This window comes from Hordeum vulgare, chromosome 4H (genome assembly GCF_904849725.1).
Source record: "Hordeum vulgare subsp. vulgare chromosome 4H, MorexV3_pseudomolecules_assembly, whole genome shotgun sequence".
Lineage (NCBI taxonomy): Eukaryota > Viridiplantae > Streptophyta > Magnoliopsida > Poales > Poaceae > Hordeum > Hordeum vulgare.
In genome coordinates, this window is record NC_058521.1 from 290,114,457 (window position 1) to 290,186,545 (window position 72,089).

A 72,089-nucleotide genomic window follows, 5' to 3' on the forward strand; every position below is an offset into this window, starting at 1 on the left:
GCGGATGCTTGCGGGGGGGGGGTAATCGTAAGTGGGAGGATTGTTCAAGTAAGAACTGCACCCAAGCACCGGTCCACCCACATACCAAATTATCAAAATACCGAACGCGAATTAACCCAACATGATGAAAGTGACTAGATTAAATTCCCGTGTGCCCTCAAGAACACTTTGTCTATTATAAGAAATTGTTCTGGCATGACCTTTTCCACAAAAGGAGTGGGCTACCTTTCTGGACCTATTGTTACTATTGCTACTTGTCACTTTTTACAATTATCTTGCTATCAAACAACTTGTTACCACTATTTCAATGCTTGCAGAAATTACCTTGTTGAAAACCGCTTGTCATTTCCTTCCGCTCCTCATTGGGTTTAACAATCTTACTTATAGAAAGGACTGCAATTGACCACCTATACTTGTGGATCATCAGGCATTAAAGATACTGAAGAAGATGTGGATATTGGTTGCACCACACGAGGGATCAATGATGAATATTGGGAATCAGCTCACCCTAGTTCGCCACTAGCCACACCGCTTCATAAAATTCATCACTCCCCTACTATCATTGAGGAAATTCACACTCGGTCTGATGAACGTCTCACTTTGATGAAATCTATTCTAGAAGAAGTAACAGTTGCATCAGCTGAAGAAACTGTTGACCAAATTGCTATTAAAGATATTGTTGCACCTGATCCACTTCCCAGTGCTAGCCAAACTATCGTTAATGAATCGGCTCAGAATATTCCTCCGACTAAATAACCATTGGCTAAAGAAACTGTTCCTCATGTCCACGCTACTTCTCATGAGCCCCTTGTTCAAACTCCTCAGTCAGCAGTTGTTGTGGCCCAAATTCCTCAAGTTGAAGATGTTCCAAGAAGACTTATTGGGAGATATAAGCCAAATCTTCAACCAAGCCACTTCAGCCATACAAAGGTAAAAAGTGACCCAAATTCCTCAAGGAGAATTTCTACGATGAACATCATTTCTTCACGGGTGCAAATCTGTATGACACTCCGAGAATAAGTCTCAAGAGGTTCTCGACTTACACTCAAGTGAATTTGTACGATGTTGTGCTCTTTAAGAAGAACAAACTCTTCCAGCACCATCAAATTTCTCATGCAGATATGGAATTCAATCCCTGCTTCACTCGAGTCCTCGGTGTTCTTCATGATGCTGGCATCTCGCCGTTCTGCATCGATATTCGTGACTCGAATGAAGAGATAATTCTTGAATTCTATGCAACTTTGCATCTCTATCATTAAGAACATGATATTAACACATGGGTGCTTGACTGGATGACCGAAGACACACACTACACTTCTCCTGCAACGAAATTGCTATGTGTGGTCCCAGTTGGTATTCCCTTAGAAGGACCTCGATGCATCTATGATGAACCTGAAATGCCAAATCATCTCATGCAAGTGCTGATGAAGCCTCATTAACCACGTGTAACGTCCAAGATGCGACACTTTCCATATTTGCGGACGAGGCATCAATAAGGAAAGACACGCATCCTATAGTTTCGCAACCACATGAATCATTGCCTTACGTACATGAAGAGATGAGTATATGGAATGGCTTACACTCGCCACAAGTTAAGTTACAATGCACTCGACAATTTATTTCAAATCATCCCAAAAGACGGGGTCCGACTATGGACAAGATAAGAAAAATTGCAATGATCTGTCTCGCTATGCCCATGAGACGACCAAGGGCCCCTAATTGTCGCGGTATGTAACGTACATGCGCCCACTACCTTCGTCAAACTCCCACTGCAAGTTTGTAGCATCAGAAGCCTCTGGATCTTCTGTACATGGACTTGTGGTGTCACATCGTTTGTTTTGACTCCCTGACTAAACTAACTTAACTCAAAATTTAGGACCAATTAAAAAATTTGTGAGTGCTTGTGATGCTTGGTGTGATTATTGCTTGCTTGCTTGTTTCCTTGTGTTTGAATCCCAATGTTCCTGCTACTCTCTAGGCTCACCTCGTTGACCCAAACCCTTACCTAATGATCATGCCATGTGTATAGGACCAGAAACTATTTTTACCAAATACTATTTTCACCAAAAAGCTTTTATTTAATTTAAGCTTACAAAAACCCGTGAGTTAGGTTTGTACTACAAGTTCCCAAATTAGGGGAGTTGTTTTGCTCCAAATATTTTATTTGAATCCCGAATCAAAAATACCTCCCAAAACCAAAAAATTATTATTTCAAAAGATATTTTTCTATTTTATTAAAAACCTCTTTCTGGGGCTAGAAATGGTCTTTTGCAAAGCAAGATTATTTTTCTTGGTTTCAAAATAATTGAGAAAACTTAAGAAAACTCAGTGGGTATATATATTCCACATATAAGAGTTTCAACACATGCTCATGTTCAAAATATTAGGCAAAACCCTTCAAAACCCTTCCTGCCCATTTCAAGATTTTGAAATATTTCTATAAGAAATATTCTCAATAAATCCTAGTAACATTTTAGCATGTCACACATGATATATGTGATGATATTGCCAAGTTTCATATCAATCCAAGTTGATTTGGTTGAGATAAATATTCCAAAACCCTATTTGTTCAGGTCCAAATTTGAGCAACTCTACATTGCCAAGTGTCTCTTATTATGCTCAAATTTTTGGACTTGTTACAATGCTATAATAATGCATCCACACCAAGTGGTGTGTCGAGGACAATAGATGAACTTGCCCCAAACCCCTCAAAACCTTCTATGTTGATTTCGAACTTTGGGAAACTTTACATTGTAAAGTTTCTCTAATTGAGCCCAAACTTTTTGGACATGCTTTAATACTCAAATAATGCCCCCACACCAAGTGGTCCTCCTCGACCCTGACCTTGACAGGGGAAGCCCGCTTGGCTCGGATTTTGCACGGACCTCCTCGACCCTGACCTTGACCGGCGGCTAGAGGAGAACCCTGCATTTGTCAGGGCTGGCGGCTAGAGGAGCCCCCCTCGACCTTGAGCGATGTGGGGTCCTCCTCTAGCCGCCGCGGATTCCCCCGGCATCGTGTGGCTTCCCGGGACGCCATATGGCCCGAGGCCAGAGATGGTTGCCGGCTCCCTCCGCGGCCACTTTGCCGATACCACTCCAGCCTTCCCTCGAGTTCGCTAGGGAGCAGGATGGGGGTGGCATGACCCCCTGGCCCATGAGGAGCAGCGGCCTGAGCCGCCAGAGCGGAGCAGCAGCTCGGGCTCCTCCAGCCTCCCTTGCCTCCTCTGTTGAGCAGGAGGTAGGGGGAGGATCTGCCAGGTTGGGACACCCTGTAAGTGGCTGTGCCCCGGGCCCCAATGGTTTAAGTGGTAGTGCCCCCCAGGCTCTGCGTGTCTCCGCGAGGGAGGCATATTCCGGGCAGTACGCCTCTGGTGTGGCCCCTCGCACGCACAACAATGCAGTTGGGCCGGCCCAGCCACTATGCAACGCTAGAGCCCTATTTAGCCCAGTTCGCCTAGGTAATTCCTCCCCTTTTTCTTTTCTATTATAATCAAGAATACATAGAAAATTCATATTAGTTCCAAATTAGGTGATTCAAAATTTCTGCAGAATCCTAAAATCAAGATCTATCCAAATATGTGCTTTGTACATTTTTCCAAAATATTTTTTGTAGAAATTTAATGCAAGTTTGAATGTGATTTATTCAAACCCCACCTTGCAAAATTCCTACAAAGCTCAAATCAACTCGAAATGGAGTGATTCCAAATTCCACGGGCTTATAAAATCATGCTCTAATTTTGTAGCCTTAGTCAACATTTTTATCTACCATATTTATGTTGCATAAATTAAATAATACCTATTCCTATTTATTCCATATAGTAAAACCCCTAGAATATTCATACCAACTCCAAATCGAGTGAAACCACTTCCTAAATATTGCCAAAAAATGCCTTATTAAATGAGTGCCTCCAGTCATTTTTATCATAGTATTTTCCGTATACTTCTTGTGGGGCTAGTGATGCCTCCATTTCTACCATTCAAAATATCTGGTCATGCTCTAATTTTGTAGCCTTAGAACAAGCCTTAGGTATTTTTCTTATGACTAGAGATGTCCCACAAAAATAGAACTCCTATTTATAGAGCACTTTTGTTCTTGCTTGTTGTCTGGCTTAATGTGGTTGATTCCGACGATAGTTGGCGAAATAGACGAAGTACTCGGAGTTGGACTAGAAGACCTCGAATACCCCGGAGACCTATTTCAGCAAGGCAAGCAGCCCTTTGACCATGTGTGACATAATATTTTATGCATTTACTTTATTCCGATGCATATGACCATGATTAATTGATAAAGCCTTGGTATGGTGTTATCGATGGCTCCTCTGGAGCAATTGCATTTGAGCATGACCTTACCACCTATGAGGGTCATGTAGATGAAAGTATATAGGTTGATAGTAGTGCTATGCATAGGATGAGTCTATGCATGGTGATGGTAACACATAGGTGATTAGAAAGACTTCCCGAAAACCCTGTCGGGTGCCACTAATTCTCGAGGACGATGGTGTTGAGTTGGATGACCACTTTGAGAAAGAAATGGTGTACCAAGAAAGATTTGGTGTGTGTGTGGTTTCAAAAACAAGGAGAGATTTAAGATGCTTCGACCGTCCCAACCTTACATGTGCGACCACGATATCCCTTAGGGGATGGGGCTTTGTTGATTACTCTGGTCGGTGCTAGCAAAGAGCCTGCGTTACTAGTGGCGGGAGTGATATGGTCACTCTCGTGTCGGGGTCATGCCAGGTAGGATGACTATGTTGTTTTTACATGTCCCGGGCACACTGTTGGTCCCTACATGGATAATACAATCTAGAGTTGGTGCTCGTAAGATGTACATCATGTGGGATGGATACCAATCGAGTGGACTCTTTGTCTAGGGTCGCCAGGGGACAAGGCATTGATTGGGTACTTACCTCGGGTATGTTATATACCGTGAGTCGTGGATAACACGGAAGTTTCCTGAATCTCGTGGGTACAGCGCGCAACCTCTATAGAGTGTAAAACTATTCGAATAGTCGTGTCTATGGTCAAGGACAGTTGGGTGGTATTGCTTAAGCTACATCTAAACGTTTTTGCATAAACCAAGTGTGCGTGAGTATAAAAGTGTTACACGAGAAAGAGATTAAATGGGTCAAGTCTGGTGACTTGGCATGGAGTGTGAACATGAAGTGTTTAGCCCTCTGGACATATATGTTGATATATGTAACCTGCTCACAAGGTTACTGCTTACCTTATGATGCATATATGTACGAGCATTTGATCATGTTACCGCATTTAAGGAAAAAACCTGCTTTCCGTAAAGGCTGCATACTTGTGACATATCATGTTTCATTGTTGCCTTGTTCCACATCATGGATTGCTTGCGAGTACATTCAAAGTACTCATTGGGGTGCCACTGGTTATTTTATTGACCAGGTAAGAGAGATCAGGGGATGGTGAAGAGTACCTTGGTGACGTTCTTGCGAGCTAGGAGGCTTCCCGGTCAAAATGTGTGTAGGTTAAGGTTGATGGCATGGGTTCACGCTTCCAACCAGTAATTCCGCTACTGGTCAAGTTTGGTGTGTTGGCCTTCAAGGCCCTATCTATGTAAGACTTGACCATAATGGTCATTATTTGTAACAGATGGTCTGTATGGATGTAAGACTTGTTATTCAGTTTATGTGTGTTCGGTGAGCATTGATCTCTCGGATCACTAAGCACGTTCATTCGGTGATCACGACTCGTAAGTGAGGGTCACGACATGTGGGGTGGTATTAATCTGTTTGCCATAAGGACTCAGCAATCTTGCGACCATGATACCGGAACTAATCAAGTTATTGGGTACAGAAGGATTAGTGTTTAGGTTGCACCACCACTAAGCATATATGGTGGCTAACTTACGAGAACAAGAAGTAAAGTGAGTGGTCTATGCATGTAGGTCATGAACTAATATATGATCACTAACTGATACTGAACACCTACTTACATAAGTCACAACTCCACCATGTTCTCATTCGGAGAAGGAACTCACGAAAGAGACAGTCATGGTTACTCACACAGTAGCCGTCTTTTAGTTAAGTTTACTTCAAGTTGTCTAGAACCGGATGTTAAACAAAGTTTCCAAGTTATCACATAACCGCGGGCACAGCTTTTCGGAAGATTTAACCCTTCACGGGTGCTCCAACTAATCCATCACAAATTACGACAAGATGCATAGGAATCCTTGACGCCAAAAAAATCCATGATCTCCTCGGATTCCTTAGTGGAAAACATCAACCTTGAGACAACCCAAAGTATCCTTAGACCCCGATGTACAAGACACCTTGAGGAGGTGAAGAAAAATCCAACAAGACCGCCCGACGTGTTGACGAACCCGATAGGAGCCGCGTATCTCGTTCTTAGAACAGGACCGGATGGGTCACACTACGAGTAAAACCAAACCTCGAGTTGCCCCGTGATGGCCCCATAGTCTGCCCGTTTGGACCAACACTCATGAGGAACACTAGCCCGGGTTGTTAATTAATTATCCTCGGGGTAGTTATTCCCTATGCTTTTTATTAAGTTGTTTAGCAAATTGAGTACCAACGTTGGGTCTTGCGAGACAAGTCTTAACCAAAATGAGTTATCAAGGGGGTTCCCATAACAACCCCAAGCATGTCAGGAGCGCTCAATATGGAACATAACACCGGTAGCCGAAACTAAGGCGAAAAAAGCGAAACAGAACACCCAGCAAAAGGCCAAGCCTTCCGCCTTTTACCAAGTATATAGGTGCATTAAACTAAATAGCAGTAATAAGATGATATTGAAAAGCCCATGTAAACACACGGATCAGCCTACACCTGCAACTAGCAATGCTATAACAGGGTTGAGAAAGCGTTATCTTACCCAATCAATAGTTGCTACGTTGTGGAGGGGTTAGAGGCTTATCATGGCAATGTTTGTAGGCTATTTATTTAGGTGGTAGGCAGCGATAAAACAGCGATGGAAACGAGTCATCTAAGCACAACAAAATTAGAGACGGTATCATAGTCACCATCATCTTGCATGTTGGTTCTTCTGACGGGTACACCTCTTGCTCTTGAGGATCAGACTCAGCATGATCCTCGCACTAGTTCTCAGCTCCTCTTGCTACCCAAAGAAAATACACATCCAATGAACACAAGGCAAGGTGCAATGCTCCAAACAACATGATGCATGAGTGTGGTCATGAAAGGAACATGGCAATGCTAACTAGTCAAGTTTCTCATGCATTTACTAAGTTGTTAGAATTATGGATAGAACCTCAAGTTTATTAATTTTAACATGCATGAACATGGAAGAAATGGATTCATCATGAAAGATGGTGCAAAAACATATAAAGAGCATCGCAATACGAGCTACGGTTTCTCAGAAATCACAAAACAAGATAGGGAAGGCAACAATGACTAAACACCATTTGAGAGGGAGTTGTGGGAATTTTCTTGGCACTCCAAGTATTCCAATGGACAGGGCACAAAATTCGAGGTGCAATATACCTAAAATACATGCAAAACAACAAAGCACAACTCACACAATGCACACAAAAAAACAACACCCAATATGTCCATTAACACCAACATACCATTTTGAACATGTGCAAACTAGTAGCTACATCACCCAATAAATTCAACCAAGGCATGAGCATGAATCTAACAAGGAGCACAACAATAACTAACCAATAGCAACATTGGTAGATTCATAAAACAATGGCAATCAAGATCTCAACATGGCAAGAAATATTACAGTTTAGGACTTCGCGGAAATCTCAGTTTTCGATCGACGTCGGCGATCGCCTCTGCACTTCTCTGAAGCTCTCTCTGAAATTACCTATAGGGGAATGAAGGAGGGAAAGAGGGGGATGGCGGCGTCATAAGGGAGAAGAGAAAGGAGAGGGGGAACCCTAGGGATGTGTGCTGGCTAAATAGGGGCGCTGCGGGATGGCATTGCCTCGACATCCATGAAGCTTCACGGTGTGGGCACACGCTCTCTGCTCGTTGCTCAGAAGAATTCAATGGTGACAACAAACAGAGCAAGTAGCCTGCGACATTGTGTGGGGCTGCTTGCTGGGCCGGGGAGAGAAGGAGGCACATCTTGGTTGGCCTCTCTCTCTCTCTCACGGAACAAAAGGTTTTCCCTTTATTTTAAAAAATCAAACATTGCACAAAATTCACAGAAAAAGTGAGGCGTGTTTTGAGAAGAGAAATTGTTTTGAACTTACGAAGTTCGGCACTACTTAATAAAAATGGTCTAGGCATTTTTAGGTGGGGGAAATAATTGCCAAATTAATTATTAAAGGGGCTATTTTCTCAAAACCGCAATAGAAGAAACACCAGATGTGACCAAATATATTTTTTAAAATACCCACTGAATATTTGGGAGCATGGCAACATTTGTTTAATAATTGAACTCAGCAAGTAAAATCACCACATATGTAGTATAGGAGTGAGAAGAGATTTTGCCATAGTTTTTGAGAAATGGTGAAGAGAGCTTCACACCAAAATACACATGTCGCCATGCACCCCAACACCACATCACACACAATAAGCACTTCAACAAGCATGATGCAATAATGCAATGATGGTTGTGATGCCATCATGCGATGATGAATGATGACAGTCATGCAGCACAAACTTTATTAACCCAACACATGATGGTATTCAACATGGTATACATTACAAATAAGGCAACGGGTGCACTTGGGCTATTACACCATGCAAACCTCCAAGAACCACATTCCTCATCAAGGACCTGCTTTATGTGCCAAGAACGGTCTAGCGCATGTTGACCAACACCCTTAGTCCTCTCAAGGGTCACAACTCTGAAGAAGAAGATGTTGTGGGAATCATGAAGAATCTTCTATTCAACATCATTCATTGGATTCCCGTAAATCTTCACAATTTCTTCATGAGGACTTTGGCCACCACTGATTTTTCACCATTTGAACTCAAGCCTTATGCACCGTAGATCACGAAATTAATCAGGGCCAGATCCTCAATTCCTTACAAATTTGATTTCCGGAATCACTTCAGTTTTCTGCACCACTCGAAGTCATCAAGAAAACCTTCGACCAAATAGATGGTAAGGGCAAAACTATCATTGATGAAGTATCTTGTACCCTTGATGGACAATTTTGTCAAGCAGCATCTTACTCCACCAATGATGACACTACATCACAAGATTCTGTTGCAAAAGCCATAGCTCAAGTTCCTCATGAAACTTCCCCATGCGTGATGACTGACTGTGAACTTCTTCTAAGTCTTCATTAGAAGGTCGATCGCAATCACAAGTGGGTAAACCATCAGTTTGGTGCAATTCTGTGTGACATGACTGTGACACGCAATGTTGTGAGGAAGAATCACTATTATCTTCATGAAATATTTGATCACACATTGGCCATTCTTAAAGAACATATGCCCCCTCGGTGGTTTTAATAATTCATGACAACATACAGTTCTTTTGGACTAACACTTTTACCTAGTGTATTTCAGGTATAGTCCACATAGAGCATTGGCTAAAGGATTGTGAGGAGACGCTCCTTGATGCAAGGAAAGGAATAGGATTGGTCAAGCTTCAAGAAAAAGGACTCTACATTTCACATTTGTGAGAAATCACTTTTGAGTCCATAGGAAAGCCAATACTATTAAAAGGGGGTAAGGTATTATGATGAATTGGTTGCTCAAGTGCTTAGGTATAGCCACCAAAAATACTCAACATTTCTCTCACAAAATCTTTTTCCCAAGCCAACACAGCAAAATTGGTACCACAAGTTTTTCCATTCGTCCCTATCGGTTTTCCCAGTGACAGATCCTTTGCCAAACCCTAATCTCTCGGTACCACCAAGTTTCATATCGGTGCCACCGAAAGTAAGTGACCAAATCTCTAGTGTCTCTATTTCAAGAATTAGAATTTCCATGATTGAAATTGGTACCACTGAGATTTCGAAACTATCCCTAGGTCACCGTATTGGTACGATCGATATTTATAAATCGGTCTTACCGAGAATTCAAAAGTTGCCACAAATAGTGCAACTCGGTACCACCGAAATTAATTTCGATGTCACCAAGTTGGGCAATAATGTTGTAATGGTTGGAATTTTGGGAATGCCTATATATACCCCTCCACCTCCTCTCATTCATAGAGGAAGCAGTTAGAACATACTCACACTTGCGAGATCCACTTTTCAGAGAGAGAGCCACCTACTCATGTGTTGATATCAAGAGGTTCCAACCCACCCATTTGAAACTTGATCTCTAGCCTCCCCAAGTTGCTTTCCACAAAATCAATCTGTCATGCCCATGCCAAATCTGTGAGAGAGTGATTGAGTGTTGAGGAGACTATCTTTTGAAGCACAGGAGCAAGGAGTTCATAGTTCTACCGCGTCTATTACCTTTTGGAGGGAGGTGCCTCCTAGATTGGTTAGGTGTCCCTTGGATCCTCCTACTTCATGTTGTGGAGTTGAACCAAGAAGTTTGTACAGGCAAGAAGATCGCCTACTACCTGAAGATCTACCATGAGTGAGGCTAGTCCTTCGTAGACGAAATCCATGGTGGAATAGACAAGTCTGATTCTTTGTGGACCCCTTGTGGGAGGAGCCCTCCGTGGACTCTCGCAGTCGTTACCCTCCATGGGTTGAAGTCTCCCCTAACGTACACCTATGATAGCACCACTTATGGTAACCACGCCAAAAATCACCGTGTTCATATTTGTGTTTGATCTTCCTAAACTCTACTCCTTACTTACATGTGCAGTGTCTTTACTTTCCGCTACCATACATGTTGACTACCAAAAATCACTGTGTTCATCTTTCTCATGATGATGAAGTTAATATGCTTGGTAATGTTCAAACTATTAATATTATCATTAGAGCATTGCCAAGAAATGTGCTTAATCAAATGAAGAACATTGACTGTGCTTATATTCTGTGGAAAGATTTGGAGAAAAAATATCCAAACTACTCACTCAAAAATCTTGATGTCATTTTCCAAAAATTCATTGATTTTGACAAAATTAAGCCAAATGATCCTAATTTTGATAAACGTCTATTTGAGCTTCGTGACCTCATGCATGCAAAATTAGATGTCATTACCATTAAAAATATTATTATTGAAGCCATACGCATGCATAAACATGAACATTGTTGTAGTCAAAATTCTGATGAAATTCCTGATTCTTATGACGAGAATATTTCGTGTGACGATAAAAATGTGGAGCATGGCTACTACAATGAACACAAAGAGCTTTACATCAAGTATTAGAAGACCATGATGAGTCCTAGTCTTATGGCGAACCTTAGAGATTACATGGCCAGAGGAAAAGAATAGATATTTGACAGTAGATGCATCGATCACATGAACGGAGATAAAGACATGTTTCATGAGATCACACAAAACCACGAAACACGATAGTATGTGACCTTTGGTGACACATCCAACGGTAAGGTACTTGGTCTTGGTAAGCTAGCCATATCTCAAGATAGTTCCATTCAAAATGTCATGCTTGTTGAATCTCTTGCCTACAATATTCTTTCTGTATCAAGACTAGCAGATTATGGTGTCCATGTGCTATTTACGGTGGTTGATTGCCATGCGTTTTGCTGTGATAATCATAACATGGTCTTTACTGGTTTTCGTAAAGGTGGTCTATAGATTGTCGAATTCACTAAAAATCCAAACCCCGTACATGTCTTATTGCAAAATCTTCTGAAGGTTGCTTATGGCATAGGAGGCTAGGAGATGTTGGTATGCGTAACCTTCGCAGGCTTATAAAAGGTGATCATATTCTTGGTGTTAAAGATGTTATCTTTGACAAAGATAGACTTTGTAGTGCTTGTCAAGCAGGAAATCAAGTTGGTGGAATTCATCCCGTGAAGAACATCCTGACTACAAGAAGGCCACTCGACCTACTACACACGAATATTTCTGGTCCCAATGCTTACAAGAGCCTCGCTGGAAATTCTTATGGTTTAGTCATTGTTGATGATTTTTTTAGATTTACGTGGGTATTATTTCTTGATGATAAGTAACAGGTACAAAAGATCTTCAAGAACACAAAATGTGGATACCTTTCTTGGCCCAAAATCACTTTGAAGTGAAGCTCAAGAAAGTTCGGAGCGACAACGGAATGGCATTCAAGAACACAAATGTGGATACCTTTCTTGGCGAAGAAGGTATCTCACACGAGTTCCCGGTGACGTACACTCCTCAACAAGATGGAGTTATTGAGCGGAAGAACCGAACTCTCATAGAGATGGCCAGAATAATGATTGGCAAATACAACACGCCAAGACACTTTTGGGTAGAAGTCGTGGAAACAACTTGTCATGCCATGAACCGACTCTATGTAACAAGCTTCTCAGCAAAACGGTATGCGAGCTACTCACTGGTAACAAACACCAAGTTGGATACTTTCGAGTATTTGTCCCTAAGTTCTACATTCTTGATAAGCATCGTTTCTCTAGAATTGCTCCTAAATTTCATGAAGGTTTCCTACTTCGTTACGGATCAAACTCTCACACTTACTATGTCTACAACAGCTTCACTCAAAAAGTTGAAGAGATGGTAGATATGAATTTTAATGAATCTAATGGTTCGCAAGTCAAACAATTGCCAAACAATATAGGAGATAAGGAACCTTTGCAAGCCATCCAAGATCTACCTATCAACAAACTTCGTCCCATGGAGACCAAGGAGAGCACTTCATCAAATCAAGTGGAAGCTCCTAGTTCATGTCAAGGCGAACCACAAGACGACATGGAGGCATCCGCAAGTGGTACACGACATGATGAAGAAGAGAAAGAAGTGCATCGTGAGGATCCAGCTCAACCTTCCTCACCACCACCTCAAGGAGATGACACCATTAATGACAACGAACAATAAATTGATGATGAGGAAGCTCCACCATCCAATAAGAAGAAGTTATCACAAGTTTGAGCAAGAGTGGACAAGGATCATCCGCTAAATCAAATCGTCGGTGACATACCAACTGGAAGAATCACTCACTCAAAATCTCGTTTAGCTAACTTTTGTGAGAATTACTCATTCATCTCTAGCAATGAGCCTATGAAGGTTGAAGAAACCCTTCAAGACCCGGATTGGGTGAATGCCGTGCAGGAAGAGCTGCACAAATTCGAGAGGAACGAAGTTGGGATATTTGTGGAAAAGCCCAAGGACGAGCACAACATCATTGGTACAAAATGGGTGTTTCGAAACAAGCAAGATGAATATGGTCAAGTTGTACGCAACAAGGCGTGTCTCGTAGCACAAGGATACACGTAAGTCGAAGGTCTGGACTATAGTGAGACATATGCCCCTGTTGCTAGACTTAAGCCATTCGTATTCTTCTCGCTTATGCCAATCACCATGGTATTAATCTTTACCAAATGGATATCAAAACTGCTTTTCTAAATGGTGAAATTGAGGAGGAAGTCTATGTCAAACAACCTCCTGGATTTGTAAACCCTAAGAAACATAATCATGTTTACAAACTTTGTAAATCTTTATATGGTCTTAAACAAGCCCCTAGAGCTTGCTACAAATGTCTAATGAAGTTTCTCATTGCAAACGGTTTTGAGATTGGTAAAACTGATGCAACCTTATTCACTAAATAAGTTAATGGTTAACTATTTGTGTACCAAATATATGTGGATGATATTATCTTTGGTTCTACTAACCCACATTTTAGTGAGAAATTTGGAAGGTTGATGTCCGAGAAGTATGAGATGTCTATGATGTGTGAGCTGAAATTCTTCCTTGATTTGCAAATCAAACAATCGAGAGAAGGTACGTTTATATCACAAACCAAATACACCAAGGACATAATCAAGAATTTCAACATGCAAGAGTGCAAAGGTATGAGAACCCCCGTGCCTACTAGTGGACATGTTGACCTCACTAAGGAGAACAAATCGGTTGATCAGAAGTTTTATCAATAAATGATGAGTTCCTTGCTATCTTTGTGCCTCACATCCCAATATCATGTTGAGTGTTTGCATGTGTGCCCGATATCAAGCGGCGCCCAAAGAGTGTCATTAAAGTGTGTGAAAAGAACTGTGAGATACTTGATACCTACACAAAACTTGGCATATGGTATCCCAAGGGATCTTCTTTTGATCTTTTTGGCTATTCCAACTCAGACTATGTCGGAGACAAGGTTGATAGAAAATCCACCCAGGGTACATGTCAATTTGTTATGATATCTATTACGTCTTGGTCATCCAAGAAACAAAATTCGGTATGTCTATCTAACGCCGAATATATTGACGGTTCATACGTCCATTTTGTATCATGTTTTGTTACTATTATTTATAATGGTTTTATGTATTTTTGCCACTTGGTGGAGTAGTTCTCATGCCTTTTCTCTCATAATATGCAAGGTTTACATCAAGAGGGAGAATGTCGGCACATGGAATTCTGGACCTTTATGGAGATTTATTTTGAAATAAATAAAAAACACCGGAGCAAAGAAGTACCAGAGGGGGCCCCTAGCCCACCTCTAGCGACCATCTTCTGGTATGAATTCCCTTTTAACCTGAAAACTCAGGGTAGGACTTTCGAGACGAAGCCCCGCTGTCTCGAGGCGGAACCTGGGCACGAGCACTTATGCCCTCCAGCGGAGCAATTCAGCCGGAGGAACTTCCCTTGCGGAGGGGGAACTCGATGCCATCGTCATCACCAACAACCCTCTCATCTTGTGGAGGCCAATCTTCATCAAGATCTTCATCACCACCATCTCCTGTGAAAACCCTAGTTCATCTCTTGTGCTCAATCTTGTACTGGAACCTCGGATTGGCACCTGGGGTGTGACTAGTATTGTTGATCACATCTTATAGTTGATGCTTTACAGTTTATTTGGTGGAAGATCATATGTTCAGATCCAATATGCTATTTAATACCTCTCTGATCATGATCATGTTTATCACTTGTGAGTAGTTACTTTTGTTCTTGAGGCCACGGGAGAAGTCATGTTGCAAGTAGTCGTGTGAAGTTGATATTCATTTGATATTTTGATGATATGAATGTTGTGATTCCCTTAGTGGTGTTATGTAAACGTCGACTACATAACACTTCACCATCTTTGGGCCTAAGGGAATTCATTGTGAAGTAGTAATTAAATGGTGGGTTGCGGAAGTGACAAAAACTTAAACCTCGGTTCATGCGCTATTCCGTAAGGGGCTGATTTGGATCCCTATGTTTAACGTTATGGTTAGAATTTATTCTTAATACTTTTATCGAAGTTACGGATGCTTTCGGGAGGGTTTATCATAAGTGGGAGGTTTGTTCAAGTAATAATAGCACCCAAGCATCGGCCACCCACATATCAAATTATCAAAGTACCGAACATGAATTAACCCAACATGACAAAAGTGACTAGATGAAATTCCCGTGTGCCCTCAAGAATGCTTTTCCTATTATTAGGATCTGTTCCGGTCTGTCCTTTGCCACAAAAGGACTGGGCCACCATGCACCTATTGTAACTATTGTTAGTTGTCACTTGTTACAATTATCTTGCTATCAAACTTGTTAATTACCACTATTTTAGTGCCTGCAGAAATTACCTTTCTGAAAGCCGCCTGTCATTTCCTTCCACTCCTTGTTGGGTTCGATAATCTTACTTGCTGAAAGGACTATGTTTGATACCCTATACTTGTGGGTCATCAACACTCTTTTGTGACGACGTTGTCGGGGATTGAAGTGCCTTTGGTAAGCGGAATTTGGTACGGGAAAATTTATATTACGTGCTAAAATTTACTATCACTTGTCACTATTGAAAGTAATCCTTTGAGGGTTTGTTCAGGGTATCTTCACCTCGACCGGAAACACCAAGAGTTGTCCCTCAACCTACTAAACCTACTGAAAATGTTTATTATGAAATTCCTTCGGGTATGATAGAGAAACGGTTGGCTAATCCTTATGCAGGAGATGGAACAAAACATCCCGATATGCACCTAATCTAGGTGGATAAAGTTTGTGGATTATTTAAGCTTGCGGGTTTATCCGAAGATGAAGTCAAGAAGAAGGTTTTCCCTTTATCTTTGGGGGGAAGCATTTACATGGTATAGGATATGTGATGATACAGCATCTTGGAACTGGAATCGATTGCAATTAGAGTTTCACCAAAAAATCTATCCTATGCATCTTGGTAATCGTGATTGGAATTTTATCTATAATTTTTGGCCTCGTGAAGGATAAAGTATCGCTCTAGCTTGTGGGAGGCTGAAGTCAATGTTGTATTCACACCCCAATCATGAGCTCTCGAGAAAATTATTATACATAATTTGTATGCTCACCATTCTCGTAATGATCAAACCATGCTCGATACTTGTTCTAGTATTTTTATGAAGAAGACTATTGAATCCAGGTGTTATCTGTTAGAAAGAATTAAATGCAACTCTCAAGATAGGGAACTCGACGAAGGTAAAAAAAAAGTGAGGTATAAAACTTAAGTTTCGTTGTGTTAAATCTTTTATGAATACTGATGCTTTCAATGATTTTAGCACTAAATATGGACTTGACTCCGAGATAGTAGCCTCATTCTATGAAACCTTTGATGCTCATGTTGACCTCCCAAAATAGAAATGGTTTAAATTTCATCCACCTATTAAAGAAAAAGTTGAAGAACCAATTAAAGTTGAGGATGAAACTATCATTTACAATGTTGACACAGTTGTGCCTACTGCTTTTATTGAGAAACCACCTTTTCCTGTTAGGATAAAGGAACATCCTAAAGCTTCAACTGTGGTTAACAAAAGTTATGTTGGAACAACCAAACCCTATGAGAAAATCAAGGTAGAAGCTAGTATTGTTATGGTTAATGATCTCTTGGTCGGTAATATTGATGGGCATGTTATTTATTTCTGTGATGAAGCTGCTAGAATTGCGAAACCTAATACTAAAGATAAAAATAGACTCGTTGTTGGCATGCGTGTCATCTCGGTCAAAATAGGAGATCATTGCTATAATGGTTTATGTGATATGGGTGCTAGTGGTAGTGCTATTCCTTTCACCTTATGTCAAGAAATTTTGCGTGAGATAGCACTCGCTGAAATAGAAGACATAGATGTTACTATTAAACTTTCTAAAAGAGACACAATCACACCACTTGGGATTATTGGAGATGTTGAAGTCTTGTGTGGAAAAGTAAAATACCCTAATGATTTTATAGTACTTGGCTCACCACAAGATAATTTTTGTCCCATAATATGTGGTAGACCCTTCTTGAACACTGTGAATGCTCAAATAGATTGCAAAAAGGAAACTCTCGGTGTTAATTTTGGTGGTATGTCTCATGAATTTCATTTCTCTAAGGTCAGTAAGCAACCCCATGATAAAGAATTGCCTAATAAAGATGAAGTAATTGGTCTTGCTTCTATTGCCATTCCTCCTACATATCCACTAGAACAATATTTGCTAGACCATGAAAATGATATGCATATGCGTGAAGAAATGAACTAGATAATATGTTCTTTGAGCCAAAGCCTATCCTAACACAACTTGCATGTCGAAACTCTAGGAGGTCCTCCTCAACCCCAAGGGTGATCCTGTGTTTGAATTAAAGCAATTACCTAACACTTTGAAAAATACTTATCTTGATGAAAATAAGATATATCATGTTATTATCAGTGCTAACCTTAGAGAGCATGAAAAATAAAGATTGGTAAAAACTTTAAGGAAGCACCGAGATGCTATTGGGTATACGCTTGATGATCTTAAGGGCATTAGTCCCACTCTCTATCAGCACAAGATTAATATGGAACCAGATGCTAAACCCGTTGTTGATCACCAACGAAGACTGAATCCCAAAATGAAAGAAGTGGTAAGAAATGAAATATTAAAGCTTCTGGAACAAGGTATAATTTATCCCATAGCTGATAGTGGATGGGTAAGTCCTATTCATTGTGTTCCTAAGAAAGGAGGTATTACTGTTGTTTCTACTGATAAAAATGAACTCATTCCAAAAAAAATTCTGACTAGCTATAGAATGGCAATTGATTTTAGAAAATCAAACAAATCTACTAGAAAATATCATTATCCTTTACCTTCCATACACCAAATGATAGAAAGATTATCGAAGGACACACATTTTTGCTTCCTAGATGGTTACTCTGGTTTCTCTCAAATACATGTGTCACAACCCGATCAAGAGAAAACCACCTTTACTTTTCCTTTTGGAACCTATGCTTATAGATCTATGCCTTTTGTATTATACAATGCACCTGCTACTTTTCAAAGATGTATGACTGCTATATTCTCTGATTTTTGTGAAAAGGTTGTTGAGGTCGTCATGGATGATTTTTCTATTTATGGAACTTCTTTTGATGATTTCTTAAGAAACCTTGATCGAGTTTTGCAGACATGTGAGCAATCTAACCTTGTCTTGAATTGGGAGAAGTGCCACTTTATGTTAAATGAAGGTATTATCTTGGGTCATAAAATTTCTGAATGAGGTATTGAGGTGGATAAGGCTAAAGCTGATCCCATTGAGAAGATTCCATGTCCTAAAGATATGAAAGGTATCCATAGTTTCCTTGGTCATGTCGGTTTCTATAGGAGATTATTAAAGACTTCTATAAATTTCTAGGCCTCTTACTATTTTATTACAAAAGGATGTTCCTTTCGTTTTTATGATGGTTGTGTAGAAGCCTTTGAAACACTTAAGAAAGCCTTAACTTATGTACCTATTGTTCAACCACCTGATTGGAACTTGGCTTTTGAAATTATGTGTGATGCTAGTGATAATGATGTTGGTGATGTTCTATAACAAAGAGTTGATAACAAATTAAATGTTATTCATTATGCTAGTAAAACTCTAGACAGTGCACAGAGAAATTATGCTACCAATGAAAAGGAATTTTTAGCAGTTATATTTGCTTGTGATAAATTAAGATCTTACAATATTGATTCTAAAGTAATTATTCAAACTGATCATGCTGCTATTCAATATCTTATGAAATAGAAATATGCTAAGCCTAGACTTATTAGGTGGGTTCTTTTGCTAGAAGAATTTTATTTGCATATCAATGATAGGAAAGGAGCTCAGAACCCCGTAGTTGATAACTTGTCTATGTTAGAAAATGCTCTTGATGACCCACTACCTATTAATGATAGCTTTCCTCATGAACAGCTAGCTATGGTCAATGTTTCTCATAACACAATTTGGTTTGTTTATTATGCTAATTACATTGTTGCTAAATACATACACCTAGTTTCACCTATCAGCAAAAGAAAAATTCTTCCTTGATTTAAGACATTACTTTTGGGATAACCCACATCTTTCTAAAGAGGGAGTAGATGGTATTATTAGATGTTGTGTACCTGAGCATGAACGGGAACAAATCCTTCATAAGTGTCACTCCGAGGCTTATGGAGGACACAATGCGGGAGACAAAACTGCACACAAGGTATTACAGTCTGGATTTTATTGGCCTACTCTTTTCAAAGATGCTTGTATGTTTTTCCTCTCTTGTGATGAATGTCAAAGAATTGGTAATACTAGTAGACGTTAAGAAATGCCTATGAATTATTCACTTGTTATTGAGCCATTTGATGTTTGGGGGTTTGATTATATGGAACCCTTTCCTTCTTCTAATGAGTATACACATATTTTGGTTGATGTTGATTATGTCACTAAATGGGTAGAAGCTATTCCAACCAATAGTGCTAATCATAACACCTCTATTAAAATGATTAAGGAAGTTATTTTCCCATGTTTTGGAGTCACAAGATACTTAATGACTGATGGTGGTTCACATTTTATTCATGGTGCTTTTCGTAAGTTGCTTGCTAGATATGATGTTAACCATAGAATTGCATGTCCCTATCATCCTCAGTCTAGTGGTCAAGTAGAAATAACCAGTAGAGAAATAAAATTAATATTGCAAAAGACTGTTAATAGGTCCAGAAAGAATTGGTCTAAGAAACTAGATGATGCATTCCGAACCTACACAACTGCTTATAAAAATCCTATGGGTACATCTCCTTATTAAATGGTTTATGGGAAAGCATATCATTTACCTCTTGAGTTAGAAATAAAGCTTATTGGGCAATTAAAGAACTCAACTATGATTTCAAACTTGCTAGTGAAAATAGGTTATTTGATATTAGCTCATTAGATGAATGGAGAACCCAAGCTTATGAAAATGCCAAACTATTCAAAGAAAAAGTTAAAAGATGGCATGACAAAAGAATCCAAAAGCGAGAATTCGAAGTTGGTGAAATATGTTCTATTTTACAATTCTCGTCTTAGATTTTTTGCAGGAAAACTTCTCTCCAAATGTGAAGGACCATATATCATCGAAATATTTTATCGATCTGGAGCTATTAAGATCAACAACCCCAAAGGCACTAATCTGAAGGTGGTCAAGGGACAAAGAATAAAGCACTATATTTCAGGTACACCAATGGATATTGAAACAAATATTATTCAAACCATCACACCGGAGGAGCACATTAAGGAGACCTTCTAGAACACTGAAAACCCATTAAAAGGAAGAGGTATGTGATACGGTACGTAAATGGACTCAGAAAAATCCGCAAAAATATTTTCTGTCGGTTTTAGGTTATTAGAAAAATTTAGGAAATTGAGAGACACACGGGAAGGCAACCCAGGTGCCCACTAGGCACGAGGGTGCGCCATCCCCCTGGCGCGGCCTGATGTCTAGTGGGGCCCTCGGGCACCTTCCTGGCTCTGTTTTCTTGTGGGACACATATTCCCTTGTATAAAAATTCTCATCTCCCGATGATTTTACCCTAGTACCATGGATAAATCCTCTGTTCTTGTTTCATGTTGTTTTTTGTCCTAACTATCAAGCTGGGCATCATGTCTTCTCCCTCCTCCAACCTCGTAGAAGAGGATGCTTGGCTAATGAAGATGGAACTAAAGGAGGAGGAACTAGTAGGGGCCACCAAGGAGAACAAGGGCAAGGAAATCAAGGGGGTCAAACTCCAGAAGAAGGGCATGTCAGGCCACCAAAATAAGAGGAAGAAGAAGATTACCTCCAACCTTACTATGAGCATCTCACACCTATTGCAATCAAAGTCTTTAGAGCCTTTGAAACATTTCGTGTTCAGAATAAATATCTTACTCATGAAAATAATTAGTTAAAGGACCAAGTCATCAATCTCTGGAGCATTATTCAATATCTGGAGAATCTCATGAGGGTACACTGTGATGCTACTCCATCATCTACACCTTCATCACCAAAGAAGTATACTTGAGTACACGGGTATGGGCACTCCCTTTGGCTTGTGTCAAGCTTGGGGGAGGTGCCCCAGTATCGTATCACCATCACTCTTATTATCTTTATCCATCTTAGTTTCATCTTTAGTTGTTTCATGATTTAGTCAAATAAAAATTTAGTTCAATCCATCCTTTCAAGTGCTAGTTTCATGATCTATCTATTTATCTATGTAATCAAGTGAGAGTTATATAATAAAGTATATTTTGAGCTTTGCTTCTTAACTTTCTTGCTGTAATCAAAATAAAGGAAAATAATGAAAAAGATCATATATTGATCTTATAGTAAGTAGTGACATCACATAAGGAAAAGTATAAGTGTTAAAATTTGTTGAAGGTTGACAAACCTAGCATTGGTCGATGATGCAACACATGAAACAATTAATAAGGGAAGAGAAGATTAACATGCAAATACACTATCCTTGACATCTTTTATGATTATGAGCCCCAATTAATTATTATATGCCAAAACTCTTGACATTGGACAAGGAAGACAACGTAATGATTTATGCTTGCTCACATTCACAAAGAAGTTATATTGTTATAGATCCTCAAACATGTGATGCTTGCCCAATATATTTGCTAGCCAAAACTATGCACTAAGTAGAGATACTACTTGTGCATCCAAAACCTTTAACCAAAATCCATGTTTCGAGAGTCCACCATACCTACCTATGGATTGAGTAAGATCCTTCAAGTAAGTTGTCATCGGTGCACAGAGCAAGAAAAATTGCTTCTAAACATGTTTGATCATTTAGTGTAAGGGAAATTAAGCACTGTACAAACTTGTGATGGCAATAATAAAAGTGACGGACTACATAATATAGGTTGCCATCACAAGGGGAAATATAACGTAGCGTTCCTTTGCACTAAGGGATTTGGCATACAACCAAAAAGCGCAAGACAACCTATCATTCCCTGTATGAAGGGTCTATCTTTTACCTTTATGTGTTTACTTTTGTGCAAGATACAAAGTATTCTCCTCTAATCCCCTTTATCTTCTCTGTGAAAAGAATCATGTGGTGGGCAAATATCTAGACATATATATCCAGTTGAATGTGGATGGTGATGAGTTATTATTGTTGACATCACCCTTGAGGTGAATATGTTGGGAGGTGACAATATCAGACCCTATATTTCTATGTGTCTGGTTGGAACCTTTTGCTCATATATATGCGGTGAGTGTTAGCAATCGTAGAAGACTAAATGATGGTTGAGTATGTAGACTTGCTTAAAAGCTCTGATATGTGACCCTTCCTGAAAGTATAATGAATTGTGCTGCAAAATTGAGAGAAAGCATAGTTTGTTAGTTCTCAATAGAGCTTATGCTTCATACTTCGATGTTGTGATGAATTGCTACTTGTTTATAAGAAGACTTTATGGTGTAAGTTATAAGACGAAAATGTGGTGATGAAGTATTTATAAAGTTCTATTTGTCGTTATAATAATGCGCATGATGTTGCTATGCCCGTATTTGTTTTTATCGACACCTCTCTCTCAAAGCATGTGGTCATGATTTTTGTTATCAACTTTCGCTTGAGGGAAAGTGAGGTCTAAGCATGGAGGAGTTGATAAGTCCATTTTGCATCATGTTTTGTCACTGTTATTTATAGTGTTTTTATGCATTTTGCCACTTGGTGAAGTAATTCTAATGCCTTTTCTCTCATAATATGCAAGGTTTACATGAAGAGGGAGAATGCTGGCAGATGGAATTCTGGACCTGAAAAAGCTAAGTCAGAGATACCTATCCTGCACATCTCTAAATGGGCTAAAATTTACGGAGATTTATTTTGAAATAAATAAAAAATACTGGAGCAAAGAAGTACTGGAGGGGGGCTACCACGCGCCCACTAGGCACCACGGTGCGCCAACACCCCTTGGGCGTGGCCTGATGTCTAGTGGGCCCCCTGGTCGATCTCTGCAACCTTATTCGGGTATAAATTCCCTTTAAACCTGAAAAAAGGAGAGCACTTTCGGGACGAAGCCCTGCCATCTCGAGGAGGAACCTGGGCAGGAGCACTTTTGCCCGCTAGTGAAATGATTCCGCTATTGGAACTTCCCTCTCACAGGGGGAAATCGAGGGCATCGTCATCACCAACAACCCTCTCATATTGGGGAGGCTAATCTTCATCAACATATTCATCAGCACCATCTCCTCTCAAAACCCTAGTTCATCTCTTGTGCTCAATCTTGTATCGAAACCTCAGATTGGTACCTGGGGTGTGACTAGTAGTGTTGATTACATCTTCTAGTTGATTATTTATTGTTTATTTGGTGGAAGATCATATATTCAGATCCAATATGCTATTTAATACCTATCTCATCATGAGCATGTTTATCACTTGTGAGTAGTTACTTTTGTTCTTGAGGCCACGAGAGAAGTCATGTTGCAAGTAGTCATGTGAAGTTGATATTCGTTCGGTACTTCGATGATATGAATATTGGCATTCCCTTAGTGGTGTTATGTGAATGTCGACTACATAACACTTCGCCATCTTTGGGCCTAAGGTAATGCATTGTGGAGTAGTAATTAAATGGTGGGTTGAGAGAGTGACAGAAACTTAAACCCCAGTTTATGTGCTATTCCGTAAGGGACTGATTTGGATCCCTATGTTTAATGCCATGGTTAGAATTTATTCTAAATACTTTTCCCGTAGTTGCGGATTCTTGTGGGAGGGTTAATCATAAGTGGGAGATTTGTTCAAGTAAGAGCAGTACCCAAGCACCAGTCCACCCACATATCAAATTATCAAAGTACCGAACGCGAATTAACCCAACATGACAAAGTGACTAGATGAAATTCCCGTGTGCCCTCAAGAACACTTTGCCTATTATAAGAATCTTTTCTGGGTTGTCCATTACCACAAAAGTATTGGGCTACCTTTCTGCACCTAATGTTACTATTTCTACTTGTCACTTGTTACAATTATCTTGCTATCAAACAACTTGTTACCGCTATTTCAGTGCTTGCAGAAATTACCTTGCTGAAAACCGCTTGTAATTTCCTTCTGCTCCCCGTTGGGTTAGACACTCTTACTTATCGAAAGGATTATGATTGATCCCCTATACTTGTGGGTCATCACCGTCGGATCATGTTGTGTGCAATTACTATGGATGACACAAACTCTTTAGGATTATGGCAGCCATGTGAGGCATGTTCCATTGTTGTGTGAAAAAAGTGCTATTAAAATTACCTATAATCCTATGCAACATTCTCACACTAGACATATTCAAGTGCGACATGATTTCATTCATGATCATGTTGGTAAAGGAGATATAAATCTCAAGCATGTTCGCACCGACAAACAATTCGCTAATATATTTACCAAACCACTTGATGAGAAAGTATTTTGTCATTTCAGGAGTGAGTTAAACATCATTGATGCATCAAACTTGAGCTAGACTCATCAGATGCATGCAAGGGCATGAGCTTAGTTGACTATTACATGATGTTATTGATATGACACTATCTTATAGCTTGGAAAACTATGCTCCCTTGTATTGAATCTAACCTTTTGTACGTACTTGGAAGAACAACACTCCACAAGATTGCCATCAACACACATCAAAAGCACTCTTGCCATGGCCAAGTATCAACAACCCTTTCTTCAGAGATGAAGGAAGAAGACAACAAAATCATATCCTTGACGACAAATTGATGATTAAAATCACTCTTGTCATTTGGATATATTATGTTCTTCCTTGCATGACTAACCAATGTAGGTGAAAAGTGAACCAAAACAACAAGGATAGCTCCCTACTCAATATGATCTTCATCAACATTGAGCATCCACGATAAGTTCACCTACATGCCACGTCATCAACATCATTCGAAGGTATGTACTCGTATCCTTGATAAAGCTTTGCACCAAGTCATGAGGTAAAGCAACACAAGTGATATGAAGACATCAAAATGCTTAATCGAAAAATGGTAACCCTGTTTTGCGCTTAACGATGAGTATGACCTATGATCAAGCGTTCTTTCTTGACTCCTCAAGTCAATGTACTCTAATATAGGTGACCTAGTTACCGCCCAACATCTAGAGGAAGATTCTTGTATGGTTCATATCTTTGTTGCATGAATTCTTGGAACCATTCAATTCTCATCTATATGTATGAATATATTTCAAAAAACACAAAAACAAAAAATCTATTTTCTCTTTTTAAAATCTTTGGATATTTCCTTTTACAAAGGTTTTGGACATTTTTGTCTATATTTGAGTTGAGAAGTTGATTTTCACTGGAACTCGGTCTCACCAATCTAGGAAACTCGGCCTAACCATTTCTTCCACGGGCCTACTATCATTCTTCGCTCTACCGAACCATATTGCCTCGGTGACTCTGAATTTTAGCACTGCCTATGGACATTGTGAATTTCTGGACTTTTTCCAAAGAGGGATAAAAAAATTAGGTGATCCCAAGTTTTATTACCTCTTGAGCTCTTATTGATCATTTCCATTTATTCTAAAGGGGAAGATAGTCATGTTTCCCATATTTCTAAAGGTGAAGGAAGACTTCAAAGGAGGAGAAAACTTCAATGATCCTACAATATAAGAGGGGTAAACTTCTGTGATCCCTAACAAAGGGGGAGACAAATCAAGAAACTCTTATCTATACTTAAGGGGGAGAAAAAAATAAAGGAACCCTTATCAAAGAAAGGAGAATCAAGGATCCCTTACTCTCAATGAACCATTAACCTCTAACCTTTTGTAAATTAATGCCAAAGGGGGAGAAATATCAAAGCTTCCAATAAGCTTAAATATCAAAGCTTCCAATAAGCTTCAGTCAGAGGGGGAGATATCTACTCGGGGGGAGAAATACCATTAAGGGCGAGAGATATAAAACTTAAATAAATTGTTTTATTGTCATCTTTAGATTAAGCTTGTCTCACCCTACCTACTCAAAATATCTACAAGCTATGATTCACGGGGAGAGGGAGAAAGCTCTAAATATTCTTGAATATTCTTGGAGACATATCTATCATAAAATCATATTTCTCATATGTTCTCCATATCTTGGTACTTTTGAAGCTTGTAGCACGTTTACAATAGAGTATTCTTGTGTTATCTAACATTTGTTTTCCCAAGTGTACTCCTACTCCTAAGGCGCTCAAGAACCTCAAGGTAAGTATATGCATCATAATTTTATTCAAGATGATCTCTTATCTCTTGCACATATTGTTTACAAGAGTGAATCTTGAACATGGAAATCATTCATTCACACATGTTTGATGCATGTAGCCAAGATTTATATGACTACTCTTGTCCTTCTACCATGTGTGTGCCCATGCAGTCCAAAGCAACTACCCTATAAAAAGGGGATTGCACACATTTAGGGGGAGCTTGTATTAGTCATGTATCTCTCAAAGTTGTCATAATCTAATGCCTATCTTTATTGAAAGCTTTGATTGCATGTTGTCATCAATTACCAAAAAGGGGGAGATTGAAAGCACATATGCTCCCTTGGTGGTTTTGATAATTCATGACAACATATATTATCTCTCGGACTAACACTTTTACCTAGTGTATTTCAGGTATAGTCCAGAGAGAGCATTGGCTAAAGGATTGTGGGGAGAAGCATGTTGATTCAAGGAAAGGAATAGGATCGGTCAAGCTTCAAGCAAGATGACTCTACATTTTATATTTGTGAGAAATCAATTTTGAGTCCATAGGAAAGCTAATACTATTAAAAGGGGTGAGGTATAATGATGAATTGGTTGCTCAAGTGCTTAGAGATAGCCACAAAAAATACTCAGCATTTCTCTCACAAAATCGATGTCCCAAGCCAACACAGCAAAAACCGGTGCCACCACGTTTTTCCATTCGGCCCTACCAATTTTCCGACTGTGAGATCCTTTCCAAAACCCTAATCTCTCGGTACCACCAAGTGTCATATCGGTGCCACCGAAACTCAGTGACCAACTCTTTGGTATCTCTATTTCAAGAATAGGAATTTCCAATATTGAAATCGGTACCACCGTGATTTGAAAACTGACCTAGGCTATCATACCCGTACCACTCATATTGATATATCAGTCTCACCTAGAATTCAAAAGTTGCCACATTTAGTGCAACTAAGTACCACTCACATTCATTTGGGTGTCACCGATTTAGGCAATAATTTTGTAACGGTTGGATTTTTGGAGATGCATATATATACCCCTCCACCTCCTCTCATTCATAGAGGAAAAACTCACAACACACACACACACTTTCCAGATCCTTTTCTCTGAGAGGGAGCCACCTACTAATGTGTTGAGATCAAGAGATTTCAATCCATCCATTTGAACCTTGATATCTAGCCTCCCCAAGTTTCTTTCCACAAAATCAATCTTCCTACCCATGCCAAATATGTGAGAGAGTGATTGAGTGTTGTGGAGGCTATCTTTTGAAGCACAATATCAAGGAGTTCATCGTTCTACCGCATCTATTACATTTTGGAGGGTGGTGCCTCCTAGATTGGTTAGGTGCCACTTGGGATCCTCCTACTTCATGTTGTGGAGTTGAACCAAGGAGTTCGTACGGGCAAGGAGATCTCCTACTTCGTGAAGATCTACCATGAGTGAGGCTAGTCCTTCATGGATGTAAGCCATGGTGGAATATACAAGGCCGCTTCTTTGTGGACCCCTTGTGAGTGGAGCCATCCATGGACTCCCGCAGCCATTACCCTCTGTGGGTTGAAGTCTTCACTAACATGGATGTATGATGGCACTACCTATCGGAACCACACCAAAAATCGCCATGTTCATCTTTGTGTTTAATCTTCCTAAACGCTACTCCTTACTTACATGTGCAATGTCTTCACTTTCCGCTGGCATATGTTGACTAGGATGTGTAGGGTGCACTAGACTTGTTAAAAATGCTAAAATCTATCAACCATTAAAATTGGGAAAAGGCTAGCATTTTAATTTATGCAAGTAGTCTATTCACCCCCCCCCCTCTAGACACTCCTTCTATTGATCCCACACATTCTATCTCACCTCACAACTCTTGAAGAACTTAAGGAGATGGAATTTCAGCAGGACTTCGATTGCTCGTTTCCGCCCAACAAGAAATACAAGAAGGTTCAAGTTCTTCTGCTGGTGACCAGTTCATTTTCTTCACCGCGCTCGATGGATGGAGCTAATGATCTTGATGACACTGCTTCCAGCCCTTCATCGACAAACGACCCCGACAACGCTCCCGCTCCTCCACCACCAACAACATGAAATTCTTCAGGGGCGTTAGTCCTTAGTTTCATCCCTTTTGATCACTTCATGACAAAGGGGGAGAAATTTGAGTTAGTCTTCAAGCGGTTCTAACTATATGGGATATATTTTTGTTAAGTTGCAACTTTCGTTCTTCTAAAGTGTTTGGCTATATGAGTTGTAAACTTATGTTCGGTGGTGGTCTGACACTTTTGAACAATTTTTGTTAACATGCTTATTCCCCGTGTTGATTAATGCACACATGCTGAATTTCATCAAACACCACTTTTCATCATGCATTTCAATCTCCTCATGATATATGTTAATGTGTGTATGGATTACCAGATATAGGGGGAGATCTCCATGGTATAAACCCACAATGTGCATTTGCAGTCCAAAGAAAATTCTTCAAATATGCACATCTTCATGGGGAGTTTCTCTATATCTTGCAATCAAATTCCTCAAACTCTATACTTTCACTTCATATATTTATCCCCATTGAAAACTTAACCTATTTGTCATCAATCGCCAAAAAGGGGGAGATTGTAAGTGCATCTAGTGCCCCTTAGTGATTTCGGTCTATTGAAGACTTATAGGTTAAGAGACTAATGTGTTTGTGGGTGTACACACGCTCTATAAGTTGTTGTGGAGTTTGAATTATTCAAAAAGTATTGACCCATAAAAATGAATGTCTTCACCTCAAGACTTTGGTAATTTCCTAAAGATTTTGAAAATGAGAAAATTGGTGTGTCCTTGAAGATATTGATGCGAGGACTTTGAAGCATGAAGACGTTTGTTTTGGTAGTTTCATTTCCTTTCTTTCGAGTCATAGAAACATCGTACTGTTAAAGGGGGTCGAGGTAATACTAAGGAAAATTTCCCAAGTGATGCTCATCTCAAGGCCTAAACATACCCAATCCTTCGAGTGAAGCCTTTGGAAATCTTTTACAGATCAGTCAATTTCCTAAGTGACAGAGACGTAGATCTTCTGGTCTCTCGGGAAATTGCTCTAACTGAGAAGTTAGGATTTCACCAGTGTGAATTCCCTACAAGTGAGGAACATGAGAGATATGAGGACTTTCATAGCTTCAAAAATCCGACCATTTCTGCGCCAAACGCCAGCTCTCCCGAAACCTTATCCACATAACAGTCATATCATTGGGGCATTTATGTAAAATCATGTCAGGATTGTTGCATGGAAATAAATAGCAGCCCTCCATAACCACTAGCGGGTTGGCTACTCCTGGAGACAACTTGACACTTGTCATTTGAGAGCATCCCTTCCTCTGAGGACATTGAGAGAAAATTATTTGTGAGGAAAAACCCAAACACCCAAACCAAAACTCAAAACCCAAAGTGATTGAGCATCACTGAAGAGATTGTTCTTGTGTGGAACCGATGCTTGTTACCTTTGAAGACCGTGCATCTTCCAGACGGTTAGGCGTCAATGGTCTAGAGCATCCGTCAGTAAATTGTGGATTGCCGGGTGACCTAGGTTTTGAGGGTTTGGAAGTCTTCCCTAAAGACTTACCGCGAGTGTTGGGCAAGGTATGTGTGGCCTTAGCTCAAGGAGAATATGATAAGTAATGTGTACCCTTGGACTATGTGTCCTTTGGTTTAAATGCCAAGCGACTCCAAACTAGACGTACGACTGTCACAACAGTTGGAACTGGGCCATCAAATCATTGTCTTCATCGAGTACCTGGTTCTATTTTCTCACCCTTGCATTTCCTCATTTGCATGTTGATGAAATTGATTGTTACTGTTTGAAGAATTTGAGTGAAGACTTTATCAATTTCCTCATCTCAAATTCTTTAGTCAGCTTTTTCTTCACGTGCTTATCCTCTTCATCCCACTTGCACTGTGTGTTTTGTTTTATACCATCATGACGACCATGCTTTTTTTCATCTTACACTTACACCTTGGTGCTTATTCCACTGCACGTAGTACGTTACTTAGCAATTTCCTCAAAGGGAATTTCCTCATCAACGAATTCATAAAAATCACATATTCACCCCCCTCTAGTCGATATAACGCACTTTCAGTACTGGTCTTTATGGACGATATCTTGGTGCACTCACGATCCTATCCCGATCACCTCAAATAATTGGAGCAAGTGCTTCTCTTGCTGCGGGAAAACCAGTTGTATGCAAAACATTCCAAGTGTTTGTTCGAACAATGACACATCAGTTATGTGGGGCATCGTATTAGTGTGGAAGGTGTTGCCACACTGGATCAAGACCTCGAAACAGCCACGAACAGTCAAGGTGTTCACAGTTTTCTTGGGGCTTGCAGGGTACTACCGAAAGTTCATCTGTAACTTTGGTATATTGGAAAGACCACTGAATGATCTTCTGAAGAAAAAAATCCCTATTCATGTGGATGCCCATAGCTGAAGTAGCCTTTCAAGCTCTCAAGCAGGCTCTAATGGAAACCCATGTTCTGGCACTTCCCAATTTTAGTAAACTCTTTGTGGTTGATACAATTTCTAGTGCCACGGGCATCGGGGCAGTGTTGATGCATGACGCACATCCGATTTTTAATCACACTAAGACATTGGCACCTTGGAACCTTGGGTGGTACGCATATGAGATGGAATGTCTGTCCAAAGCCTACACGCCAAAATCAGTGCCACCAAGATATCCATTTCGGCCCTACCGATTTTCTAGAGACATAACCTTTGCCAAACCCTAATCTCTCGGTACCACCACTTTCATATCGGTGCCACCGTAAGTTAGTGACCAACTTTCTGGTCTTTCGATTTCAAGAATCAGAATTTCCAAGTTTTGTAATCAGTGTCACCAACTTTTGGAAACTGCCCTAGGTCACCATATCGGTACCACCAAGATTTGTATATCGATCTCACCGAGAATTCAAAAGTTAACACATTTAGTGCAACTCGGTACGACCGAGATTCATGTCGGTGTCAATGAGTTGGGCAATAATGTTGTAATGGTTGGATTTTGGGAGATGCCTATATATACCTCCACCACCTCTCGTTTATAGAGGAAGCACTCAAAACACACACCCACTTCCAAATTCATTTTTCTAAGAGAGAGCCACCCACTCATGTGTTGAGATCAAGAGATTTCAATCCATCCATTAGAAACTTGATCTCTAGCCTCCCCAAGTTGCTTTCCACAAAATCAATCTCTCCTACCCATGTCAGATCTGTGAGAGAGTGATGAAGTGTTAAGGAGGCTATGTTTTGAAGCACAAGAGCAAGGAGTTCATCGTTCTACCACATCTATTACCTTTGGAGGGTTGTGCCTCCTAGATTTGTTAGGTGTCGCTTGGAAGCCTCCTACTTCGTGTTGTGGAGTTGAAACAAAAAGTTTGTACAAGCAAGGAGATCGCCTACTTCATGAAGACCTACCCCGAGTGAGGCTAGTCCTGTGTGGACGTAAGCCATGGTGGAATAGACAAGGCCGCTTCTTCGTGGACCCCTTGTGGGTGGAGCCCTCCGTGGACTCTCGCAGCCATTACCGTTTGTGGGTTTAAGTCTCCACTAATGTGGATGTACGATAGCAACCCCCTATAGGAACCACGCCAAAAATCACCGTGTCCATCTTCGCGTTTGATCTTCGTAAACTCTACTCCTTACTTACATGTGCAATGTCTTTACTTTCCGCTGCGATATATGTTGACTAGCATATGTAGGGTGCATTAGACTTGTTAGAATTGATAAAATCTGCAAACCGTTCCAACGAGGAAAAGGCTAGGATTTAATTTATGCAAGTAGTTTATTAACCCCCCCCCTCGCCCCCTCTAGACATCCCTTCTAGCGATCCAACAATTCGTATTAGAGCTTTGGTCTCCATAGCCTTGGTTTAATCACCATCGGAGGAAGATAGATGTGCCTAGTTTGGGGAAACTTAGTTGTAGAGTGCATGTTCTCAATGGTGAGTATTATAGAAAACGTAAAGGTGAAATGCTTGATATATATAATAAATTCCATTTACGCAAGTATGTTGAATATCCCTATGTGGCTCCCATTGATCCTTTACATCATTCTCATGATGATGAAGTAAATATGCTTGGCAATGTTAAAAATGTTAATCTCATCATTAGGGGAGTGTCAAGAAATGTGCTTAATCAAATGAAGAACTTTGAATGAGCTTATACTTTCTGGAAAGATTTAGGGAAAATATATCTCGACTACTCATTGAAAAATCTTGACATCATTTTCCAAAAATCCATTGCCTTTCACAAAATGAAGCCAAATGATACTAACTTTGATAAATGTCTATTTGAGCTTCGTGACCTCATGCGTGCTAAAGGAGATGTCATTACCATTAATAAAATCATTGTTGAAGCCATTCGCATACATAAACATGAACATTGTCATACTCGAAATTGCGATGAAATTCTTGACTCTTATGACGAGGATATTCCATGTGATGATGACAATGTGGAGCATGGCTACTACGATAAAAACAACAAGCTTGACATGGAGTATGAGAAGACCATGAGGAGCCTTAGTCTTATGAAAAACCTTAGAGACTACATTGCCGAAGGAAAGGAGTGGATACTTGACACTGGATGCACCGATCACATGACCAGAGATAAATACATGTTTAATGAGATCGCACCAAACCATGGACCACGAAGGTATGTGACCTTTGGTGAAAACTCCAAGGGTAAGGCACTTGGTCTCGGTAAGGTGGCCATATCTCATGATAGTTCCATTCAAAATGTCATGCTTCCTTAATCCCTTGGCTGCAATCTTCTTTCCGTATCTAGATTAGCAGACTTTCATTTTGATGGGCTATTTCCGGAAGTTGATTGCCAAGTTTTTCATCAAGATAATCATAACATGGTCTTTACTGGTTTTCATATAGGTGATCTATACATTGTTAATTTCACTAAAAAATCCAAACCCCGTACATGTCTTATTGCAAAATCTTCTAAAGGTTGGTTATGGCACAAAAGGCTAGCACATGTTGGTATGCGTAATCTTGACAGGCTTATCAAAGGTTATCATATTCTTGGTGTTAAACATGCTATCGTTGACAAATGTAGACTTTGTAGTGCTTGTCAAGTAGGACAGCAAGTCAGTGGAAGTCGTCTCGTGAAGAACGTCATGACTACAAGAAGGCCACTCGAGCTACTACACATGGATATTTTTGGTCCCAATGCTTACAAGAGCCTCGGTGGAAATGTTTACAGTTTAGTCATTGTTGATGATTTTTCCAGATTTATGTGGGTACTCTTTCTTGATGATAAGTTGCGGGTACGAAAGATATTCCACAACTTTGCTCGGAAAGCCCAAAATCAGTTTGAAGTGAAGATCAAGAAAGTTCGGAGCGACAACAGAAGGGAGTTCAAGAACACAGACGTGGATACCTTTCTTGGCGAAGAAGGTATTCACATGAGTTCTCAGCAACATACACTCAACAAAATGGAGTTGTTGAGAGGAAGAACCAAACTCTAATAGAGATGGCCAGAATGATGATTGGCGAATACAAGACGCCAAGACACTTTTGGGCAGAAGCCATGGAAACAGCTTGTCATGCCATGAACCGACTCTACTTACACAAGCTTATGAGTAAAACGGCATACGAGCTACTCACCGGTAACAAACTCCAAGTTGTATACTTTTGAGTATTTGGCTCTAAGTGCTACATTCTTGATAAGCATTGTTGCTCTAAATTTGCTCCTAAATTTCATGAAGGTTTCCTACCTGGTTACGGATCAAACTCTCACACTTACCGTGTCTAAAACAGCTTCACTCAAAAAGTTGAAGAGACACTAGATGTGAATTTTGATGAATCTAATGGTTCGCAAGTCACACAATTGCCAAACGATATAGGAGATAAGGAACCTTCGCAAGCCATCCAAGATCTACCTATCGACAAGATTCGTCCCATGGAGGTGAAGGAGAGCACTTCATCAAATCTAGTGGAATCTCCTAGTCCGCATGAAGGCGAACCACGAAACGACATGCAGGCATCTATAAGTGGTACATGACATGATGAAGAAGAGGAAGAAGTCCATCATGAGGATCCAACTCAACCTTCCTCACCACCACCTCAAGGATATGACACCGTCAATGACAACGAACAAGAAGTTGATGAGGAAGCTCCACCATCCAGCAAGAAGAAGTTTTCACAAGTTCGAGCAAGAGAGGAGAAGTACCATCCGCTAAATCAAATCTTCGGTGACATACAAACCGGAAGAATCACTCGCTCTAAATCTCATTTAGCTAAATTTTATGAGCATTACTCATTTATCTCTAGCAATGAGCTTATGAAGGTAGAGGAAGTCCTTCAAGACCCGGATTGGGTGAATTCCATGCACGAAGAGCTACACAACTTCAAGAGGAACGAAGTTTGGATATTTGTGGAAAATCCCAAGGACGAGCACAACATCATCGGTACAAAATGGGTGTTTAAGAACAAGCAAGATGAATATGCCAAGTTGTATACAACAAGTCGTGTCTCTTAGCCCAAGGATACACGCAAGTTGAAGGTATGGACTACGGTGATACCTATGCCCTTGTTGCCAGACTTAAGCCATTTGTATTCTTCTCGCTTATACCAATCACCATGATATTACTCTTTACCAAAGGGATATCAAAAGTGCTTTTCTAAATGGTGAAAGTGAGGAGGAAGTTTATGTCAAACAACCTCTCGGATTTGTGAACCCTAAGAAACCTAATCATTTTTACAAACTTCATAAAGCTTTGTATGGTCTTAAACAAGCCCCTAGAGCTTGCTACAAATGTCTAACGAAGCTTCTCATTGAAAATGGTTTTGAGATTAGTAAAATTGACGCAACCTTATTCACTAAAAGAGTTAATGGTGAACTATTTGTGTGCCAAATATATGTGGATGATATTACCTTTGGTTCCACTAACCTACATTTTAGTGAGAAATTTGGAAGGTTGATGCCAGAGAAGTATGAGATGTCTATGTTGTGTGATCTGAAATCTTCCTTGGTTTGCAAATCAAACAAACAAGAGAAGGTACGTTTATCTGTCAAACCAAGTACACCAAGGACTTGATCAAGAAGTTAGACATGCAAGAATGCAAAGGTATGAAAACTCCCGTGCCTACTAGTGGACATGTTGACCTTACTAAGGAGGACAAACCAGTTGATCAAAAGGTTTATCGACCAATGATCGGTTCATTGCTACATCTATCTGCCTCCCGTCCCTATATCATGTTGAGTGTTTTCATGTGTGCCCGATATCAAGCGGCACCTAAGGAGTGTCATCTATAGGCTTTGAGAAGAATTGTAAGAAGCCTTATACATACACCAAACATTGGCATATGGTATCCCAAGGGATCTACTTTTAGTATTGTTGGCTACTTCGGCTCGGACTATGGGGGAGACAATGTTGATAGAAAATCCACCTAGGGTACATGTCAATTTCTTGGGAGATCTCTTGTGTCTTGGTCATCCAAGAAACAAAACTCGGTACCTTTATCTACTACCGAAGCGGAAAACATTGTCGTCGAATCATGTTGTCCGGAATTACTATGGATGACGCAAACTCTTAAGGATTATGGCATTCTTGTGAAACATGTTCCGTTGTTGTGTGAAAATGAAAGTGCTATTAAAATTTCCCATAATCTCGTGCAAATTTCATGAACTAAACATATACAAGTGCGACATCATTCTATTCGTGATCATGTTGGTAAAGGAGATATTAATCTCAAGCTTGTTCGTACCGACAAACAATTGGATGATATATTTACCAAACCACTTGATTAGAAAGTGTTTTGTCATTTGAGGAGTGAGTTGAACATCATTGATGCTTCAAACTTGAGCTAGAGTCACTTGGATGCATGCAAGGGCATGAGCTTACTTGATTATTCCATGATGCTATTAACATGACACTATCTTATATCTTAGAAAAACTATGCTCCCTTGTATTCCATCTAACCTTTTGTAGGTACTTGTAAGAACTACACTCCACAAGATTGCCATCAACTCACATCAAAAGCAACCTTGTCATGGCCAAGTATCAACAACCCCGTCTTCAGAGATGAAGGAAGAAGACAACAAAATCGTATCCTTGACAACTATTTGATGCATAAATTCACTCTTGACAATTGGATATATTATGTTCTTCCTTGCATGAATAACCAATGTAGGTGAAAAGTGAACCAAAATGACAAGGATAGCTCCCAACTCAAGGTGATGTTCATCAAGATTGAGCATCCACAACAAGTTCAGCTACATGCCACGTCATCAACATCATTCGAAGGTATGTACTCGTATCCTTGATAAATCTTTACACCAAGTCATGATGTAAAGCAACTCAAGTGATATGAAGACATTAAAATGCTTAATCCAAAAATGGCAACCCAATTTTTCGCTTAACAATGAGTATGACCTATGATCAAGCATTATTGCTTGACTCCTCAAGTCAATATACTCTAATGTAGGTGACCTAGTCACCACCCAACATCTAGATGAAGATTATTGTATGGTTCATATTTTTCTGCATGCTCTCTTGGAACCATTCAATTCTCATCTGTATGTATGTATATATTTCAAAAAAAGTTTGCAACAAACTATTCTCAAATTTTCTCTTTTCTTTTTTCAACTTTTGGAAATATTCATCTTGAAAGTTTTTGGATATTTTCTCTCTATTTGAGTTGGGAAGTTGATTTTCATTGCAACTTGGTCTCAGCGATCTGGGAAACTCGGTCTAATCGATATCTCCGAGAGGCCTACTATCATTCTTGGTTCTACCGAACAATATTGCCTCGGCGACTCTGAATTTTATCACTGTCTATGATCCTTGTGTATTTCTGGATTTTTGCCACATTCTCTTATCTCATGAGCTCTTATAGATCATTTCCAACTATGCCCAAGGGGGGCACAGTTTTTTTCCCATAATTATCAAGGGGGAGAAAAATTCAAAGGGGGGAGAAAACGTCACTGATCCCATAATATAATAGGGAGAAACGTCCAGGATCCCTAACAAAAAAGGGGAGATATTTCAAGGAACTCTTATGTATACTCAAGGGAGAGAAAATTCAAGGAACCCTTATCAGGAAGAGAAGAATCCAGGATCCCTTACTCTCAATGAACCCTTACCCTCTGAACTTTTTTGGAAATTAATGCCAAAGGGGGAGATATATCAAAGCTTCTAAATGCTTATACCAAAATGGGATATCTACCAAAGGGAAGATGTGCCACAGGGGAGATATATCAAACTTTACACATTCACGGGGAGAGTTACCATTAAGGGAGAGAGATATAGAAAGTTTTATTTGAGCTTAATTGCCTACTTTGGATTGAACTTGTCTCACCCCGCCTACTCCCAATATTTTACATGCTATGATTCATGGGGAGAGGTAATCTTACATATTCATTCTGAGGGGAGAAAGTACTAAATATTCTTGGAGACATATCTATTATCAAATCCTATTTTCAACATGTCTTCCACATATTGGGTACTTCTGAAGCTATTTGCATCTTTACAATAGAATACTCTTGTGTTATCTAACTTTTGTTTTCCCAAGTGTACTCCTACTTCTAAGATGCTCAACAACCTCAAGGTAAGTATATGCATGATATCTTTGTTCAAGATGATCTCTTCTATCTTGCATATAATGTTTACAAGAGTGAGTCTTGAACATGGAATCTTTCATTCACATATGTTTGATGCGTATAGCCAAGATTCACATGACTTTTTCTTGACCGACTACTGTAGGGAAAGCACCCCACGGCCTTTTCTTTTATTCCATATCTCAGAAAAACTATGTACAAGCTAGGACAAGAATTTACAAGACATGGGGGAGAATACAAACCTCAAGGAGGTAAAAAGGAGATCCACTTCAAGAGATCATCCTTAAATCTAGCCTTAGTTCTATGAGCTAAAAGGGAAATGTCATGAATAAAATTGGATTTCCATCTGTTGACGCTTGGACACTCACTGCTAAAGACCTTCGCATTTCAGATGATCCAAATGTTCCAGCGTGCATTAAAAACCACTTCAGAGAAGAAGGGGTGATGGAAGTCCCTTTTTGCTCTCAGGGTAATGTCCCACATGGAAGTTCCCTGCCATGAAATTTGAATATAGTTCCAAACCCTGGTGTTGAACATGCAGGTGAAGAAAAGGTGATCCATGTCCTCTTTGATCCTTGCATGACATAGTACACACAAATTGGATTCCAAAACATTCCAATGGCGTCTCTCAAGGATGTCCTGGGTGTTTATACTGTCCATAATGAGCATCCAGGCAAACATCTTAATTTTCATGGTACAAGAGCTCCGCCAAATCCAATTGAGAAGAGGGTTAGGAATGATTGTCTGATGAACATGCATGTAGAACTTTTTGGCAGAATAGCCCTTGTTGTCCTTACTCCATAGCCAGACATCCTTCATGGACTACTCCGTGTGTAAGTTCTGAAGAAGGCTCTGAATTGTTTGCAATTCATAAAAGGCTCTGTCAGAGAGGGGGAGATGGAATAAACTGGTCATGTTGCTTGCCTCAAAAGCATTGAAGACCTCTTCAGCAGTGTTGTAGGTATCAATAGCAAAAGAGAAAAGCCTTTGGAACCTATGCGCTAGGGGAAATCTTGAACCACCAAGTACCCAAGAATCAGACCAGAAGAGGAAAGTATCTCCTTTATTTGGTTGTATATAAGTGACAGCTCTAAAACTGTCCATTGTCTTGCAGATATCCTTCCACCAAAAAGATCCACATAAAGATGTGCCTTGTGGTACTGTGTTATGGTAGTATGTGTTCCATATCAAATCAACCCAAGGTACCTCTTCTCTGTTAAAGAAATTATCAGCATGTTTAAGTAGAAGAGCATCATTTTGAACACCTAGATTCACAGTATCCAAGCCACCTTTTTTCTTAGGTCTGCATACCAAGTCCCAAGCCGTACATGAAGGTGCTCGATCTTGACCATTCCTTCTCCAAAGGCACTATGTTTGTATCCTCTCCAACTGCTTGAGAATTCCTGGGGGTATGCCGTGACTACAGAGGAAAAAAATGGGTACATAAGACATAACAGAGTTAAGATACTGCAGTCTACCCCCTTGAGCCAAAAAGGAAGAGCTTGCAGAAAGTCTCTTTTCCATATTATCCACAAGGGGCATTAAATCTATAATTCTTCGCTTGGTGGTCCCAACAGGAAGACCCAGATATGTGAAGGGTAAGGAGAAAACTTTGCAACCAATGGAATGAGCCAGCCTTTGTAACTCAACTTGATCAATGTTGATTGGCAACATAGCAGATTTATGGTAGTTGATTTGGAGGCCAGTAGACTGTGAGAACATGAGGAGCATTTTTTCAACTCAAGCAATTACGACTCCACAACACGCAAGATGATAAGAGTGTCATCTACATATTGCACAATTGAGAAGTCCTTATCATGACAAGGGATTGGTAGCTCAATGTTTCCACTCATCAACAAGTCATTTACCAAGGTTTGAAGGAAATCTGCAGCAATGCAAAGAGGAGAGGGGACATAGGATCTCCCTGCCTGACACCCTTCTTGCACATGAATTTTATGCCAAGGACTCCATTTAGGAGCACTGAGGAGGACCCACAGGAGAGCAACTGCTTCACCCAAAGGATCCATTTATCATTGAAACCCTTGTGTCTCAGAACCTAAAAGATAAATTCATGTTCAATGGAGTGAAAAGCTTTCTCAAAGTCAAGCTTGAGGATGACAATAGGTCTCTTTGACTGATGACACTGGTGTATGTACTCCAAAGTCCAACCCACACAGTCCTGGATAGTGTTGGATTTGATGAAACCATATTAGTTCTTGTGGATGCATTTCATGATTTGTAACTGTAACCTGTTGGCAGCCATTTTGGATAGAAATTTCAAACCCATCCCAGTGAGAGAAATTGGTCTAAAGTCTCCAACCTGTTCACGGGAGCCTTTTTTGGGAATTAGTGGTATATATGAAGAATTCATATTTGCAAGCCTAGCAGTCCCAGCATGAAATGCATTTTCAAGATTATAGAATTCCTCACACATGATATGCCAACATTTTTGAAAGAATAAACCATTGAACTCATCAGGTCCTTGAGCTTTATCAATGGGCATTTCCTTGATAGTCCTATCCATCTCTTCCTTGGTGAAAGGGTGGGTAAGAACATCCAATCCATCTAGCTTATGAAGTAGTGACTGTAGGTCTAAAGCCAAATTGATTCCTTGTGAGTGACCCATCCTGTCCTTGTAAGCAGCCCAGAAACAACCAGCAATTTTCTCATGGTCAGTGATGACAGTGCCATCATAAAGCTTTACAGAAGAGATGGAATTCCTTCTATATCTTTCAGTGGCCATAGCATGGAAAAATTTAGTATTTTCTTCTCCAACTTTGATAGATATAATGGTGGCTCTCTTTTTCCAATAGAGGAACTATAAGTGGAGGAGGTGTCCCAAGTGTAGCTTTACAATCATCCTGAAGTTAGATTCAGGTCTGAACAGGGGTCTCAGTTCCTCAAAATTGTCTAGAAGAAGGATCACCTGATTGCATTTGCCTATAAGTATTTTGATCTTAGAGAGACTAGTCTGCCATCTTTTTAGTGCCTGCCTCAAAGCTTTGAACTTATCCATTATAATGGCAGTGATATGGCCTTTTCTAGAGGGCACCTTCCATGACATCTCCACACAGTCCAGAAAACCAGCCATTTCCACCCAATATTTTCAAAACGGAAAAGATTGCACTTGGGAATGGTTGTGTTTATGCATAGTACACATGGAACATGGTCTGATGCAGTTTTAGCTAAAGGCAACACATGTGTAAGTGGATAGCAAGAAATCGAATTGGCAGAGGTGAAGAACCAGTCTAACTATTCAAGAAGAGGAATATCCTGCATATTGGACCAAATGTATGACCTGCCCTTGAGGGGTAATTCAAGAAGACCAATGTCGGTGTTGCTAGGTTGACACCTATGGAAATCCACGTGATTCCCTTGTGATCGTAGGGCGGGGAAAGACGACGTTAAGAGCGGAGCTAACGATCAACACCTGGCAAGCATTTTTACCCAGGTTCGGGCCGCTTACGCGTAAAACCCTACGTCCTCCTTGACTAATCGTATTAAGCGTTTCGTTGTTCGTTATAGTGACTGATCTTAACCGTCTTCTGGCTAATGTCCAAAGAGTCTAACCCTTTGTGAATGAGCTAAGGGCCTCCTTTTATAGACAAAGGGGTCGCCTACAGTGCTCGGTGGTAGGTTCACGAGAAGTTACAGTGAACCTAGAGGGGTGCTTATCCATCTACCGCTGTCAGGTGCATTAAATGCGCGTCTTGTCCTTGTCAGCAACGTGCTGGTGAAGACACGTGTCCAGGCGTCTCGACACCTGGACGTCGCGCTGGCGCATGCGGAATGCGCTGGAACTTGGGAGCGGTGGCATTGTGGCAAGGGTGGTTGCCCTCCAGTGTCTAGCATGTCATCCCGGCAAGGGAGCTTGTCGGGGCCTTGGGTCTTCGTCCCGGGAAGGAAGCTTGCCGGGGGCTTCGGTTGTCGTCCTGGCAAAGGAGGTTTGTCGAGGCCTCGTGCCTGGTGGGTTCATCACGCCTTCTAAGCGGGCGTGGCATTGGTTATCCTCTTGGTAAGGCAGGCTTGCCGGGGCCTTGGTAGTCTTGGGGGCGCATTTTGTCTGGACTCCGCCACGCCCTGCCGTCAGGGGCCCTTTGCGCCCGTGCACAAGTCTGGGGCACTAGGGACCCCAGTATTTAGTGCACCGACAGGATCCCCTGGGCCTGGGCCACACACACGCGCAGAGCGTTGTTGGGCCAGGCCCAAAGAGGTGCACGGGCCTTCGTGCCTGGATCTGCTGGCGGTTACCTTTCCCCATGTCGCGCGTCGGATGCGCGAAGTGGGAGGTCGTGCACGGAGTGGCCTCTCCGCCTCAAGAAACACCTCTGCCACGCGTGTGGCATGCGCAGTCATGGATGGACATGTGGCAGACGAGGCCTTGAAAGGCACAGTAGTGGCTGGGCCCGCCCGTGCATGCATTGGCGCTTCAGAGCAGTTCTCTGTTCGCCCGTGAGCTCGAGCGATTGGGAGCGAGGGGTGGTGGCTTCTGGAGCAAGGGAGGCTAGCCCCCGCGCCCCGTCCTATAAATTGGGAGGGTTTGCGAGGGGTTTTGCTCACCCAACTCCTTCTGAGTCCACCAACTCCTCGATCTTGGCCTTCAGAATCTTCTCTTGTTTGTAGGTGGCGCTCACCCCTAACCATGCTTAGGGGACGAGATCAGCCACCGTCGGCCGCCAGGGTGGCGAGGGGATCCCGTTCGGATCATGCCACAACTTCTGGGGGTGCCGCGGCCGAAGACGGCCCGAACGCCCGTGGTGGAGGAAGGGCGAGGGACCGAGGTCGCCGCGGAGGTCAAGGCCGGGGGACGCGGAGCACTACTCCTACGCCTCCACCTTCCCCGGGGCTTGCTCTTGTGGCGGCCCTCCATGTTGCTTTAGGGGCCCCCACGTGTGCTTCTCGACTGCTGCGAAGGTCGCTCGAGCGGCATTGGGAACTCCTCTTAGAGCAACGGTGACTAGGCGGGCGGCGACGGTAGTGGCGCTCCTCGCAGGTCGGGAGCCCGGGGGGTCAAGTCGGAGTACGATCCCTCGAGCCCCGACTGACTGCTTGCCCTGCCGCCGGCTGATACTTCTCAAACGTATCTATAATTTTTGATGGTTTCACGTTGTTATATTGTCAACTTTGGATGTTTTGTTTACCTTTTATATCTTTTTTGGGACTAACTTATTAACTCAGTGCCAAGTGCCAGTTCCTATTTTTCTGTGTCTTTGACTCTTTTCAGATCTGATTTTGGAACAGAGTCCAAACGGAATAAAATCCCCGAAATGAATTTTTCCAGAACGGAAGAAGATCGGGAGACTTGGGGGCCAAGCAAGTGGGCCCACAGGGGGCCCACAAGCCCTGTTGCCGCGGCCAGGGGGGAGGCCGCGGCAACCAAGCTTGTGGCCCCCCTGGCGCTCCCCTGCCCTAGGTCTTTGGCCTATAAATTCCCTAAAAATCCAGAAAAAATCAGGGCATACACGAAAATACTTCTCCACCGCCGCAAGCTTCTATTTCCGCGAGATCTCATCTGGAGACCCTTCCTGGTGCCCTGCCGGAGGGGACTTTGGAGATGGAGGGCTTCTTCATCAACAACATCGCCCCTCCAATGACTCGTGAGTGGTTCACTTCAGACCTACGGGTCCGTAGTTAGTAGCTAGATGGCTTCTTCTCTCTCTTGGATCTTCAATACAAAGTTCTCCATGATCTTCATGGAGATCTATCCGATGTAATCCTCTTTGGCAGTGTGTTTGTCGAGATCCGATGAATTGTGGATTTGTGATCAGATTATCTATGATATATATTTGAGTCTTTGCTGATTTCTTATATGCATGATTTGATATCCTTGTAAGTCTCTCCGAGTCTTGGGTTTTGTTTGGCCAACTAGATCTATGATTCTTGCAATGGGAGAAGTGCTTGGTTTTGGGTTCATACCGTGTGGTGACCTTTCCCAGTGACAGAAAGGGCAGCAAGGCACGCATCATGTTGTTGCCATCAAGGGTAACAAGATGGGCCTTTATCGTAGATATGAGATTGTCCATCCACATCATGTCATCTTGCTTAAGGCGTTACTCTCTTCTCATGAACTTAATACACTAGATGCATGCTGGATAGCGGTCGACGTGTGGAGTAATAGTAGTTGATGGGGTTATAGTCCTAGGGTAGGGTCATAGGCCTGCCCTATAAGTCCTACCCAAGGACTACCCCTCATAAGGGACAAGACCCTTAATCAGTTCCGACTGAATTAAGGAGTCCCCATCATCCAGTCGGCAACAGGTCCTCGACCATCCAGTCGGAGACTAGCATTCGGAGAACATCCAACTAACCGACTGGATGCCACTCGGGACATCGTAACCCCCCTGGAGGGAAACGGTCGTACGTTTCCCTGTGCATTTATTAGCATTTAGGACGTACGTTACCGGTAACGTACGCATTCAATCGCCACTACTCCACCCCTGTACCGGAACCGTTGTGGAGGACAGCACACTCTATATAAGCCACCCTCCCCCTCTGGTGCAGGGGTTAGCAACTCATTGTATTCCATATTTCCACTCGACAACAAGCTCCCTGAGCACTGAGACATAGGGCTATTACCTCCACCGCAGAGGGTCCTGAACTCATACAACCTCGCCGTAGCTAAGGCTCTGCCCATCCTTTTCGTACCCTACACATCTACTGTCAGGCTTATACCCACGGCAGTTGGCGGCCACCGTGGGGCAGGCGTCTAAGCGACTTCCGGCGAGTTTGTGACTACTTCCTTTCGTCATGTCGTCTGGTGGGGGTTCGAGCATGGGTCACCGGATCTTCTTCGGCGCTCTCTCCTTCATCATCGACGATTCGGCGTGGCTTCGGGATGCTCCTCTCGACGTCGAGGCGCTTCCCCGTCGTGGGGCTACACACTTCCGTGCCGGCGCTCGCGGCATTCTTCTTCTCCAACAGTCCGCTCCGATGTCGACCTACACCGCCGTCACGCGCCGCAGCAAGCGGTCCCGCCGTCCGCGACTTCAGCGTTGGGTGCAACACGCCGAGGCGCGCCAGAACGCGTCTTCACAAGTGGCAGTTCTAGAGTCTGTTGTGGTTGCCCCGCAGTCCCAGCACTCGGGCTCGGTTCTGAATGAGTTCCCTTCCGAATACGCGGGTCGCGGGCCTGCAGCAGAAGTACACATGGCCAACTCCCATGAAGATCCCCGTCAAGCTGGCCGGAACGAGCACGAGATCGGCGAAACGTCCGGCGCGCGTCGTCTGCCTCGCCGTTCTGTCAGTCGATACACTCGGCGGAGCAACGTGGAGTTGTTCCGCACACCCCTCCTCAACTTGGCTGCAGCTGCCAAGATAGCCGATTCCCTCCAGCCGACTGATTCAGAGGCTGGTAGGAGAATCAAGCAGATCCGAGCCCTGTTGCACACGGCGCAGCAGCAGAATTCGGCAGTCTCCCAGTCGCATAACAGGATCCATAATAGTTCCGTTCATGCGAATACGCATCTGTCGGTTCACAGCCCTGGTTCCCATCAGCGGCACAGAGGAGGCAGCCGTTCCATAAATCACGAAGATCGCCGCCGTTCACGCACCCCTCCGAGGGGTGGGCCCTATGGGCCCTGACATCATGATGATCGGCGTTCAGTCGGTGACACTTACGACCCAAGGCCTGACGCAAGAGGGCGTATCGCTCAGCGAAGGGTCGACAGGGGCCGAGCCCACCGCGAGGGTTATGATATGGACCGTCCGAGCGGAAGCAGGACCATCGTGTCTGGTCCCGAGTGTTTCAGTCGAGCCATCTGTTCGGCTGACATCCCGCCAAACTTCAGATTGGCGACGGGAATCAGCAAGTTTACAGGAGAGTCCAAGCCAGAAACGTGGTTGGATGACTACCGAGTGGCAGTCCAGATCGGAGGAAGGGACGACCATGTCGCCATGAAGCACCTCCCTCTGATGCTCGACGGCTCGGCTTGAGCGTGGCTGAACCAGTTGGCCCCCTCAAGCATCTACAGCTGGGCAGATCTGGCCCGGGTGTTCATCAGGACCACCGAAGGTACGTGCAAGCGCCCTGCTCGCCTCGTGGAGCTCGAGCACTGCGTCCAGAAGCAGAATGAGCCCCTGCGAGACTTCATCCAGCGTTGGACAACTCTCTACCACACGGTGGAGAACGTCACCGAGCATCAAGCAGTCTTCGCCTTCAAGGTAGGCGTGCGGTACAGAGATCTGTATCTGAAATTCGACCAAACAGGCGACATCTCCATGAGCAAGATGATGGAAATAGCGACGCGCTATGCTAATGGCGAAGAAGAAGACCGCATCCGAAGCGGCAAGCATAGAACAGTCGCTGATGGAGATGGAGGCAACACTCGGAAGCAGAAGCAGAAAGCTCCGACTGCTCCGCAAGCAGAAGCCGCAGCCGTAACCAATGCCAAGTTCAAGGGCAAAGGGAAGGCTCAGTTCACCCCCAAGAAGAAGCAGTTCAATAACCCCATCCTGGACCAGCCATGTCCGGTTCATACGAAGATGGATGAAGAGGGCAACCCCATATATGCGAAGCATACCACTCCAAAGTGTCGCCTCCTAATCCAGGGGTTCGGCGAAGGGCAACCGAGTGAAAAGGACAACGAACAGGATGAGGAGGACAAGGAGGATCCGTTCCCCCAAGTCCATGCGACACTCATGATTTTTGCTGGCGTCGAGAGCAAGAGTCGACTGAAGCTGGTGAACAGGGAGGTGAACATGGCCACCCCCACCAACCCCAAGTTCCTCAAATGGTCTCAGACTGTGATCACCTTCGACCAGTCGGATCATCCGGCACATGTACCCACCCCGGGAAGACAGGCTCTGGTCGTCGACCCGGTGGTGGAAGGAGTTCGACTGCGCAAAGTCCTCATGGACGGCGGCGGCGGTTTGAACATCATGTACGCCGACACTCTCAAGGGGATGGGCATCCTGCTGTCCAAACTCAGCGAGAGCAGCATGCAGTTCCATGGAGTCGTCCCTGGACGGAAGGCCAAGTCACTCGGCCAGATCGCGTTGGACGTCGTTTTCGGCTCCGACAAGAACTTTCGCAAGGAAAAGCTCACGTTTGAGGTGGTGGATTTCCAGAGCGCTTACCACGCAATTCTGGGCCGCCCAGCGTATGTGAGTTTCATGGCCCGTCCATGTTATGTATACTTGAAGCTGAAGATGCCAGGCCCGAAAGGCGTGATCACCATCACGGGCAATCGACAGCGAGCCGAAGAGTGCCTGCAGCAGGGATCAAGAATCGCCGACCAGCAGATGGCCGTCCTCGAGCTCGACGAGTACAAGAAAACAGTCGACCCCGCCGACCTGATGCGCTCAATGAAGCCAGCTTCTGAATCCGCATTCCAGTCGGCGGGAGACACGAAGAAGGTCAGCATTCACCCAACGGACGACACTGCTGCCCCGACCAACATCTCCACCACTCTCGATCCTAAATAGGAAGCCGAGCTCACCCAATTCCTCCGTGAGAACTGGGACATCTTCGCATGGAAACCCTCTGACATGCCAGGTGTACCCAGGGAGTTGGCTGAGCAACAACTGCATGTGGACCCCGTCGCTCGGCCCGTCCGAGAGCGCTTGCGCCGGTCCGCCGCGCACAAGAGGAAAGCAATCGGGGAGGAGGTGGCCAAGCTGCTGGCAGCCAACTTCATTCGCGAGGTTCACCACTCCGAGTGGCTTGCCAATGTTGTCATGGTGCCCAAGAAGGACAAGTCGCTCCGAATGTGCATCGACTTCAAGCATCTCAATAACGTCTGCCCGAAGGACCATTTTCCGCTCCCCCGCATAGATCAAATTGTCGATTCGCCTGCGGGTTGCGAGCGTCTGTCATTTCTTGATGCCTATTCGGGCTATCATCAGATCCGTCTGTATGGTCCCGATGAGTTAAAAACAGCCTTCATCACCCCATTCGGGTGCTTCTGCTACATCACTATGCCATTCGGTTTGAAGAATGCAGGAGCTACCTTTATGCGCATGATCCAAAAATGTCTCCTCGACCAGATAGGTTGGAATGTGGAGGCGTATATGGATGATATCATAGTCAAGTCACACAAAGGTTCCGACCTGCTGACTGACTTGGCAGAAACATTCGCCAACCTTCGTAGGTACGATATCAAGCTCAACCCCGCCAAATGTTCATTCGGCGTTCCCAGCGGAAAGTTACTCGGTTTCTTCGTTTCCGAACGAGGGACCGATGTCAACCCCGAAAAGATCGGGACCATCGTCCGAATGGAGAGGCCGGTCAGAATACACGATGTTCAACGACTCACAGGTTGCCTAGCGGCTTTGAGCAGGTTCATCAGTCAACTCGGCGAGAAAGCACTTCCTCTGTACCGACTCATGAAGAAATCAGATACTTTCAAGTGGAAAGACGAAGCCCAAGTCGCATTCGACGACCTCAAAGTCCTACTTTCCACCCAGCCGGTTCTTACTGCTCCGCTCAGTAAAGAGCCCCTTCTTCTGTACATTGCGGCTACAAATCAAGTCGTCAGTACTGTTCTTACAGTCGAACGAGAAGAAGAAGGCAAAGCATACAAAGTTCAGCGGCCAGTGTAGTACGTCTCCGAAGTCCTAACTCCTTCCAAGCAGGGGTATCCCCACTATCAAAAGCTTATCTACGGGATCTACATGACTGCGAAGAAGGTGGCCCATTATTTCCAAGACCACTCGGTGTCTGTCATTTCTGATGCTCCATTGTCGGAAATTCTCCACAATCGAGACGCGTCTGGCCGAGTGGCGAAGTGGGCGATGGTGATGTTGTACTGCGATATCAAGTTCGAGGCCAAGAAAGCGATTAAGTCTCAAGCTCTGGCTGACTCCATAGCAGAATGGGTAGAACAACAGCAACCGACCCACATCTACTCGGCCCATTGGACAATGTTCTTCGATGGGTCCAAGATGTTGAATGGCTCCGGCGCTGGCGTTGTGATCATATCGCCAAAGGGCGACAAGCTCAAGTACGTGCTACAGATACACTTCGATTCCTCCAACAATGAGGCAGAGTATGAAGCTCTCCTCTACGGGTTGCGTATGGCCATCTCACTCGGCGTCCGTCGCCTGATGGTCTACGGCGATTTAGATTTGGTGGTCAATCAAGTGATGAAAGAGTGGGATGTCAGGAACCCCATCATGACCACATATTGCAATGCCGTGAGGAAGCTCGAGAAAAAGTTTGAAGGTCTGGAACTCCACCATGTTTCGCGACTGAAAAACCAAGCAGCTGATGAATTGGCGAAACTCGGATCCACTCGGAGACCAGTCCCGAGTGACGTCTGCCTCGAGCACCTTCACCTCCCTTCAGTCAAAGAAGATCCTTTTACACAAGAACCAGTACAACCAAAGAGTTCAACAGATCTGACTGAAGTCGATGTACCTTCTGTGGTTGATCTGGTCATGGAGATTCTTACTGTCATCCCCGATTGGACTGTGCCGATCATTGCATATATCCTGAGACAGGAACTACCAGAAGACGAAGTCCGGGCCAGGCAGATAGTCCGCTGGTCGAAGTCATTCACTGTCATTGATGGCCAATTGTACAGGGAGAGTGTTTCAGGCGTCCTCCAACGATGCATCTCCCCAGAGGAGGGGCAGCTGATCCTGGAAGATATTCACTCGGGGACCTGCGGTCATCACGCCTCTTCGAGAGCAATCGTCGCCAAGGCATTCAGGGCTGGTTTTTTCAGGCTGCAGGCAAACGAGATGGCTAAAGATATGGTTGACCGATGTGAGGGCTGCCAGTTCTACTCCAATAAGTCCCACAAGCCGACGTTTGCGTTGAAGACGATCCCTCTTGTGTGGCCGTTTCCAGTGTGGGGATTAGATACAGTCGGTCCATTCAAGACAGGCCAAGGTGGATACACATATCTGTTGGTGGCAGTCGACAAGTTCACGAAATGGATCGAAGCCAAGCCCATCAAGAAGCTCGACGCCTCAATAGCCGTCAAGTTCTTCAGGGACATCATCTTCAGATTCGGTGTACCTCACAGCATAATCACGGACAACGGGACAAACTTTGAGTCGGACAGATTCAAAGGTTTCAGTAGAAGCCAAGGTATCCGAGTGGACTTTGCTTCCGTGGCGCACCCGCAGTCCAATGGACAAGCAGAGCGGGCGAGCGGACTTATTTTGCAAGGTTTGAAGCCCCGACTCCTGCGAGAGATAGGACATGTCGCTGGCGCTTGGATCACCGAGCTACCTTCAGTGCTTTGGGGTCTTCGCACAACCCCGAACAGATCTACAGGGCGATCACCGTTCTTCCTCGTCTACGGAGCAGAAGCGGTCCTTTCAAGTGACTTACTTCACAACGCCCCACGAGTCGAACTCTTCTCCGAAGCTGAAGCAAAACAAGCAAGGCAAGACAGAGTGGACCTTCTAGAGGAGGAGCGCGAGATGGCACTTACTCGCTCAACCATTTATCAACAAGATCTGCGGCGTTTTCACGCGCGACACATCAGGAGTCGTACGTTCCAAGCAGGCGACCTGGTGCTCCGAGTGGATCGGCAAAGACCTCACAAGTTGGCTCCTGCCTGGGAAGGACCCTTCATCATCTCAAAGGTGCTGAACAATGGAGCATACAGACTCTACAACGTCGACAGGGAGATAGACGAGCCGCGAGCATGGAACGGAGATCTCCTGAAGCGCTTCTACACGTGACCGTCGACTGAAGCAATGTAAAGAACAAGTATTGGTGAAATAATATAAAGCAGATTGAGTTTTTTGCAGGTTCAAAGTTCTTCCGCGGTTGCAGACTCCGGTCTCAAAAAAAAACTTAGCTGCGATCCAGAATCGCCTATGTATGAACTTTCTCCGAGTGTGCACTTAACGTCACACTCGGGGACTTAGCTGCGATCCAGAATCGCCTAAGTATGAACTTTCTCCGAGTGTGCACTTAACGTCACATTCGGGGACATAGCTGCGATCCAGAATCGCCTAAGTATGAACTTTCTCCGAGTGTGCACTTAACATCACACTCGGGGACTTAGCTGCGATCCAGAATCGCCTAAGTATGAACTTTCTCCGAGTGTGCACTTAACGTCACACTCGGGGACTTAGCTGCGATCCAGAATCGCCTAAGTATGAACTTTCTCCGAGTGTGCACTTAACGTCACACTCGGGGACTTATCTGCGATCCAGAATCGCCTAAGTATGAACTTTCTCCGAGTGTGCACTTAACGTCACACTCGGGGACTTAGCTTCGATCCAGAATCGCCTAAGTATGAACTTTCTCCGAGTGTGCACTTACCGTCACACTTGGGGACTTAGCTGCGATCCAGAATTGCCTAAGTATGAACTTTCTCCAAGTGTGCACTTAATGTCACACTCGGGGACTTAGCTGCGATCCAGAATCGCCTAAGTATGAACTTTCTCCGAATGTGCACTTAACGTCACACTCGGGGACTTAGCTGCGATCTAGAATCGCCTAAGTATGAACTTTCTCCGAGTGTGCACTTAACGTCACACTCGGGGACTTAGCTGCGATCCACAATCGCCTAAGTATGAACTTTCTCCGAGTGTGCACTTAACGTCACACTCGGGGACTTAGCTGCGATCCACAATCGCCTAAGTATGAACTTTCTCCGAGTGTGCACTTAACGTCACACTCGGGGACTTAGCTGCGATCCAGAATCGCCTAAGTATGAACTTTCTCCGGGTGTGCACTTAACGTCACACTCGGGGACTTAGCTGCGATCCAGAATCGCCTAAGTATGAACTTTCTCTGAGTGTGCACTTAACGTCACAATCGGGGACTTAGCTGCGATCTAGAATCGCCTAAGTATGAACTTTCTCCGAGTGTGCACTTAACGTCACACTCGGGGACTTAGCTGCGATCCAGAATCACCTAAGTATGAACTTTCTCCGAGTGTGCACTTAACGTCACACTCGGGGACTTAGCTGCGATCCAGAATCGCCTAAGTATGAACTTCCTCCGAGTGTGCACTTAGCGCCACACTCGGGAACTTAGCTGTGATCTAGAATCGCCTAAGTTTTCACTTCCTCCGAGTGTGCACTTCACGCCACACTCGGAGACTTAGTTGCGATCCAGAATCGTCTAAGTATTAACTTCCTTCGAGTGTGCACTTAGCATAACACTCGAGAACTTAGTTGCGATCCAGAATCGCCTAAGTATGAACTTTCTCCGAGTGCGCACTTAACGTCACACTCGGGGACTTAGCTGCGATCACGAATTGCCTAAGTTTTAACTTTCTTCGAGTGTGCACTTATCGCCACACTCGGGGACTTAGATGCGATGCAGAATCGTCTAAGCACCCACATGCCTTCGACTGTATCCTACAGGTACACTCGGGTAATCAACTCACAACTACATGAGTTGCAGACCCTCATTGAGGCTCATGTGGATGTCAAAACAACTGACAACTACATGAGTTGCAGACCCTCATTGAGGCTCATGTGGAGGTCATAACAACTGACATCTACATGAGTTGCAGACCCTCATTGAGGTTCATCTGGATGTCAAAACAACTGACAACTACATGAGTTGCAGACCCTTATTGACTCATGTGGATGTCAAAACAACTGACAACTACATCAGTACCAACTCGCCCCGAGTGCGACCTGATAGTCGCACTCGACAACCTAGCTGCGATCCCGCATCGCCCAAGTACTCTTCAACCTCCGAGTACGCCCTACCGACCCACTCGGCGATCCTACCGATCCACTCCGTGACAATACAGATCCAATCGAAAATTCCTCGGACCCAAGACAACTGACATGTTCCGAATGTTTGCCTTTGGCTTCACCAAGAAACGCCAAACAAAAAACTCGAGTCAAAATTGCAACACAAGAGCAAAAGATTCGATTCAAAGTTCAACCAAAGATAGTGGCTCAGTGTGGATCAATCTTACCCACACCGAAACAAGAATGTGACGACCAACAGCAGTGGCCAAAGTTTCTTACAAATCAACACTCGGCATACCGAGGATAAAGTTTTCTTACGCGTCGTCTGGATCAGCGCCAGGACTGGATGGCTCCACGAAGGTGTCCAGGTCGATTCCGTCGGCGATGCGAGTGGCACTTTCAAGGAAGGTTTCCATGAACTATTCAAATTGAAGTTTCTTCGTGTTGGCGACCTTCAACGTTTTCAGCTTCTCCTCGCGCACCTCCTTGCAATGAACTCGGACCAAGGACAGAGAAACATCTGCACCACAACGAGCCGCAGATTTCTTCCATGACTGCACTCGGTCGGGGACCTCCTCCAATCGACTCAGCAAGTTTTCCATCTCCTGCCGCGACTCATCCTCAGGCCAAAGCTCCTTGTCGATCCGGCCGACGACTTCCTTCAGTCGACCGATGAAAGGGCCAACTTTGCCCACGCGGATAAGCGCTCGGAGCAGATCTCGATTGGCGTCCTCGCCGAGTGGAACGTTCTCGCGAATCGACCGCTCCACATCAGCTGCTTCGGCTTCAGCGTTAATGCAAAAATCTGCAACAGCAGGACAAGCAAACAATAAACGCCGAGTGTGACGCACATACCACAACCACTCGAAAAAAGCAGAACTTACCAGCCAGACGCGTCATCATCTGCTGAGCTCAGTCACTGACGTATTTCTCCTGCGCTCTGCACCGTTTGTTCAGCATGTCCATTTGTCCCATCAGAGTAGTCCTTTGTTTCCCCCATCTTCTCAACTTCCTCAGTCAGCACATTGTTCGCTTCACGAGCCTCCTCCAATGACTTCTCTCGCTCCGCCAGAACCACCTTCATACCATCCATTGCAAGCAGTGCCGCATCCCGCTCACCAGCAAACTGAATATTCTCCGCCCTCAGAGTCTCATATGATGTCCCCATTTCACAAGTTTTCTGCCAGCCAGCACCAAGAGACAATCAGATAATTCAGCAATAAAATTCTAAGTTCTTCAGACCCCTATCGACGCAAGCAGTCGACAGCAGTCTCGGGGACTACACCAGGTGGGTTCACTGAGAGTGACCCCACTGGCATGCAACTCAAGCAGGCCCGCCCTATTGAGATGCATGTTACCACCTACGCCTACGAGGCCAATACTACCCGACCTGAGTACAAATTACTCTCGGGGACTCTTACAGTAAGTGCACTCCGAGTGCCACAACTGCTCACAGTCGGTCATATTATTTACAGACCTGACCAAAGCAAAGACAATATGTATAAAGACAACTGCCGATGCAAGCACTCGGCAGAAGTCTCGGGGACTACACCCACTGGGTTCACTCGGAGTGAACCCATTGCAAACAACAGATGCTATCCAAGAACACCCAGCGGGTTACAAGAGAAAAGTAAATACTTACTAGCCCACTTACTCGGATATCATCCCGCAGCTCCAAGCTCCGCTGGTACAAGGATGCGACGGAGTCGTAGGCCCTCTTGGCTTCTCCAGCCATCAGCTCCGCCTGCACCATGGCTCCCTTGGCCGCTCCCACTTGCTCCTCCGGGAGACGCTGGATGTTGAACTCGACATTCGACGAGCCTGGCATCGTTGGAAGTTCCTGGGGCATCCCAAGACCCGCTCCCGTAGGTTCATCAGCCACCAGCGCCGTTTCAGTCGGCGGCATCGCCTCGGTCGGCAGCACGTTTGCGGCGAGAGCAGTGACTGGAGGGCCAGCCTCGAGAACAGGCTCCGCGGCTTGCTCAGGCCTCCCCTGGTCACCCTCGTCCACGCAAATCGCCCCTGATAGACCGAACGGCACGAGATCTCAGAAAAAGAAAGAGGCCAGACTTAAGATAGAATTCGCGTCGCGATAGCATAACACTCTCAGAGTCACTACAACGCACCTAGCTGGGACGAGACGACGTTGTCCGCGTCCATGGGATCATCCTCCTGGCGCGCGGGAGAGGTGGCAGAGGTGGCAACCCTGTCGAGTGAAATTCATTCGACCTTCAAACAGGATTTCAACCGAATATCATGAGAAGTTGGAGGAACAGAGCACTTACGTCGAGGTGACAGGAACGACGACCCTTGTCCGCGGCAAAGCCTTCCGAGGTTTAGACCCACTCGGTTTGGCCGCCTTGGAAGGCTGACCCACGGGCTCGACAGCAGCGCCCCTGGCCCTCTTGGTGCTCCGAGCACTCGGAACCACAGGAGCAGTAGGCGGAGCACTCGAGGATGCCGGAGGAGCCGAAGGAACCGCAGGTTCATGTCGGCGCTTGGTCCGGTGCTCTGGCAGCGGAGGCGGCGAGTCCTGCTCCTCGTCATCCTCCTCTTCTTCACCAGACTCCTCCTCCGTCTCCCCACTGTTGGAGACATACTCGCCGCTCTCCACACTGCCTTCCTGGCTGCCTTCATCCTCCTCCTCGTCCGGGTCCCCGTTCAAAACAGCAGAAAACCAGTTGGTCCACTTCTGCGTGAAAAACAGTCGATGACATCAAACGACAGGCAGAGATTATGTGCCCCGAAGTGGTGAAGCTGTGCCCCGAAGTGGTTCGTAATGCCCTTGAAGAAAGGATGTGGGGGCAGAGAGAAACCTCGATAGACATGGCTGAGCAACAAGACGCGCTCCCCCTCCCGGGGTGCCGGCTCGACCTCACTCTCCGCCGGCAGCCTCCAAGACTTGTGCACGATCATCCCGTCTTCCACCAGCTGCAGCAGATCCCCCTCCATCACCGTGGAGGGGAGGAAGTCGCCTTGAATCCACCCCGCCGGCAACGGCCGCTGCCGCCGCTGAGCAGGAGCCGCCGCCTTCCCCTTCTTCTTCCTCGCCTCCATCTTGCTGGTCTGACCCTTGGTCATGGCGGAAGTTGCGAATCCGCAGAGGGGAAGGAGGAGTGGAGAGGTTGGGTGCGCTGGAGGCAGCGACGAGGACGAAGCAGAGGCAAGATTAGGTACGCTGGAGACGGCGAGGAGGACGAAGCAAAGGCAAAAGATCCGGCGGGCGTAACGAAAAACCCTCGCCGCTCGGATTTACATAAGGTTCCGACTGGGCCGCTGGCAAGTGGCCCCGAAACCTTATCCCCCGACCGACCGCGGCGATATCAGTGGAGAAGTTGAAGGCGCGAGAATCAAGGCGTCAGGCGCTACTCGAGCGCGCTGGCGTCATCCCCGCTGAGCGCGCGGAAACCGAAATTTGAGGATCCCAGAAAATCCGCTGCTGTCAGTTGACTGGTCGCGTCAAGAGATACCCTGGGAGCACTCGGTTTCCGACAGTTTGTTCCACAAAGATTTCCACTCGGATCGTTGGTCAGAGAAGATAAAATGGATCGAGGCAGACAACGCCAAAGTCACATCCGTTCCAGTCGGATCCAAACTTCAAGCACCGCTTCGTCGTTGGCAACCCCAATCCATTCGGGGACTAATGATGGGGTTATAGTCCTAGGGTAGGGGACTTTGGAGTTGGAGGGCTTCTTCATCAACAACATCGCCCCTCCAATGACTCGTGAGTGGTTCACTTCAGACCTACGGGTCCGTAGTTAGTAGCTAGATGGCTTCTTCTCTCTCTTGGATCTTCAATACAAAGTTCTCCATGATCTTCATGGAGATCTATCCGATGTAATCCTCTTTGGCAGTGTGTTTGTCGAGATCCGATGAATTGTGGATTTGTGATCAGATTATCTATGATATATATTTGTGTCTTTGCTGATTTCTTATATGCATGATTTGATATCCTTGTAAGTCTCTCCGAGTCTTGGGTTTTGTTTGGCCAACTAGATCTATGATTCTTGCAATGGGAGAAGTGCTTGGTTTTGGGTTCATACCGTGTGGTGACCTTTCCCAGTGACAGAAAGGGCAGCAAGGCACGCATCATGTTGTTGCCATCAAGGGTAACAAGATGGGCCTTTATCGTAGATATGAGATTGTCCATCCACATCATGTCATCTTGCTTAAGGCGTTACTCTCTTCTCATGAACTTAATACACTAGATGCATGCTGGATAGCGGTCGACGTGTGGAGTAATAGTAGTTGATGGGGTTATAGTCCTAGGGTAGGGTCATAGGCCTGCCCTATAAGTCCTACCCAAGGACTACCCCTCATAAGGGACAAGACCCTTAATCAGTTCCGACTGAATTAAGGAGTCCCCATCATCCAGTCGGCAACAGGTCCTCGACCATCCAGTCGGAGACTAGCATTCGGAGAACATCCAACTAGCCGACTGGATGCCACTCGGGACATCGTAACCCCCCTGGAGGGAAACGGTCGTACGTTTCCCTATGCATTTATTAGCATTTAGGATGTACGTTACCGGTAACGTACGCATTCAATCGCCACTACTCCACCCCTGTACCGGAACCGTTGTGGAGGACAGCACACTCTATATAAGCCACACTCCCCCTCTGGTGCAGGGGTTAGCAACTCATTGTATTCCATATTTCCACTCAACAACAAGCTCCCTGAGCACTGAGACGTAGGGCTATTACCTCCACCGCAGAGGGGCCTGAACTCATACAACCGCGCCGTAGCTAAGGCTCTGCCCATCCTTTTCGTACCCTACACATCTACTGTCAGGCTTATACCCATGACAGTAGTAGTTGCAGAAAGTATCGGTCTACTTGTTTTGGACGTGATGCCTATAGATATAATCATTGCCATAGATAACGTCACGACTTTGCCCGGTTCTATCAATTGCTCGACAGTAATTCGTTCACCCACCGTCTACTTGCTTTCATCAGAGAAGCCACTAGTGAAAACTACGGCCCCCGGGTCTATTCACACCTATCGTTTCCACTTTTGCTTTTACTTTGCTTTGTTACTTTGTTGCTTTCAGTTCTCACTTGGCAAACAATCTATAAGGGATTGACAACCCCTTCATAGTGTTGGGAGCAAGCTCTTTGTGTTTGTGCAGGTACTTGTGATAATCCTTCACTGGACCGATACCTTGGTTCTCAAAACTGAGGGAAATACTTACCACCGCTGTGCTACATCACCCTTTCCGCATCGAGGAAACACCAACGCAAGGCTCCAAGGTCATGGGGGAATCCTTTGCATATTTTCCTAGGAAGTCCCCAAAGGCATAGCCGTAGCAGAAGGATTCCTGGTGCCATTGCAGGGGAGTATCAAGACAAGAATAGTCTCCCGTCAGCACGCTTGTTTCTGGCGCCGTTGGAAGGTCTTTTGTTGCAGTAGCAGAAGTGTTTCTGGCGCCAAATTTGTGATGCAAATCACAAAGATCTTAAAGTGCTTGGTGTGACTCCTCTTGAATCTTTGTTTTCGTGTGTCAAACCTATTGATAAAGGGGCTGGATATGAATCCACTTTGGTTGAAAAACACCCCAATGATTCGGGGTCCACCTATCTTGATGATAAAGGTGTGGAGAGTGGAGTAGAAGAAACCAAAATTTTGGGTAGTAATGAAACTCCCACTTTGGATTTCAAGGAATTCAATTATGATAGTTGCTCCTTGTTTGAATGCATTTCTTTGATGCAATCCATTGCAAACTCTCCACATGCTTATAGCCAAAGCAAAGCCTTTACCGCGCATATCGCAGATGCTATGATGAAATCTCTTGAAGAGAAGATCGAACTAGAAGTCTCTATACCTAGAAAACTTCATGATGAGTGGGAACCTACTATCAAACTCAAGATCAAAAACTATGAGTGCAATGCTTTGTGTGATTTGGGTGATTTGGGTACTAGTGTTTTCGCGATTTGGGTGATATTCTTGGTTTTCATGAGATTGAAGAGTGTTCTCTTAATTTGCATCTTTCGGATTCTACTGTCAAGAAACACATGGGAAGGATCAATGATGTTCTTATTGTTTCAAATAAGAACTATGTACCCATGGATTTCATTGTACTTGACATACATTGCAATCCTTCATGTCCCATTATTCTTGGTAGACCCTTCCTAAGGACTATTGGTGCTATCATCGATATGAAGGAAGGGAATATTACATTTCAGTTTCCTCTAAAGAAGGGCATGGAGCACTTTCCAAGAAAGAAAATAAGATTGCCTTATGAATCTATGATGAGGGCTACTTATGGTTTGAGCACCAAGGATGACTATACGTGATTCCGTCACCTTATGCCTAGCTAAGGGCGTTAAACAATAGCGCTTGTTGGGAGGCAACCCAACGAATCTATAATTTTTCTTTCTGTTTTGTGTTTTTCACACTTTCATAATTATGTTATGATTGTGTTTTTTGTGTTTCTTTTTACGTTTGTGCCAAGCAAAACCGTTATGATTAGTCTTGGGGATGATCGTTTGGTCATGCTGGAAAAGACGGAAACTTTCTGCTCACAAAAAGAATTTTCATTTTTTTTCTGTAAGAGCTTTTGAGTTGATTCTTTTATATGCTGATTGCTACACAAATTCTGCAGACTTTCGTAATTGTTCAGAATTGGTGAAGTACAAGAAGTATACGAAGTATACAGATTGCTACAGACTGGTCTGCTGTTAACAGATTCAGTTTTTGTTGTGTTGGTTGCTTATTTTGATAAAACTATGAATAGTATCGGGGGGTATTAGCCATGTAAGATTGAAAATACAGTAACCCAACATCAACATAAGTAGAATTTAAGTTTGCTGCAGTACCTAAGGAAGTGGTGGTTTGCTTTCTTATACTAATGTTATCACGAGTTTCTGTTTAAGTTTCGTGTTGTGGAGTTTTCAAGTTTTGGGTGAAGTTCTTATGGACAAAAAGATAAAGAGTGGTAAGAGCTCAAGCTTGGGGATGCCCAAGGCACTTCAAGATGATTCAAGGATGCCGTAAAAGCCTAAGCTTGGGGATGCCCCGGGAAAGCATCCCCTGTGTCGTCTTCAATCCATCGGTAACGTTACTTGGGGCTATATTTTTAGTCACCACATGTTATGTGTTTTGCTTCGAGCCTCTTGTATCGTAGGGGTCTTTTATTTTTGTTGTGTCACAATCATCCTTGCTGCACACCTAGATAGAGAGGCATGCACTCACCGTGATTTTGTCGAGCTTCACTTATATCCTTTGGTAGATAATTCAGCTGACATGTGCTTTACTTATATCTTTTGAGCTAGTTGTTTTTGTTCTATGTGCTTCACTTATATATTTTAGAGCACGGCGGTGTGTGGCTTGGTAGTTGATCTATGCTATGAAAGTAGTCTCAAAAGGGGTAGTTATCCAAAGGGATACGAAAACTTCCACCTTCATGTGCATTGAATAGTTAGAGAAGTTTGATTCATCTCAACTAGTTTTGAGCTGTGGTTATGGTAATATTGAAGTTATATTAGTAAGGTGTTGTGGATCTAGAAATATTTGTGTTGAAGTTAGTGATTCCCGTAGCATGCACGTATGGTGAACCGCTATGTGATGAAGTCTGAGCATGATTAGTCTATTGATTGTCATCCTTTGTGTGGCTGTCGGGATCGCGCGATGGTTTATACCTACCAACCCTTCCCCTAGGAGTATGCGTTGAATGCTTTGTTTCGATTACTAATAAAACTTTTGCAACAAGTATATCAGTTCTTCATGACTAATGTTGAGTCCATGGTTTAGATGCACTTTCACCTTCCACCATCACTATCTTCTTTAGTGTCGTGCAACTTTCGTCGGTGCACAAAACCCACCATTAGCCTCCCTCAAAACAGCCACCATACCTACCTACTATGGCTTTTTCAAAGTCATTCCGAGATATATTGCCATGCAACTACCACCATGACTTGTGCCACCACGTCTACATTGCCATTGTATGATCGTAAGATAGCTAACATGATGTTTCCATTAATGTCTATGCCATGCTAGATCATTGTCACGGTACACTACCGAAGGCATTCCATATAGAGTCATCGTTGCTCTAAGTTTTGAGTTGTAAGTGTGATGATCATCATTGATGGAGCATTGTCCCATGTGAGAAAATAAAAGAGGCCAAAGATGCCCACCAAAATTAAAAAAAAGAGGCCAAAGAGCCCATCCAAAAAAATTGAGAGAAAAAGAGAGAAGGGACAATGCTACCACCTTTCCACACTTGTGCATATTAAGCACCATAATCTTCATGATTGAGAGTCTCTTGTTTTGTCACCACCATATAGCTAGTTGGAAATTTTCATTATATAACTTGGCTTGTATATTCCAATGATAGGCTTCCTCAAAATTTCCTTAGGTCTTCGTGAGCAAGCAAGTTGGATGCACACCCACTAGTTTTCCTTAAGAGCTTTCCCATACTCTTAGCTCTAGTGCATCATTTGTATGGCAATCCCTACTCATTCACATTGATATCTATTGATGAGCATCTCCACAGCTCATTGATATGCCTAGTTAATGTGACCATCTCCTCCTTGTTTGTCTTGTAACCTCCACCACACTCCACACCACTTATAGTGCTAAAACCATGGCTCACGATCATGTATTGCGTGAGAGTTGAAAAAGTTTGAGAAAGTAAAGGTGTGAAAACAATTACTTGGCCAATACCGGGGTTGTGCATGATTTAAATTCGTTGTGCAATGATGATAGAGCATAGCCAGACTATATGATTTTGTAGGGATAATTTTCTTTTGGCCTTGTTATTTTGAAAGTTCATGATTACCTTGCTAGTTTGCTTGAAGTATTATTCTTTCCACATCAATAGCAAACTATTGTTTTGAATCTAATGGATCTGAACATTCACGTCACATAAGAGGAGTTACAAAGGACATCTATGCTAGGTAGCATGAAAGCATCAAAAATTCATTTTTTATCACTTCCCTACTCGAGGACGAGCAGGAGTTAAGCTTGGGGATGCTTGATACGTCTCAAACGTATCTATAATTTTTGATGGTTTCACGATGTTATCTTGTCAACTTTGGATGTTTTGTTTACCTTTTATATCTTTTTTGCGACTAACTTATTAACTCAGTGCCAAGTGCCACTTCCTGATTTTTCTGTGTTTTTCACTCTTTCAGATCTGATTATGGGACGGAGTCCAAACGGAATAAAATCCCCGAAATGAATTTTTCTAGAACGGAAGAAGATCGGGAGACTTGGGGGTCAAGCAAGTGGGCCCACAGGGGGCCCACAAGCCCTGTTGCCGCGGCCAAGGGGGAGGCCTGCCTGGCGCTCCCCTGCCCTAGGTCTTTGGCCTATAAATTCCCTAAAAAACAGAAAAAAATCAGGGCGTCCACGAAAACACTTTTCCGCCGCCGCAAGCTTCCGTTTCTGCGAGATCTCATCTAGAGACCCTTCCCGGTGCCGTGCCGGAGGGGACTTTGGAGTTGGAGGCTTCTTCATCAACATCATCGCCCCTCCAATGACTCGTGAGTAGTTCACTTCAGACCTACGGGTCCGTAGTTAGTAGCTAGATGGCTTATTCTCGCTCTTGGATCTTCAATACAAAGTTCTCCATGATCTTCATGGAGATCTATCCAATGTAATCCTCTTTGGCGGTGTGTTTGTCGAGATCCGATGAATTGTGGATTGGTGATCAGATTATCTATGATATATATTTGAGTCTTTGTTGATTTCTTATATGCATGATTTGATATCCTTGTAAGTCTCTCCGAGTCTTGGGTTTTGTTTGGCCAACTAGATCTATGATTCTTGCAATGGGAGAAGTGCTTGGTTTTGGGTTCATACCGTGTGGTGACCTTTCCCAGTGACACAAAGGGCAGCAAGGCACGCATCGTGTTGTTGCCATCAAGGGTAACAAGATGGGATTTTATCGTAGATATGAGATTGTCCATCTACATCATGTCATCTTGCTTAAGGCGTTACTTTGTTCTCATGAACTTAATACACTAGATGCATGCTAGATAGCGGTCGACGTGTGGAGTAATAGTAGTAGATGCAGAAAGTATCGGTCTACTTGTTTTGGATGTAATGCCTATAGATATAATCATTGCCATAGATAACGTCTCGACTTTGCGCGGTTCTATCAATTGCTCGACAGTAATTCGTTCACCCACCGTCTACTTGCTTTCATGAGAGAAGCCACTAGTGAACACTATAGCCCTCGGGTCTATTCACACCTATCGTTTCCACTTTTGCTTTTACTTTGTTTTGTTACTTTGTTGCTTTCAGTTCTCACTTGGCAAACAATCTATAAGGGATCGACAACCCCTTCATAGCCTTGGGAGCAAGCTCTTTGTGTTTGTGGAGGTACTTGTGATATTCCTTCACTGGATCGATACCTTGGTTCTCAAGACTGAGGGAAATACTTACCACCGCTGTGCTACATCACCCTTTCCGCTTCGAGGGAACACCAACGCAAGGCTCCAAGGCCACGGGGGAATCCTTTGCATATTTGCCCAGGAAGTCCCTAAAGGCGTAGCCGTAGGAGAAGGATTCCTGGTGCCATTGCTAAGGAGTATCAAGACAAGAATAGTCTCCCGTCAGCACGCTTGTTTCTGGCACCGTTGAAAGGTCTTTTGTTGCAGTAGCACCGGCGCCCGCTCACGCCTCTCCCCCTCCTTGCCGGGGCCCGCATCGATGCCTTGTCTTCGAGCCGGTGCGACCATTGGATCCGGGCCCTTCACTTCTTCCGGTGTTGCTCTCCACTGCGCAATGTTGTTCCAGGAGGGACCAACCTGGTTGTGTAGTGGGCCAGCCCACTTTTTGTCTTTTTGAACTTCGCTCCTCCACGTAGGTAGATCCTCGTCAAAAGACAGAGTCTTTGGGTCAGGATATCAACGCTATGTAAGCAAAGCCAAGTGTATCCATTCAAATGAATGAAAAAGACTGTTCTTCCCTTTTTCGATTCCGTTCTTTGTACGATTCATTTTTGCATAATCTGGGAGCTTGCCGGCAACTAGCGGCAAGGCTCCTTGCTGCGTTCGGTGCAACCATGGAAATCGCCAAGCATAGCTTGAGACGAAATCGGGTGCTACTTAGCCGCTTGCTCTGTTGATCAGGTTCGCAACTGTTTGAAGGCGCTTTGTGGCCATTCAGGTCATTTGAACGAGTTCCAAAGAAAGGCAAGGTGCACCGAACTTTGGGAAGGTCCCACCACGCACAAACTCCACACACAAAGACCAGAAGCTTTCAAAGGGAAAAAGCAAAGGATCTATCTACTTCAGATCTGAATCTTAAACTTAAAGACTTATCTGCTCACGCCGTGGTTGCATGGCGTTTGAGTCTTTTGCCAGGGCGTCGGAACTCTCGGCAAGCAGGGAATCACCGCTCCCAGCGGCTTTTTCCTCCAGCAAAGTCTTCTTGCCGACGATCCTTGACCGTCGTTTGGAGGAAAAGTTGGCCGGGGTGTAACCCCTTCGCTTTTCTCTTGCTAGGTTGTGCTTGCGGGTCCCCCGAGCGCGTCTTTGCGCGACGATGCGATGCTCTCACGGGCGCAACACTTGCACTGGAGCGCTCGCCGGGGCTTCGGACCGTGGGCGCATCCTCAACAACTATGCATCGCTCCGCGGAGGTGTGCCCGCTGGAGTATGCGCCGGGGCCTCTGTGAAGCGCCCAGGCAGGCCCTCGACAGCTGCGCGTTGGCCCCTGAGCGACGCATCGGCCTGACGACGCTGCTCTTGGAGCCTCCGCCTCCCTGCCCTGCGCGAGTGTGTAGAAACGTGCTCGCGCATGCCTTGGGAAGTCGTAGTAGAACAGGGCGCCCGCCGCTGTACCCCGTTTTTGGGGGAACGCGGCATAGCGCCCAAACTTCGATGGAGTCGATGCTGAGTTTGCTCTGGTTCACGCGTCTCTCCGCCGCGCCCTACCTGGCGCGCCAAAGATGTCAGTGTTGCTAGGTCGACACCTATGGGAATCCACATGATTCCCTTGTGATCGTAGGGCAGGGAAAGACTATGTTAAGAGCGGAGTAACAATCAACACTCGGCAAGCCTTTTTACCCAGGTTCGGGCTGCTTACGCGTAAAACCCTACGTCCTGCTCGTCTGATCGTATTAAGCGTTTCATTGTTCGTTAGAGTGACTGATGTTAATCGTCTTCTGGCCAATGTCCAAGGAGTCTAACCCTTTGTGAATGAGCTAAGGGCCTCCTTTTATAGACAAAGGGGTCGCCTACAATGCTTGGTGGTAGGTTCACGTGAAGTTACAGTGAACCTAGAGCGATGCTTAGCCATCTACAGCTGTCAGGTGCATTGAATGCACGTCTTGTCCTTGTCAGCAACGTGCTGGTGAAGACATGTGTCCAGGCGTCTCGACACCTGGAAGCCGCGCTGGCGCATGCGGAACGCGCTGGAACTTGGAGGCGGTGGCACTATGGCAAGGGCGGCTGCCCTCCAGTGTCTAGCCCATCATCCCGGTAAGGGAGCTTGCCGAGGCCTTGGGTCTTCGTCCCGGCAAGGAAGCTTGTCGGGGGCTTCAATTGTCGTCCCGGAAAAGGAGGTTTGTCGAGGCCTCGTGCCTGGTGGGTTTCACGCCTTCCAAACGGGCATGGCCTTGGTTATCCTCGCAGCAAGGCAGGCTTGTTGGGTCCTTAGTAGTCTTGGGGGCGCATCTTGTCTGGACTCCGCCACGCCCTGCCGTCAGGGGCCCTTTGCGCCCGTGCACAAGTCTAGGGCACTAGGGACCCCAGTCTTTAGTGCACCGACAACCAAGGTGACCAATAATCTCATTAAAAATGAAAATATAAATGACATCAGCACGAGGGAGGTTTCTATTGGATGGTGATCGAATAAAGTTGAAGTCTCCTAGTAGCAACCTGTTTTCATTGACAGGTATGTTTACGTTATAAAGCCAACTGACAAATTGGTCCGTGGCCTCGCCTTGGCAGGGTCCATATACGTTAACCAAAGTCCATGTCTCGCTATTGTGGTTGGAGGTGAAAGAAAGTATCATGCCAAAACTTTGAGAGTCAACTAGGACACCAGTGAGGATCGAAGAGTACCAGAGAACGATCACGCCACTAGAGGCTCCACGAGATGGGTTGTATGCAAAGCGATCAAATGTTCGGGGGCAAAAATTCCGAACACTTCGATGATCAGTGTGCGGCATTTTAGTTTCCTGGACGCAAACCACAGAGGCCAGGCTTTCATCAAAAAAAAAATCGAACAGCTCTTTGACGCACGTCAGAATTTAGCCCACGTACATTCCAGCAAAAAACTCGCCAACTTCGAGTAGATCGATTATCCATAGGAATAAAGTTTTTAAAATATAAAGGTGCAGCTACGTAGTAACCAGCACAGACAGGTTTCAAAAGACTGCAATACAGAACAACCAGCAACGTAGTAGAGGAAACATCAAATAAAACAACGATACATAAAAGTTGTTCTAATCATCATCATGGCCTCGCTTGGGCTTAGCAGGATCTTCCATAAGAAGGTCCATCGTCAGCTGCTATAGGGCGATGCCAAGACTCTGACCGATAGCTTGGATCACCCGAACAGGCGTGGCCGGCGGGATCTCGTTGCTTGGTTCTTCCTCCTCGGATGGCGCAGTCTCCTTGTTGTCGGCAGGCGCCTCCACAGGCTTAGAGTGGGGCTTTCGCTTCTTCAGCATCGGCATTGGCAATTCCTGTAGCACAGGCTTAAAGCCATCATGTTTCACCGAACCTCTTGTGCACCTACGGACCGCCGAATCAACAATCGGTGTAGACTTTTTGCGAGGGACCTTCTTCTTGGCACACGGAGCAGAAAAGGAGAATACACCCTCAGCAGATGCAGAGCTTCTCTCATCAGTGTCAAGTGCTCTATAAATTGGAGCGTTGGGAGCAGTAGTGTTGTCAGCATAAACGATATTGGACACCCAGTTGGCTTCATCAAATGCAATTGACCAGGAGCGCTTGCATAACACGAAGGGTGTAGCGGCGACAATTGGAAGTGCACGGGGAATAGGTGGTGCATTCAAGACCTCCATCACTGTTTCAAAAGTTCTCCTCCAGGCCATAACACGGGGTAGTGGTGGACCATAAACCACCCTGACCATTCCAATCATCAGGTTGACAAGCTAAATAATGGGCTGCTGATAGGATACAATTCCTAGAGGATTGAAGTGAGGCTGCTGATCCTCTGGAGCTTCAACATGGTCTAGCTGGGGGTCCACATGCTCCACTTTATGCACCGAGTCAGAAGAAGATGGCTGATCAATAACCATGGACTCTTGGTCCTCGTCAGGCATACCCGGCTGAGCTACAGGTACTTCAGCATTCCAACCCCATCCATCATCTTCATGTTGGTTCAGAGGCTCCTAGGGCTGCTCAGGCATTGGTGGTGGAGGGACGTCATTCCAGCCCACAGTTGGGTAGGGTGGCAGAGCAAACAGCAAATTATCCTGCTCGAGATGACCCGGCATAAGGTGCGGGTTTCCGTTAGGAGGCATGGGGTCTTCATCTTGGGGCATCTCCTCAGCAAAATTCGCCCCTAAGATATATAGTGGTGCACACCAAGAAAACCTCGCACCTCCCCAAGCAGCATATTCAGAGAAGGTAAAACTATGAGGTACCAAAATATCATCTGGGAATGAAGCAAAAACAATAGACCGCACCAGGTACGGGTCATCACTGATCCAATGGTGAAACTCACCGAAGGTGTTGACAGCCGCACGCAGATCCTCGGTATTGCGTAAGTCCAGCGGCACACCCAAGAACATCAAACAGCCGTGGCGAAAACCAGAAGCGCCACGAAAACCCTCTCCTTCATTGTGCTTCATAAATCTAACGAAAGAATCATTCCCTAAATCTTGCGGGACTATCTGAACCGCAGCAAGTCTCTCCCCTGTGTCCCTGAGCTCAAAAATACCCACACCCGCAATCCAAGGTTGGGCAGAGTGGACATGAAAACCCCTGTTGGTTAAGAGTTGAACAACTTGCTGTCGTACCTGACCTATTTGGTTGACAAGCGGTGCAGGCATAACTTCCGCAACCAATAACTGCTCATGCCATCGGGATATGGGAGCCCCGGAGTTACAAATGACTCTGGCACGCGATGAGGACCGCCGTCGATGATGTGGTGGCCCTGAGGTGTGTAATGCTCCGGATCAAGCTCAAAGTTGGCCCTCACATGAGGGGTGTGATGGGACGGGAGAGGGAGGTTCTACAGCTTGCGCGGTGTCCCCAAGACGGCTAGTGGTTCCCAAAAAATCTGAAACAGGGGTGGGACGCTTCCGTTTCCAAGCAAGCCTATTTTCCAACACGAAAGAAACAAACTCACATTTAGTGTGGCCCACCTGGCAGCAGGAGGAGCAAATCTCCATAGATGTGCAATTGGAAGCCAGATGTCCTTGATGTAAGCAAATCGAACAGGTTAAAATCCTAGTAACCATATCATTTACTAAATCCTCCAAATGTTCTCGGGCCTGTTGTGAAGATGGTATTATAATGTCAGGCCCATTAGCAACAGATCCTTCCACAGCCGGAACATTGTTCGCGGTCTCCTCAATCCTATAAGAACCTACCCATGAACCAAAATATCCTGTTGTGTCGGTTTGAAAACCCTAGAAATCCTGCCAAAAGTATTGGTCGTGACAGGTACAACAGAATCTGCGTCCACCATAGGCGATTTCCCATGATCGTCGCTCGGGGGAACCTGATTCCCGGAGATTCCACGAGGCGACGAAGAATGCGGAACCGTCCCGAAAGTGATGTGCAGTGAGGTCGTCGTCCACCGGAGTTCAGCCGGCGGTGGGGGGCGTATGACAACACGTTCATGCTGAGACAGATTGTATCCAGCATGTTGAAGCGTAACAAGCTCATCTTGTGTAGAAGGGCGTCGATATCCTTTGAAGACATCATATTATTGAAGACAAGCGAAAGAAAGCTTCTTGCAAATTGAAGGTCCAGATTTTACACAAGATTTTATAGGTCTAGAATGCATTGCCATCAGACCAAGAGACACACGTCGCTTGCACGGGCTCACCAGAATCCGCTCAGCCTCACATTGTTTTTTCCAGAGTGTAACACCCCAAAAATTGGGTTATCGATTTTTGTGTTGTTATTCCTTCCTAGCTTTTCTCTCCTAAATTCTTCCTCTGGAATTTGGCGAATTACCAGGTGAATCCAGTCCATCCTCAACCTCTTAGTGCTTTTCCCATGTCCTTCTGCCAGCTTACCCTTGTTGAGTAAACCCCGAACCTCTTTAAAACCCTAGCTCCGAAATATTGGAACTGGGAATTCTACCTTTGTGTTTGCAAAAGATCCATCATTTCCCTTGCTCTGTTAATCCTCCAAAAATTCCCAAAGATCATTATTCCCTCATAAACCCTAGGTATGCAAAAATATTGCCAAGCCATATGCAATATTTCTCATCTAGAATTAATTCATGTTACTTCTTTTCTGAGGAATTAAATCCAAGAAAATATCTATCCATCTCCCAAGGTCATGAAAACTTGTGGAGATATTCTTTGTGATCATATGGAGCTCTCATAAACTATTGGCCATCACTAAGTGGGGAAAATGCCTTTTTCCTATTTAAAGTCAATATTGCATTTTGGGGCCTTTCCAAAGGAACTACCATTTTGGTAGCTAGGAAAAATCCCGAATAATTTGTGGAGCTTCTCATATCCATATAATCATCATTTCCATCAAAATACCACGTTCCCCACTTCAAAAATTGAGCACAACATCCCATTGCAAATTATGTTCAGATTTTCTGTTTGCAAAGGAAGTCCTTGATTACTTGATTCCCTTAAGCTGAAATTTGGAAGGGTGGTTCACTATGATAAATTATCCTTGACCACCAAAATTTAGCCCATTCCATGAATCCATCTTTCGTCAGGAATTTATCTAAGTTATTATCCAGATTGGAGCACTACGAAGGAAGTACCATTTATAATTACGCAAATAGTATGAAACTTTTACAGTGACTTCATACGCCTAAATAATTAGTCTCCTCCAAGTTTGACCCATTTTTATTTAGCCAATTAACCCCAGCATCAGCTTCTTCATTTCTGGTGAGAATGCCAAGTTACAAAGGAAGTACCCCCTAGACTTATTTGTTTGTGCTGAATTTTGGCCAGGATAGTGACCTTAGTGAGTGGTCAACCTCAGCCAAGGAGCATGCCAAGAGGAGCATTGTGGTGGCCACTACAGACATCAAACACCTTGCTGTTGGATTCTTGTTGAGCAAGGAGAGGTCACACCATTGCTCCCCAGTGTTGTCCAGATGCATAGGTGAACTCAAAGCAGTGTGGAGAAGAGCCTAGACATATTTTGGCATGAAGTGTGGCGTGGCAATGCCGTGGCATCGTGGTGACCACATGCACAGCATGCCAAAACAAAGCTCTGTGCATTGAGGTCAATGGGAGCTCGATTCTAGTGGGTTCTAGCTTGTCCAGGAGTGCCCGCAAGCTCCCCACTGCCCTCCCGCACCCTCCGGAGCCCTCTCCGCCTTGTTCCCTTGCTCCTGGAGCTGACTGTCGACGGAATCTTGCCATGGTTCTCGGAGCTTCTCTCGGTGTCGCTAGAACTTTTCCCCGGAGCTATTTAAGGGCGTGCCCCCGAGCCCCCGCCATCCAGCTGCTTGCCTGACCCTCCACAGGAGCCACCATGGCCCCGCACGTCGGCATCAGGCCCAGTTAGCGCCAGCTCTGCCCTTGTCGCCGCGGTGGCGCTACATGCCGCCTCGGGTGACCCCGCGACCACCCCCGGGCGCGGCGAGGAGCGGCGGCCCCCCTGCGCCCTTCGGTCGGCTCTCCCTTGCGGTGGAGCAGCGGCAGCCGTGGCGGCCGGCGCCCTCCCATGCCCTCTGTCGCGTTGGAGAAGAAGGTAGGAGGAGGAGAGAGAGAGAGAGAAAGATGGGGAGGGGCCCACGTGTAAGAGAGAGAGAGAGAGGAAGTGGATAAGGTGGGGCCCAGCTGTAAGAGAGAGAGAGCCCGGGCCAAGAGGAGTAAGTGGAAGCACATTTCTCAAAATACGTTTTCCCAGTTGGAAAACATATTCTGGCCGAAGGCGCGTTCTACTTCAGCCCCAGGGACCTGTTTGCAGCATTTCTTTTTACACACTAGTCCCTGGTGCTCTAACACCCATTATTCCGCGACCGTAACTCCAATTGAGGTAAACCCAGCGCCCACGCTTTCGTCTCGTCGAGACCATTTAGATAGTATGATTTTCATTATGTGTTTGCACAATTGAAATGACTGTTTTGCCCTTGCCCTCTGATTGAGCCCTCCGAGAGGGAAACCTCTCCGGCAAATCTTTCCGGCGTTTTATCACGCTTCTTCCCGGAGTATTCGTCGACCCTCACGCAAGCCAACCTCTTATCATTAGCACCGGACTTGCGTGATGACTTTGCTTGCAGTCTATGTGTTTATCTATATCACCTGTTAGTCTGCATTTGCATACATATGTGATGATATCGGTAGTAGCTCTTAGCATTACCTTTTATCTAATGGCATGTCTTGATGACGTGATACCATGCTAATAATAATATTGTTAGAAACATTGACATGTAGTAGTAGGGTTTGATGTCATGCCATGATGTTGAGATTACTGTCTATGATTACTTTGGGTTTCATCCAACAGTTTATGGATATGGCTCAATAGTAGTGGCTTGAGATTATTGATTATTGGTTGATCTTGAGTAACCTGTCCGGGCTTACCCGTGCAACCACATTTGTCGTTCTGGAACGGCGTTGACTTGGTCGGATCACATGCTCTTTCACCGATACCTCCAAAGAGGGAGGGTTATGCACGCGTGCTACCCTGATCAGGTAGGCGGTGATAACCCTGTGAGCTAATTGAGTTGTTTGTGCCGGCGTCCCCGTTTGGGACAGTTTAGTTTGGCCACAACGGTGGCAGGTATCATGAGGACACAGGGCCACCCAGGGCACGACTTCGGGGGAGGATGAATGTCGGTGGTACGATGGAAGAGTCACGGGTCAGGCAAGTTTCATTGGAGCAACACTGGTCCACCCGAATGGGATCATGAGGTCAGTGCTCCATAGTGTGGGTAAAGTGTGCAACCTCTGCAGAGTGTCAAACCAATTCGAATAGCTGAGTCCACGGTACTGGACAGCCCGACCAGACCTCGGTAGGTGGTCAAGCATATCAGTGTTAGTAATGCTGGAAGAACTCATCTTGTGTGAAAAACAAAGGATGTCGATAACATGATATGTTAGCCAAGATATGGCTACATGATGAGTAGTCAGATAACTATATGATTTGGAGGTGATTTGGATCCATTCAGGTCGGATTACGAGTATATCGAGGGTTGTGGAACAACCCAGAAGAGAGTAAGTTGGCATTCGGTAACAGTAAGTAATTTAAAAACTTGTTGTGATCTTTGCCATGCTAGTTAGGTAGATTACATTATTGATCCATGTTATGCTATTTTCCTATTAATTCCATGCCATGTTTATAATAATTCTTATATAGCATAGTGTTAGCTTTGTTATTTGCTTGTTTGGATGATATGTATCTGGTTGTCTTGCGAGTATATTCAAAGTACTCACCTGGCCTTGCACGTGGCCAGTT